Here is a 70647-nt window from a genome sequence, read left to right as displayed (position 1 = left end):
AGACATGGAGGTTGTTCAATAAATGTTGATTTACAGGTGTTTCCTTTGTATGGGCTTGGGTTTTTTAAAATAATTTTGAGAAAGAGTTGACAATCTGGGCCAATTTCAACACAGCAGGTAGTATGGGAACAATTTTACTTTCCCTCCCTCCTTTTTTAATAATATCTTGCAGAATTTCGGTTGACAATAAGAACAACAACAACAACAAAAATAGTAGCGGGATCAACTTACTGACCTGACTTTGTAATACTTCCCAAAGAAACTTCAATCATCAGATCCGCTTTCTGGTCAGTTGCAAGATTAGAGCATTTCTCACTCAACAGGATGCCCCTGAAGACCGCTCACATCTAACAGCACTAAGCACCTCCAAGTGCACAGACGTGAAAACTCCACAAGACACAAACATGTTATCTCTTCGTTTCTTTAATGTTTCGTGATTGAGTGGAAGATGAACTGTCTTCTGAGGCTTGTGATGCATGTCCAGAGATGTTTTTTCTCAGTAGTCAATGCCTGCCCCCAGACTCTGGGCAGGAATAGTCAGAGATCATGATCCAAAGGACTTTTAGATACTCCCTTCTGTGACTGGTCTTCCCAAATTACATTTGGGCTAATTTGATTATCTCTGTCTCTGGGGTGTAGGATTTTGAAGTATTACCAAAGAGACTGCAGAATTGGGACTGGCTAATTTTTGCACAGTGCAATTTTTGTATCAGTGGCCTTGAGAAGAGTCCTTCAAATACTGTATCAGAGTTATGAGTGCGAATCTTGTAAATGGTTGAATGACTGAACAAAGGGAGGAAGCAACAAGGAAGCCTGCCTTTCTCGAGTGCCTGGGTACAATATTTTGCCTCACCATCCCTCTAATATGAAGTTATTGGTTGAAAATCATTTAAGTTTTCCTTCATTATAAAAGTTCCAGTACTGAGCGATATTCACAAATCGTTTATTTTTTTCAGTCCCCAACAGGAGTTTCTTTAGATATAAAGTTCACCATGATGTTGCTTGAAATATTCTCACCTTATCTTCTCATCTTCTTCTGAGTCAGTTTTTCCTGACAAGGGGCAAGGAACTTCTTAAGCACCAACGGGAGTCTTTTTCACACTGTGGAACAGCTCTTCTAAACCTGTTTCCTTCCCCGACACCCCACAATCAGTAGGAGTTCTACTGCTGCTACAGCAGTCAGTGAATCTCGTCTCCCAAGAGACTTGGTTGCCATCTTCTGAGGTTTTCAGCTTTCATCTCCCTTGACAAGTTTCCTAACAGTCCGCTCCTCTATGAAAATAGATCGCCTTCATTTTTAGTTGCATGAATATCTCTGGGAAGATTTTAATGAAAGAGAGAACACTGGTTTCCTCCGGGAAAGAGGATTGGGTTGACAGGGGAAAGAGGTGGGAGGAGGACTCGCCACTGCATATTCCATTTTGCACAATTTAATTTTGAACCATGAGAAGGTGTTACTCGCTTAAAATATTATACTAAAATCATTTACAAGGTAAAAAACTAAATCTTTAACAACCATGGAATACTATGAGAAAGACATTTAGTGAATTCTGGTCTTGGACATGGGGGCTGCATGACAGCTTTTTGATGGACGGGGGCTTTCCAGCACAAAGGATCATTAGTAAGGCTGGTCCTGCTGGATGTTGGTTGGAGCACAAGGACCACTTCCTTAGGAGTGATGTACATACAGCAGTCAAAGACACTGGATCTGCTGAGACAATCCTAATTTCAAATACTCACTTCCATGTGGCCATAAGTCCCCAAGTGTTTATCAGACTAACACTTGGGTATTTTGTTCAGAAAGTCTAGTCTCTGTTGAAGTAAGTCAAGAGCCAGGTAGGAAGCAGAGTGTGTTGAGGGACACAAAACTAGGTTGATGGATAAAGACGTGAAAGGAAGGGACCGTCATGTCCAACGTCGGTGCCGTGAATCAAAAAGTTTATAAACTGCCTAAAGAGGCACATGCCAATTGTGTTGCCACTGTGTGAGGTGGAAGGAACTTCCGGTTCTTGCCTACCTCCCAGAGCCCTCGTGGAATGTCCCCCCACCCCACCTCACCGGGACCCACGTGCCGTCTGCCCCTCCCCCACTGCAGAACGTTTCAGCCCACATGCTACTGTTTAAATTTAAACGTGGCTCTCCTTGGATCCTGAGCAACTGCTGAAGCAGGTCGCTCTCTGGGTCCTGGTCTTGACGTTTCTCATTGAGGCTACCAGGCAGCAGTAGTCTGTGCCCAAGCCTGCAGGATGGCTTCAGAAGGAGGTAAGCCTATAGGCTGGGGGTGTGTTCTCAGAGACCCTGCCATCTCTCACATCCTTCGGGTTCATACGTGACACTTCACTGTGGGCACATAGTTGGACTGAAGTAGAGGGAGAAGAGAGCACTGGACCCACAACGACATTTCACCTGGGAAGACTGGGGAGCCTGAAGAAACCTGAGACTGCACTGGGGAGGAGGGGTCATTGGAGGTGGATCAAGAGGAATTGCCCTGGCTATGGAGAAAGGATGGCAGCAGACGGTTGATTGTTTCTAGAAGGGAGACAAGCCACTTTGAAACGTGTGTGTAAGGATGTGTGTGATGTCCTGGTGGTGACACAGGGAGGGTCATGAGGAAAGCCTAGACCTGTATTGTGTTCCTGAGGTACCTGAAGCTTGCCTCACCATATCTTTCAAAGGGATTTGAACAGGAGCCTACTGTATCTCAGGGGGCCCTGGGGAGAGATGGTCTTGGTGAGAAAACTATTCAATGGGGCTGTGTGTGGCCACACCTGCAGTGAAGTGTCCTCTCCGAGAGCTAGGAAGGAGGTTACTCTAACTGCCGCAGCCCACACCTCATCCACTCCTCCCAGCCCAGAGCTCACTTCTCAGTTCAGGTAACTGTTGCCTTGGATTCAACAGGGGATGGGCAACCGTGTAACTTCAGCCAAGAGAGGGCTCAGGTTCCTGAGTTGCTCTGAATTGTTCTTCCTTTTGTGGTCCAGTATCTCGTGGTGGACCCTCAGGCTGCCTTGAGAGGAAGAGTTTGTTCATATTTTATGTCACTCCTTCATGGACAGGGAACAGAGGTGGAGTGGGGTTGTTTCGGGTGGAATGTCTAGGAAGGCTGCTTCCTCTTTTAAAGGGGGAAGGAGTGTAGCCCAGGGTCAGGAAGACGATCTTCTGTGTTACTATTAAACGTCCTATGACACCTATTCTGGTTAATTAGGTGCACCGTGGTGTGTACCTTGTTCTCCTGAACGGGGATGTGTTTCAGACAAGTTGGTCGCCATGGCACCTGGCTTATGCTTGCTTCTCAGATTGTCTCTCCGTTATTGGGAGCTGGAAGGGGAAGGACCACCGGCGGTCTATATACTCCCACGACCAATGTAACATGACAATTACCTGGCCCTTGTTTAATCCTGTGCAGCCATCACTGGCTGTGAAATGACAGGATCCAAGGGACATGCGCCTACTTCTCAGACCCCCCCCCACCTCCTAGGAAGAGAACTCCTGAGTGATGACAGTGACTCTGGGCACTGGGAAGGGGGTGGCAGGACCTGGCCCATGTTACGTACCTGCTGTGGGTTGTTCTGAGATGCAGGTGCATTCTGGGCCAGTGTTATGGGTTTGTATCAGGATTCCATTAGAGGGATATTTTCCAGCATTTTGTTTTGTTTTGTGAGGCTAGGCAAGAAAGAGGGGATTTATACTGAGCGTCAGGAAAAGGAGGACTGAGCAGGAGGTGGGGCCCTAATGTTTTACACAGTGCCTTTGGGTGCCTAGAACCTACCTTGCAGGAGGTCCCTACCTGCTGGTACGCCAGCTGAGGGGCATTTCCCACAGAGCGGATGTCCACACAGTTCCAGGTCTTGGGAGACAGCCTGTGAGGCTTAGCTGCCAGGGGGCGCCTTAGGGAGGCTCTCCAAGTGAGTGCTTGCTGAGGCAATTTCTTCTCGGCAGGCAGGGGTCAGGGACCTTGGTGGATGGGCGCGGGGTCCCCAGTGGAATAATTCTCAACTGGAGGTCAGGGCATGAAAAGCACTTGAAGACATTTGCACGCTGCAGTTTCCCTTGTCCAGGTGTCTCTCACCTGTGGAGATTTACACTCTGATGCCGCAGAGAGCCTCTGTCCCACTGGCCCCTTCTCCTGCTCCATTCACTCCTTTCCTTTGCCTCAACAGCAGCTCCAGTGCTGGGAACGGATGTCATCATGAACCCTGGTGCCTCCTTGTCTGATTTCATGGCAGTGCTCTATCCTCCACCCATTCCTGGCCCCCAGGACCGGCCACCCTGGGGGCAGCACCTGCCACCTCCCATCACCCCAGCATTCCCTCCTGGCAGCAGCCTGCTGCTGCCAGCTTTCCCCACGACGCCTTTGGTGGCTAATGGTGGCCGTGGACCCAGTGCCCCTGGGGCCTGCAACCTCACTATCCAAGTCAGGTCACAAGGGAGGCCAGTGGAGGCCCCCCAGACTCAGACCTTTATCATAACTCAGGGCCCCCTCACCTGGAGCGCTCCAGGGGCCCTCAGCGGGACTGCTGCATGTCCTGCACCCGTATTCTTAGCACCCCCTGCGATGGAGACCATTGTGACTGCTCCAGCTGTTGGAGTTACTCAGGCTGGCAAGGGAGGCTGGACCCCAGGCTTTCCTCCTCAAGCTCCACCACCAGCTGCCCAGCTGGCCCCTATCATTCGCCCAGTGAACTCTGGGCCTTGGCCACATGGCACTTCCAGGGAGGGCAGCCTGGCCACCAACCAGCCCTACGCCTCGCAGGGTGACTGCTCTAACCCCCAGAGCGTGTACAGTAACTTCCGACGTTGGCAGCGCCTCAAGCCACTGGCGCGGAGACACCTTCCCCAGAGTCCTGATGCAGAAGCTCTGTCCTGCTTTCTCATGTGAGTGAACGCTCAGGGGGTCGTGAGCTTCTCGGAGCTTTTAGATAAAGAGGACCTGGGGATGGACTCGCAGGTTAGGTTTCTAGGGATACTGGAAGCAAGGTCTGAGGGCGATGTCCATGCTATGAGAAGGCACATTGTCGGTCATATGGGTGAGCCGCCCAGTCCATGACATCATGACTGAAATGTGCCTCATCTCAACTGACCCCACCACCCTGAGAGTCTAGCCAACTTGCTCTTCCATGATTCTCATGGTAATATGGACTGAAGACTTGCAGTCAGAGAGGGTCGTGCTGTAAGGTGAGGAGCCAAGGAGTGGATGCCGCACTCTCCTGTGGTGCAGTCTCCTTTCATACAGGACTTGATGTACATGGCCAGGGGAGGTCACTTCGCAGGAGGGGGAGGAGTGCGGGGCCCAGGAGAGCGCTTAATGCACGCCTCGACTTCGTTGTTGTGGAGAATTCCACTAGGAACAGGGTGATGGTAGAGCTCTCCTAAGGGCGTGGGCTCTCTCCCACTAGAGCTGTGAGCCTGGCAGCCATTTCCATCCTAAACCTCCGGTCCCTCGTAAAAAGGGGACAGTCACACTTCACTCTGAGGACCGGGCAGAAGACTCCTTGGGCTAATCTATGGAGTGTTAGCAGATGGCCTGGCACATGCCACGTCTCATTGATGATAGTGATTTATGAAATCACCTTATGAAAAGGCAGCCTTGAAGAGGAAAAGAGCTCCCCAAGGCACAGTGTCCCAGCTGTAGCCTGGGAGTGGATGGTCATCCTCGAGTGAGTGTGAGGCGGTGACAGCAGTAGCCGGGAAGGCTTGTCTTTGCCCTCCCAGACACCTGCCTCTCACCCTCCTGTTGCTCAGTCATGCTGCGTTGAGTGATGTGTGGTCCACATTGGCGGGTGGGGTCAGGCAGGTGGGGGCTGGGCTGGGCACAGACACTGACCCCAAGGTCTTACAGCCCAGTGCTTCGATCCATGGCCCGCCTGAAGCCCACCATGACGCTGGAGGAGGCACTGTGCAGGGCCGTGCAGGAATGGCAGCGCATAAGCAACGTTGACCGGATGATCTACTACAAGATAGCGGAAAAGTGAGTCAGCGCCCTGGGCCCAGGGGCTGCGTGGAGGCTGAGGCGAGTGGGTGAGGGCAGGGTCTGGCCGTGGGGGTGCTCATCAGAGAGGACAAAGGAGAAGGGCTGTCACTCAGAACAGGGGCCCCGCAGCCCAGAGGCCCTACTGTCCTCCAGAAACCCCTCCCTCACCTTGAGAGTTTGGGTCTTCTGTCCTTCCTCCACCAGGAGCTCTGCCTTCCCCTGATTTTGACCTACCCTTGCCTTGACATGAAGGTCTCAGGATGGGGCAGGGTGACGCTGTGAGTCCAGTTGGGGTCCAACTCCTGCCATATGGGCTGAGCCGGGGAAAGAGCTCCACCCGCCAGCCTGCTGCTTCCTTAGTGGTGGGTGGCTGGCGGCCACTGACATAGATTTGGGACCCCCTCTCCTCATGAAAAGTGGCCTGAGTGGGTACACTGGCATCCCTGAAGAGGCTGGGGAAGCCAGCTGTCGTCAGCCCGAGGGTCTCTGGCCCTTCCGTTGTTTGCTCCATGGTAATCCCCTTGGTTTAAGAAAGAAAAGCAAACCAACGAGCGCCTCTCAGAGGAAAGGAAGGCCTCTCCTCTGAGCTCAGCATCCACGTCGTCCAGCCTCTCCTGGGCCCTGTCTCCAGGCCTCTGTTCCAGGACTCTCAGTCCCAGCCCAGGGTCCTGGATTCGGGCAAGGACCCCTGTGGGGAACACACACCTGTTCCAGCCTCTGGCTGTCAGCCCTTCATGTGGTTCTGGATGGGGACGGGGTGAGGAGGGTGCCCCCTGGGTCAGCCAAGTGTCCCGTTGACCTGGTTCGATTCAGCGACCTGGGTCTATGCTGTTGAATGGCCTCCAGTGCTGGTGAGGCAGGAAGGGTCCCAGATCTTGTATCAGTTCCAGGAGCAGCTCTCTGCTGTGGACAGCACCTCACAGGGCCTTGACAGCCCCAAGGCACATCCTCTCCCAATCCCTCATCCTTGGCTGCCTTTGTTGGGCTCCAGAACCCAGGCCTTTTGCTCAGGGTGGCCTGTGCCTCCGTCACCCCCCAGGTTCGTGGAATTTGAGGCCGAGGAGGAGATGCAGATTCAGAAGGGGCAGCGGATGCAGTGCGCGCAGGACCTGCCTCCTCCAGCCCCACCGAAGCTGGATCCTCGGGGGCCCCCAGCCCCGAAAGTGGGCCTTCAGCCAGGCACCCAGGTTCCCACTGGAGTTGAAGGCACAGGTAACAGGGGCCTAGGGTGGGCCACTGTCCCCACGTGGATCCTTTTCCTTCAAGACAGGGGCATCGGTCCTTCAACCGAAACAGCCACCGAGGCAGGGGTGGGGGCGTGGGGTCTCAGCTGCCCTTTGTCACTATGGGGTATTGACTTGGTCAGTTTTGTAACTCCTCTCACACCTCCCTGTCAAAGGACCCCACACAAGGTCTGCCTAGGAAGTGGGCTTGATGGCGAGACCCCTAGAAAATTGGAGGTTCCCCACTTCCTTACTTGTGACTCTCTTAGATGCCCCCCTTACCTCCCCTCTCCAACAGTGCATGAGGCTTCAGGTGGTCCTGACCCCCCCACACCCACATCAATGTCCCCCAAACAATGCCCTCACCAACGTGCGCTCGGTGGTCAGGAGGTGGACCGGGAGTCCCTCACCTTCCTTCCCTTCCTCCCGCTCTGCCTCAGCCTGTGCTCCCAGGATGTCCGGCCCCAGGGCCCAGCCCTCCTGCCCAAAGCCACACAGGTCCCAGCAGCCCCCGGAGCCCAGGGCACCCAAGGAGATTCCCCCCGAGGCTGTGAGGGAGTATATGGACATCATGGATGCGCTGGTGGGGCCCGGCCACTCAGCCACAGGCGAGTCAGATGCAGAAGGTGGAGAGGATGGAAATGAGCTGAAGCAGGAAGAGGACGGCATCTACTCGGACCCGGGCCTCTTGAGCTACATTGACAAGCTGTGTTCCCAGGAGGACTTTGTCACCAAGGTAGGCTAGGCCTGGAGCCTGGGGTCTACAAGATGCCAGGGCATGGAACACTCAGCACCCAAGATCTGGGTTCTGCTCAGGCCATTGGGACTTAAGCTCAGCTCCTTGTTCCTGAGCCTGGTGTTAGGGGAGGTTTACGCAGATGTATGTGTGTACGTGTTTATGTCTGTCTGTGTGTATGCCTTTGTGTGTCTGTGTATGTGCCTCTGTATATGTGCTCTTTTGTGTGTGACTGTGTATGTGCGTGTGTGTGTGTGCGTGTGTGTGCGTGCGTGTGTGTGTGTGTGTGCTGACCATCCCCGCCTTGTGGAGGAGAGTGGGGTCGGTCTCTGCTTTTCACTTTCCCTCCGGGTCTTCTTGTCTCACAGGCCACTCCTGGCCAAGGATGCTCACAGCCTCTTCTTTCTGTCCGAGGTGGAGGCAGTCATTCACCCTCGATTCCTGGCAGAATTGCTTTCCCCAGACCCACAGCTGGATCTCTTGGCCCTAGTGGAGGAGCTGGAGCAGGAGGAAGGGCTCACCCTGGAAGAAGTGAGTCAGGGGAGGGAGAGGGACACTCAGGGAGCCAGGGGACCCCACGGGAGGGGAACCCCAGCGGATCCAGGGGAACCCATATGACCCAGGGGAGCCAGAGGAGGGAGGGATCCCCGGTAGAACACGGGAGACAAGGGACACCTAGGAAGACCAGGGCACGGAGGGACCCCAGTGAACAGGGGAGAGGTAGGGCCCCAGAACTGGAGGGCCACCTGGTGCTGTCCATCCCTCCCCTGCCTGGGAGGCCTGGCATGGGGAAGGGCCCGTTTTGGGGTGGGTGCAGTGCAGGGTGAAAGGAAGGAGAGGATGGGGAGCCGGGAGGGTAGGGAAGGGCACAAAGCTGGGAATAAGGTGCAGGAGGATGGCAGGAATGCCACAGTGTCTGTATTTGGATTCGAGTCCTGGGGTCCCCCATCCCCTCCTTCCCCCAAGGGCCATTGTCCCACTGCCCAGGGCTCCTCCTCTCACACGTGTGTGTGGAGCCAACACTGTCCTCCTCCCTCCTACCAGCTGGTGCAGAAACGACTCCTGGCCTTGAAAGAGGACGAGGGTGTGCGGGCAGCCCCGAGTCACGGTGTACCCGGAACGCGCTCAAGTCCTTCTGAGTCCGACGCCGGCCAAGGTGCCCAGAGGCACGACCAAGACCCCCATCTAGGGGTCAGTGATGAAGCCTGCCCACCAGAGATCGATTCTGAGGCTCCTCATAGGCTCATCCAAACAGACACTGGCCTGTGCAGGCCCAAAGCCTTTGTTCCCTCTCGAGGACGTCAGGAGGTCTCTCCATTCCGGGCCGGACGGCCCTCCCCTCCCCAGGGTCAAAGGCGCGCTGGCCCTCTACGGGGACCCAGGGACGCGTCTGTTCTCAGAAAGGCCTCTCCTGTTCGGGGGGCCCGAGGGCCCAGGGACGGCTCCAGTGACGACGACGAGGAGCTCCCCAGCCTGGCCTTCCTGTTTGGCTCTCTGCAGAGCCTGCTGCCTGGCTGGGTGTCCCAGAGTCCTGCCCATGCCTCAGGCCTGGCCTCCCCTGGAGGTTGGGGGGCCCAGAGTGCTCCCCACGCCCCCTCCCATCAGAGAAGAGGCCTCAGCCCAGCTCCACCAGCCGCTCCCAAGTCGAGGAAGCGGGCTCTGTGTGGACGCCCAGCCACTGCTGAGAAGCTGCCCATCCCCGGGGCTGGCCTCGGGGTGTCTGGGAGGCCAGGCTTGGCTCTGGGGCCTGCTCGCCCCTCACAGCCGAGAAAAAGAAAGTGTGACCCGTGTGTCACAGAGAAGAGTAGGAAGTGGAAGAAGCACTGCAGCCAGTAGGGAACAGCTGGGCCGGCCCTCCAGGGCGAGGCCCCAGGGCGGCCCCCAGGGGAGCCTAGGGGCTCCTCCTCATCCCAGTGCTGACCCTGGATGATGTGGGGGGAAGGGAGGGAGGGCAGGACCACCAGGGCGGGGAGGGGGAGCGGGATTGTGGGAGGTTAGGGAGGTGGGGGAGGTGGGTGTGGCCAGGTGTGGGTGGGAGCAGGACCTTTGGAGTGACGTATATCAATTGTGAATAAAGATCGTCTTGGTGGGAAATGCTCTCAGGCCACTGTCATCTTGTTCGTGTTGAGCTGCTCCACAGAGAGCGATCCAGAGAGGAAGGAAGGATGAGGGCGGTCACAGGAGCTCTGGATCTACAGGTGGCCGAACCTTTCCTCCACATAGACAAGGACTCCTCAGGCTGCCCCTGGGAATGCACAGCTCTCACTCTCCCCAGGGACCCCCTCATCATCCCCTTCTCTAAAGCCTGCTTGGCTAGGGGCCTTCTGGGGCCTCTGTACCATCTTCTGCATCCCAGAACCTTCTGGGGAGGCAGAGCTGCTTTTGTGCCTTTCAGCCCTCTGGACACTCACCAGTTTCTAGGATGGAGCCTGGAGACAGCCCTTGTCATTATGGAGCTTCTCTCTGCTTCCCTGAAGTGGCCAGGCGACGGCGCTGGGATGACCCTCCGCTCATCCAGGGTCTCCTGTGTGGGTGGCCTGACCAGAGAGGAAAAGTCTTGGCTATGGGGACAGGACTGTCTGCCTCGTCGTAGTGGGAGCATCCTCTAGTCCCGCTGGGATTATTGCAATGTGCAGAGTGGTGGAGGCAGCTACCTCTTAATCCCAATGAGGATGCAACAAGGGGAATGGGTGCGGGGAAATTCATGGGGCACCCGTGAAAGGTGTGGATAAGGGTAATGACAGTTGGGCCCCTTTGTGGAACTTGTGGGATTTCTCTGCAGCAGCATCTCGTTCAACTGAGGGAGGAGGACCCATCTGGCTGTGGCTGTGGGGACTGGCCTCAGGGGCCTATGGGTGTGCAAAGACACCCCAGAACTACTGTCCTGTCCCTTTCCACCCACGGCTGGACATGTGTGTGTATTGGTATCAACACTGATTTGTATTCCCATATAAAACAGTTCCTCCTAACAAACTATGACCACGTTTCACAAGAACAGCTTGCTCACAGGGGCAGCAGGGTTGGGGGAGAGGTGTCTGTGGCCCCAGATCTGGGTGGGAGCTGGAATCCGTGCAGAGGAGTGTGAAGGCCTCAGTCACCGTCCTGTGGGTGCCGGCAGAGACTTCGAATCATCAGAGCAGGGGAAATGACCCGCTCATAAGCGTGAGACGAGCAAACAATGAGGGGCAGGGCGCAGACCCCTACTGTCTCCCCGAACTGCCCCCCCTTGCAGCCTGCTTAGCCCCCATCATGGCCTGTGCTGGCCCACCTCTGAAGCCCCTTCCTCCTAACGCACTCAGATGCTCTGGTCCTTTGTGAACCCACCCTGGGGCTCACCCGCCCTTCCCTGCTGGCCAAAGCCTCTTCCCCTGCTTCTGAGTTCTGATTCCTTCCCCAGGACCCAGGCGGGGGTTGGGACAGCAGAGACTCCCTAATTCTCCCTCCTCCTCCCGGAGATCTTGACAATCACCTTTGTATGTTTCTATGATTTTAACTATTCTAGATACTTCATGTGAGTGGCTAGGATATGTCCTTTTATGAGTGGCTTATTTCACTTAGCATAACGTCTTAGAGGTTTATCCATGTTGTAGCATGAGACATGGTTTCCTTTTATTTCAAGGAAGGACATATTTCACTGTATTTATAGACCCCATTATCCGTTCATCTGTTGATGGACATTTGGGTTTCTTCACATCTTGGGTATTTTGGATAATGTTACGATGAATGTGGGTGTGCAAGTATCTGTTTGAGATACTGCTTTGAATTCTTTTGGATACAAACCCAGAAGTGGGACTGCTGGATCACATGGTAGTTATATTTTTAATTTTTAAAAAATTTATTATTTATTTATTTTTGGCTGTGTTGGGTCTTCGTTTCTGTGCGAGGGCTTTCTCTAGTTGCGGCGAGCGGAGGCCACTCTCTTCATCGCGGTGCGTGGGCCTCTCACTGTCGCGGCCTCCCGTTGCGGAGCACAGGCTCCAGGCGCGCAGGCTCAGTAGTTGTGCCTCACGCACCTAGTTGCTCCGCGGCATGTGGGATCTTCCCAGACCGTGACTCGAACCCGTGTCCCCTGCATTGGCAGGCAGATTCTCAACCACTGCACCACCAGGGAAGCCCCTAGTTTTAATTTTTTGAGGAAACCTCATATTGTTTTCCGTAAGGGTTGTCCCATTTTGCAGTCTCACCAACAATGAGAAAGATAGTCACCGTCAAGAACTTGGTAAATATCCATCTTATAAAAATGTTTATGCTTTTAGCACAGCTGTAGATAATCACAATTATGTATAATAATAATATTTTGGGTTATATATGGTGTCATGTAAATCATATTGCCTTTGGCTGCTTCTTTCAACATTCTTACTTTAAGAAAAATGGGGGACTTCCGGGAAGATGGCGGAAGAGTAAGACGCGGAGATCACTTTCCTCCCCACAGATACACCAGAAATACATCTACGCGTGGAACAACTCCTACGGAGCACCTACTGAAGGCTGGCAGAAGACCTCAGACCTCCCAAAAGGCAAGGAACCCCCCACGTACCTGGTTAGGGCAAAAGAAAAAAATAAACAGAGACAACAGGATAGGGACGGGACCTGCACCAGTGGGTGAGAGCCGTGAAGGAGGAAAAGTGTCCACACACTAGGAAGCCCCTTCACGAGCGAAGAGTTCGGGTGGCGGAGTGGGGGAGCTTGGGAGCCGCGGAGGAGAGCACAGCAACAGGGGTGTGGAGGGCTAAGCGGAGAGATTCCAGCGCAGAGGATCGGGCCGACCGGCACTCACCAGCCGAGAGGCTTGTCTGCTCGCCCGCCGGGGCGGGCGGGGCCTGGAGTTGAGGCTCCGGCTTTTGTCGGAGCGCCGGGAGAGGACTGAGGTTGGCGGCGTGAACACAGCCTGCGGGGCGTTAGTGCACTGCGGCTAGCCGGGAGGGAGTTCGGGCAAAAGTCTGGACCTGCCGAAGAGGCAAGAGACTTTTTCTTCCCTCTTTGTTTCCTGGTGCGCGAAGAGAGGGGATTAAGAGCGCTGCTTAAAGGAGCTCCAGAGACGGGCGCGAGCCGCGGCTAAAAGTGCGGAGCCCAGAGACAGACATGAGACGCTAAGGCCGCTGCTGCCGCCACCAAGAAGCCTGTGTGCGAACACAGGTTACTATCCACACCCCTTTCCGGGGAGCCTGTGCAGCCCGCCACTGCCAGGGTCCCGGGATCCAGGGACAACTCCCCCGGGAGAACGCACGGCGCGCCTCAGGCTAGCAACATCACACCGGCCTCTGCCGCCACCGGCCCGCCCCACTCCGTGACCCTCCCTACCCCCCGGCCTGAGTGAGCCAGAGCCTCCGAATCAGCGGCTCCTTTAACCCCGTCCTGTCTGAGCAAAGAACAGACGCCCTCCGGCGACCTACACGCACAGGCGGGGCCAAATCCAAAGCTGAGCCCCTGGGAGCTGTGAGAACAAAGAAGAGAAAGAGAAATCTCTCCCAGCAGCCTCAGAAGCAGCGGATTAAAGCTCCACAATCAACTTGATGTACCCTGCATCTGTGGAATACATGAATAGACAACGGATCATCCCAAATTAAGGAGCCCTGTGGATGAAAGGCTCTTGGTGCTGCAGCCAGGAGTCAGTGCTGTGCCTCTGAGGTGGGAGAGCCAACTTCAGGACACTGGTCCACAAGAGGCCTCCCAGCTGCACATAATATCAAACAGCGAAAATCTCCCAGAGATCTCCATCTCAACGCCAGCACCCAGCTTCACTCAACGACCAGCAAGCTACAGTGCTGGACATCCTAGGCCAAACAACTAGCAAGACAGGAACACAACCCCACCCATTAGCAGAGAGGCTGCCCAAAATCATAATAAGTCTACAGACACCCCAAAACACACCACCAGACGTGGACCTGCCCACCAGAAAGACAAGATCCAGCCTCATCCACCAGAACACAGGCACTAGTACCCTCCACCAGGAAGCCTACACAACCCACTGAACCAACCTTAGCCACTGGCGACAGACACAAAAAACAACAGGAACTACGAACCTTCAGCCTGCAAAAAGGAGACCCCAAACACAGTAAGATAAGCAAAATGAAAAGACAGAAAAACACACAGCAGATGAAGGAGCAAGATAAAAACCCACCAGACCTAACAAATGAAGAGGAAATAGGCAGTCTACCTGAAAAAGAATTCAGAATAATGATAGTAAAGGTGATCCAAAATCTTGGAAATAGAATAGACAAAATGCAAGAATCAGTTAACAAGGACCTAGAAGAACTAAAGATGAAACAAACAATGATGAACAACACAATAAATGAAATGAAAAATACTCTCGATGAGATCAATAGCAGAATAACTGAGGCAGAAGAACGGATAAGTGACCTGGAAGATAAAATAGTGGAAATAACTACTGCAGAGCAGAATAAAGAAAAAAGAATGAAAAGAACTGAGGACAGTCTCAGAGACCTCTGGGACAATATTAAACGCACCAACATTCGAATTATAGGGGTTCCAGAAGAAGAAGAGAAAAAGAAAGGGACTGAGAAAATATTTGAAGAGATTATAGTTGAAAACTTCCCTAATACGGGAAAGGAAATAGTTAATCAAGTCCAGGAAGCACAGAGAGTCCCATACAGGATAAATCCAAGGAGAAATACACCAAGACACATATTAATCAAACTGTCAAAAATTAAATACAAAGAAAACATATTAAAAGCAGCAAGGGAAAAACAACAAATAACACACAAGGGAATCCCCATAAGGTTAACAGCTGATCTTTCAGCAGAAACTGCAAGCCAGAGGGAGTGGCAGGACATATTGAAAGTGTTGAAGGAGAAAAACCTGCAACCAAGATTACTCTACCCAGCAAGGATCTCATTCAGATTTGATGGAGAAATTAAAACCTTTACAGACAAGCAAAAGCTGAGAGAGTTCAGCACCAGCAAACCAGCTCTACAACAACTGCTAAAGGAACTTCTCTAGGCAAGAAACACAAAAGAAGGAAAAGACCTACAATAACGAACCCAAAACAATTAAGAAAATGGGAGTGGGAACACACATATCGATAATTACCTTAAATGTAAATGGACTAAATGCTCCCACCAAAAGACACAGATTGGCTGAATGGATACAAAAACAAGATGCATATATTTGCTGTCTACAAGAGACCCACTTCAGACCTAGAGACACATACAGACTGAAAGTAAGGGGATGGAAAAAGGTATTTCATGCAAATGGAAACCAAAAGAAAGCTGGAGTAGCAATTCTCATATCAGACAAAATAGACTTTAAAACAAAGACTATTAGAAGAGACAAAGAAGGACACTACATAATGATCAAGGGATCGATCCAAGAAGAAGATATAACAATTGTAAATATTTATGCACCCAACATAGGAGCACCTCAATACATAAGGCAAATACTGACAGCCATAAAAGGGGAAATGGACAGTAACACATTCATAGTAGGGGACTTTAACACCCCACTTTCACCCATGGACAGATCATCCAAAATGAAAATAAATAAGGAAACACAAGCTTTAAATGATACATTAAACGAGATGGAGTTAATTGATATTTATAGGACATTCCATCCAAAAACAACAGAATACACATTTTTCTCAAGTGCTCATGGAACATTCTCCAGGATAGATCATATCTTGGGTCACAAATCAAGCCTTGGTAAATTTAAGAAAATTGAAATTGTATCAAGTATCTTTTCCGACCACAACACTATGAGACTAGATATCAATTACAGGAAAAGATCTGTAAAAAATACAAACACATGGAGGCTAAACAATACACTACTTAATAACGAAGTGATCACTGAAGAAATCAAAGAGGAAATCAAAAAATACCTAGAAACAAATGACAATGGAGACACGACGATTCAAAATCTATGGGATGCAGCAAAAGCAGTTCTAAGAGGGAAGTTTATAGCAATACAATCCTACCTTAAGAAACAGGAAACATCTCGAATAAACAACCTAACCTTGCACCTAAAGCAATTAGAGAAAGAAGAACAAAAAACCCCCAAAGTTAGCAGAAGGAAAGAAATCATAAAAATCAGATCAGAAATAAATGAAAAAGAAATGAAGGAAACGATAGCAAAGATCAATAAAACTAAAAGCTGGTTCTTTGAAAGGATAAACAAAATTGATAAACCATTAGCCAGACTCATCAAGAAAAAAAGGGAGAAGACTCAAATCAATAGAATTAGAAATGAAAAAGGAGAAGTAACAACTGACACTGCAGAAATACAAAAGATCATGAGAGATTACTACAAGCAACTCTATGCCAATAAAATGGACAACCTGGAAGAAATGGACAAATTCTTAGAAAGGCACAACCTGCCAAGACTGAATCAGGAAGAAATAGAAAATATGAACAGACCAATCACAAGCACTGAAATTGAAACTGTGATTAAAAATCTTCCAACAAGCAAAAGCCTAGGACCAGATGGCTTCACAGGCGAATTCTATCAAACATTTAGAGAAGAGCTATCACCTATCCTTCTCAAACTCTTCCAAAATATAGCAGAGGGAGGAACACTCCCCAACTCATTCTACGAGGCCACCATCACCCTGATACCAAAACCAGACAAGGATGTCACAAAGAAAGAAAACTACAGGCCAATATCACTGATGAACATAGATGCAAAAATCCTCAACAAAATACTAGCAAACAGAATCCAACAGCACATTAAACGGATCATACACCATGATCAAGTGGGGTTTATTCCAGGAATGCAAGGATTCTTCAATATATGCAAATCAATCAATGTGATACACCATATTAACAAATTGAAGGAGAAAAACCATATGATCATCTCAATAGATGCAGAGAAAGCTTTTGACAAAATTCAACGCCCATTCATGATAAAAACCCTGCAGAAAGTAGGCATAGAGGGAACTTTCCTCAACATAATAAAGGCCATATATGACAAACCCACAGCCAACATCGTCCTCAATGGTGAAAAACTGAAAGCATTTCCACTAAGATCAGGAACAAGACAAGGTTGCCCACTCTCACTACTCTTATTCAACATAGTTTTGGAAGTTTTAGCCACAGCAATCAGAGAAGAAAAGGAAATAAAAGAAATCCAAATTGGAAAAGAAGAAGTAAAGCTGTCACTCTTTGCAGATGACATGATACTATACATAGAGAATCCTAAAGATGCTACCAGAAAACTACTAGAGCTAATCAATGAATTTGGTAAAGTAGCAGGATACAAAATTAATGCACAGAAATCTCTGGCATTCCTATACACTAAGGATGAAAAATCTGAAAGTGAAATCAAGAAAACACTCCCATTTACCATTGCAACAAAAAGAATAAAATATCTAGGAATAAACCTACCTAAGGAGACAAAAGACCTGTATGCAGAAAATTATAAGACACTGATGAAAGAAATTAAAGATGATACAAATAGATGGAGAGATATACCATGTTCTTGGATTGGAAGAATCAACATTGTGAAAATGACTCTACTACCCAAAGCAATCTACAGATTCAATACAATCCCTATCAAACTACCACTGGCATTTTTCACAGAACTAGAACAAAAAATTTCACAATTTGTATGGAAACACAAAAGACCCCGAATAGCCAAAGCAATCTTGAGAACGAAAAACAGAGCTGGAGGAATCAGGCTTCCTGACTTCAGACTATACTACAAAGCTACAGTAATCAAGACAGTATGGTACTGGCACAAAAACAGAAATATAGATCAATGGAACAGGATAGAAATCCCAGAGATAAACCCACGCACATATGGTCACTTTATCTTTGACAAAGGAGGCAGGAATGTACAGTGGAGAAAGGACAGCCTGTTCAGTAAGTGGTGCTGGGAAAACTGGACAGGTACATGTAAAAGTATGAGATTAGATCACTCCCTAACACCATACACAAAAATAAGCTCAAAATGGATTAAAGACCTAAATGTAAGGCCAGAAACTATCAAACTCTTAGAGGAAAACATAGGCAGGACACTCTATGACATAAATCACAGCAAGGTCCTTTTTGACCCACCTCCTAGAGAAATGGAAATAAAAACAAAAGTAAACAAATGGGACCTAATGAAACTTAAAAGCTTTTGCGCAGCAAAGGAAACCATAAAGAAGACCAAAAGGCAACCCTCAGAATGGGAGAAAATATTTGCAAATGAAGCAACTGACAAAGGATTAATCTCCAAAATTTATAAGCAGCTCATGCAGCTCAATAACAAAAAAACAAACAACCCAATCGAAAAATGGGCAGAAGACCTAAATAGACATTTCTCCAAAGAAGATATACAGAGTGCCAACAAACACATGAAAGAATGCTCAATATCATTAATCATTAGAGAAATGCAAATCAAAACTACAATGAGATATCATCTCACACCAGTCAGAATGGCCATCATCAAAAAATCTAGAAACAATAAATGCTGGAGAGGGTGTGGAGAAAAGGGAACCCTCTTACACTGTTGGTGGGAATGTAAATTGATACAGCCACTGTGGAGAACAGTATGGAGGTTCCTTAAAAAACTACAAATAGAACTACCATATGACCCAGCAATCCCACTACTGGGCATATACCCTGAGAAAACCATAATTCAAAAAGAGTCATGTACCAAAATGTTCATTGCAGCTCTATTTACAATAGCCCAGAGATGGAAACAACCTAAGTGTCCATCATCGGATGAATGGATAAAGAAGATGTGGCACATATATACAATGGAATATTACTCAGCCATAAAAAGAAACGAAATTGAGCTATTTGTAATGAGGTGGATAGACCTAGAGTCTGTCATACAGAGTGAAGTAAGTCAGAAAGAGAGAGACAAATACCGTATGCTAACACATATATATGGAATTTAAGAAAAAAAATGTCATGAAAAACCTAGGGGTGAAACAGGAATAAAGACACAGACTTACTAGAGAATGGACTTGAGGCTATGGGGAGGGGGAAGGGTAAACAGTGACAAAGCGAGAGAGAGGCATGGACATATATACACTACCAAACGTAAGGTAGATAGCTAGTGGGAAGCAGCCGCATAGCACAGGGAGATCAGCTCGGTGCTTTGTGACCGCCTGGAGGGGTGGGATATGGAGGGTGGGAGGGAGGGAGATGCAAGCAGGAAGAGATATGGGAACATATGTGGATATATAACTGATTCATTTTGTTGTGAAGCTGAAACTAACATACCATTGTAAAGCAATTACACTCCAATAAAGATGTTAAAATGAAAAAAAAAATGGATATATTAGATGTTCTTTAATTTTTTAAGTCTTTATGATTTTGCATTGTATGCATACATTAAAAATAATTTATCAGTTCCCTTGTTTGTGAACTTTTATAAATTATAATGTGACAGGGTAATCAGTTCCAGAGGAAAAGTTTTTCCTTTCAGAAGTTTGAATATTTATTCCATCGAATATGGCTTTTGTTACTGTTTTTTCCAATTATGCCATCAGTACACCCTTTCATGGCGGGTGATCAGTTTCCTTGCTAATTGTTTTTTTTTAAGATTTTTGTCTTTTGTGTTCTCCAGTTTCTTGACATGTGATTAGTTTCAGGTTAAAAAAATTTATCCTCCATGTGATCTATTTTGCTTCATTAAGTGATACCACATTCTTCATCTCATCTAGAACATAATATTATCTTTTTCAAATGTTACTTCTACTCATCCTCTCCTGCGTCTACTTCTAGAACCCTGGATATATGTATATTAGACCATCTTATATATTCTCTGTGTCTTCATCAGCTTGGACGGCTATAACAAAGTGCCATAGACCTGGTGGCTTGAAAAACAGACGGTAATTTCTTAACAGTCCTGAAGGCTGGAAGGCCAAGATCAAGGTGCCATATTCAGCTCCTGGTGAGAGCTCTCTTCCTACTTTTCAGATGGTTGTCTTACTGTGTCCTCCAGTGGCAGAGAGAAAGACGGATCTCTCTTGTGTCTTTTCTTCTAAGGGCACTAGACCCATTATGAAAGCTCCATTCCCATGACCTAATTACCTCCCAAAGGCCCTATCCCCAAATACACTGAAGGTTAGGGCTTCAACATAAGAATTGGTGGGGGGGATACACGTCCACAGCATTCTGCCCCTGTTACCCAAAATTCGTGTCTTTATTGTATGCAAAACACATTCATTCTATCCAAACAGCCTCAAAAGCCTTAACTCATCCCAACATCAACTGTAAAATTTAAAGTCCAAAGTCTGATCTAAACACCATCTAAATCACATATGGGGGAGACTGGAGGTACTATTCATCCTGAGGCAAAATTTCTCTGTAGTTGTAAATCTGTGACCCAAACAAGTTAAGTGTTTCCAAATGCGATGATGGGACTGGCATATAAAAGACATCCCTACTCCGAAAGGAAGAAATAGGAAAGAGGGAAGTGGTGACAGTTTCCAAGCAAGTCCAAAGCCTAGCAAGGCCAATCCCATTAGATCTTAAGGCACGAGAATAATTCTCTTCGGTTTGAGGCTTTGCCCTCCAGGCCCACTGGGGTGGCAACATCATCCCCACAGCTCGGTGGGGCAGCCCCACTCCTTCAGCTTGGTGGGGTGCCACTCACTCCGCAGCTCTCTGTAGGGCCTCCGCCTACACCATGACTCTCTGTGAGGGCGACAATCTCACACTTTGAAACTGAGGCCCCCTGGGCCTGTGGTGGGATTGACAGACCCGATGACCTCGGAATCACCTTTGGGGTCCTTCTTCCCTTTTCTTCAAGAGGAGTACACAGGGCTTCCCTGGTGGCGCAGTGGTTGAGAGTCTGCCTGCCGATGCAGGGGACACGGGTTCGTGCCCTGGTCCGGGAAGATCCCACATGCCGCGGAGCGGCTGGGCCCGTGAGCCATGGCCACTGAGCCTGCGCGTCCGGAGCCTGTGCTCCGCAACGGAAGAGGCCACAACAGTGCGAGGCCCACGTACCGCCAAAGAAATAAAATGAGGAGTACACATTCACAGCCGAATTGCTCTAGTCTCCCATTCTGTAGAATCCAAGAATTCTGACAGCCTTCCCTCATTCTGCCTGGCTGTCTCTGTCCCCTTTAGTTCAAACTGGCAGTGTCCCTGCTGGTTTAATCCTTCTCTATTCCTGGCCTCTGCTGAGAGTACAAATTAAATTAATAGCACACCTGCTACACCCTTCGAGTTTTCTTCAGAACAAGCTTTCTCACTTTCAAATATGGATAGGCTGAGAAGTTTCCAAATCTCTAAGTTCTGATCTCAACATACGTTAGTACGTTGAATTTCATCATACACTATAAAATATTCAATTTCAATGGTCAAGATTTACTAACATAAATCATTTTTACTGTTGAAGACAGAACATTCTTAACTGGAACTGGCACTGGTAATACAAGTGAATAGAAGCCCAACTAGTACAGTTTGGTGCCACTCCTTGATTTGGGTTAAGGTGCCAGCACTTCTGCCACCTTTGCTTTTGCACCATCAGTACCTATGTCAACACAATTGTTCCAGAGTAAATCATGAGATTAAAAAAGTTTCACCAACAGTTTGAACATTACAGCATCGTGTTGTTCGTGATCAAGCATGAAGATCATCAATATTATCTAGTGCTAGTACTAGACAAATTCAAGGAAAACAGCAAACCCAGTCATTTTTTGTTTCCTTTCCCATTTGAAAAGCTGCAAGCAACTTTTTTTGGCCCTTTAAAGGACTCATATGTCTCTGTTTAAAGTATTCCATTCCTCTCTGTCTTTTTTAAAATTCATTAATTTATTTATTTGTTTTTAGGTGCGTTGGGTCTTCGTTGCTGTGCGCAGGCTTTCTCTAGTTGCAGTGAGCAGGCTTCTCATTGCCGTGGCTTCTCTTGTTGCAAAGCACGGGCTCTAGGCATGCGGGCGTCAGTAGTCGTGGCACACAGGCTCAGTAGTCGTAGTTCGTGGGCTCTAGAGTGCAGGCTCAGTAATTGTGGAGCACGGGCTTTGTTGCTCAGTGGCATGTGGGATCTTCCCAGACCAGAGATGAAACCCATGTCCCCTGCATTGGCAGGCGGATTCCCAACCACTGCACCACTGGGTAGTCCCAATTCCTCTCTCTTTAAACGTAAAGTGATTGGACTTAAAGCAGTGCTTAAAGTTTACTGGTACTATAATCCTTGTTCAAAATTGCTCTGTGGCATAAGCCACAATGCAGTGAATTGTTGACACCTCCAAATCCCAGGGAGGCCCCTGAGTGCTCTCTCAGGAGGAAATTGAGGTCAGGTGTATCTGATGGCCTGCGTGCTCTCTGTGCTCCTGGTGATGTGTGGGGGCTTTCAGGTGAGTGCAGTGGGTAGACTCATGGACTCAGTCTTGGCTGGGGGAGACAGCACTGTCGGGTTTATTTTTCCACATTTGCCTCCTTTTATGTTGCCTTTCTCCCAGTTGCGTTTAGCCTGATTAGAGGGAAGGAGGAGATGTCGGTAGCTGGGCAGGTGGTTCTCCAGGAGCAAATGTCAGGGACGGTTGTGTGGGCAAGATCCCTAGGCCCTATCCTGGCAATCTTGCTGTGCACTGAGCAATCCAGATGAATCGGGTCCTTGATCAGAAGTCCATGGAACTTTTGGCAATCTGTGCAAAATTGGGATCTGAGGATGGGCTCAGAAATTTCAGCAAGGATTTGGCGGTATCTTACCCTCGGGCTGTTTAAGAGCCCCTGGTTTTGAATGGCATGAAGCAACAGAGAGCCTTTGATCACATTCTATACAGCTGTCCTGTGTATGGCCCTCCAGCAGCAAACCTTCTCTGCTGTGACCTCAGGGCAGGCCCCATCCCCCCAGCCAGGCTCCTGCCCTGTGAAACATGAGGGTGTAACGCAGGCTGATTGTCAGGGCTTGGCTCCTGGCTTGCCTGACTCAAAGTATGGAGCATCTGTTCACCTTGTGCTGGTCCCCTTCCCAGAATCAATGGGCTCACAGCCCAGACATTTATGCTGAGTCTGGGGGCAGCTGTGCCCTGAGAAGCCATGTCTTGTCACTTGGCCCAGGGAGCACCTCCTCAACGGACCACACTTTTCATATGGGCCTCCTGCTCTCGTGCCCTCTTGTTTTGTTCTGAGGCAGGTGGTTGTGATGGCCAGTATTGCGGGGTCTTGCGATCTCAGAGCAGACACTGGAGCTGACTGACCCCACAGAGGTGCACAAGGATGTGGCCTCGGGCGATGGGTCCCTTCTTGGGGTTCTGCCTCTCCTCCCTGACACTTGACCCTTGCTCTCAAAAGCTCACCTTTCTGTTGTAGTTGCCTCACCAGGGGGAGTGACGGGCTTTGCCCTGCTGACCTATACCCTCAGAGTAGGTGGCCACAGCCTGGCTTGTCACACACTGGCGAAATCCTACACTGGGGAAGTCAGGATTGTGCCTTGCTGGGCTTGGAACCCAGGTAGAAAGGTAGATGGTGTGGGTCTGAGGGACTGATGCCCCAGCCCCAGGACAGGTGACTTCTCCTGGGAGAGGTTGCCCATGGCCCCCTTTGGCCCCTCACCCCTGCAGAGGTGCTGATAGATGCCCCCTGCAGGCCACAGCCTCTGTGCATAGGATCTGCCCAGTATCACATGAGAAGCCAGGCCCAGGAGCCTCGCTCTCTCTGAGAGCAGCTGGTCATCCCACACTGAGGGGCGTCTTCTCGGACAGAGGGCACATAGCTGACCTGCAACTGACATATGGACTCTTCCCTGGGCTTTACCCCTGAATTTACCTCCATTCTTGTCTCCTGTCTCACAGCCCCTGCCTTTTCCCCCAGACACCAGAGATCTCCAGGCTTGGGTGGAGTACGGCATGTTGTCAAGCTCAGTGGTGTCCACCTCACCAGCCCACTGGAATCAAGCCCCAGGAAGCCTCCGAGAGAGCAAGACCAAGGACTTTAAGAAGACTAGGGTTAATGTTAAGGAGCATAGATTGTAAGATGAGGAATTTCACTAGTGTTTTTCAATCCGTAAGAAGAATGAAATAGAAATTGCAGAATTGAAACTTGCACAGACATCAAGAAATAATAGTTTACAGGCCTCAAGAAATAATAGTTTAACAAGTGACACATTCACAGCATCAGAGAAAGGACCACGATCCACAGGGTGTGCAAAGGAGGTGCCTAATCCCAGGAGCAGCAGCGAGGCAGGTGCTGGGCAACCTTTTGTACGTAATATTCACCAAAGGGAACCTCGGCCAGTGATACCAGGGAAAGGCTATCATGGTGAAGGTGCACTCATCTCCAACACCCTCACTTGAAATCAAAGTATTGGCTGAAGAAACAGACTTGACAGAGAGTTTGGCCACCTGGCCTGGGTTCTCCCTACAAAATGTCATGTTTCTCCAAGAACAGGGCACAATTTTCCGAAGCACAGACTGCATATCTTAACGGTACAGCTATTACAAATTTGCACCTTTCTTTGAAGGGAATTGTTAAGTGGTGGGTAGGGAGTGATGTGTTCCAGGGCCCTCTGGCTTGCAGGTGACCCTCTTATCAGACAGGGCAATTCTGCCAATAATTCATCACTGCCTTCATTCCTCAGATGGTAGGGATACAAAGGGATTAAAAGAGGTGTGGGCAGAGGACAGCCCTCACTGACAGCACAGAGCCATCACCTACTGTCTCCTCAACTCCTCTGCCCATATAGCCACCGAGGGTGCCAGCTTCTTTCTTTCACAGCAGCTGTTGATAGCACACCATCATCCAAGGTGTTCCTGAGCACCAACTTTGCACTACTCAGCAGCATAATGGAGAAATCAAGGATGGCCCATGGAAATACCTAAGGGTCTTGTTTTAGGGCAAACGCGCTTATTCTGCACTATGTGCTTCTTAGTTAATAGGGGTTCGAATGTCCTTCCTTTTATGAAATGATGTTGATAATGTTTGAAAAATAAAAGGTTGGCAACCCCATGAGAAACTATGCTTTTGTCTGAGTGGGGTTGGAGACCAAGAGGGAGTAATGAAAATTATGGCTGTTGAAGTAGTGAGAGGACAGGGCTAACTTGTTCAAGACTGCCTCCCTGCAGGAGGAAGGCCAGCCTTCCTCAAGACTTCATGGACACATAAAGCACCAGAGCCCAAATTTTGGGTCCCTCTCCTGGACCCTGGATCCCTACTGGATCCCTGTGTGCTAGCCCAGAAAAGAGTGTGCAGTGGGGACCCACAAACGCCCCACTATTCCTGTGTCTGTGAACTTCCCCTGATAAACATGGCTCCAGCAGCCAGGGTTACATAGTTTTTGGGAATTCACTTATGGTTACAAGTGCAAAAGACTGAGAACTACTATGTAAAATTAATATTTCAAAACTTCACGTCAGTGATATTTGAAGAACCTCTATAAAGTAACTAAACAAACATAATGGCATTTTATTCCACTGTGTCCAAAGTCGAAGCTTTAAATTGTATAAAAATGAGAGTGAGAAGTAGAGAGCTTCCAAACGTCTGGAAATTAAGATGCACACTTCTAAATAATCCCTGTTTTTACAAACAACAAATGCTGGAGAGGGTGTGGAGAAAAGGGAACCCTCTTGCACAGTTTGTGGGAATGTACATTGATACAGCCACTATGGAGAACAGTACGGAGGTTCCTTAAAAAACTACAAATAGAACTACCATACGACCCAGAAATCCCACTCCTGGGCACCAATATGTCTGCCATAATTGAGTGTGCTTCTGATGCTTGCTCTGTCCTTCAAACTGTTTTTTTATGTGTGTGTCTTTTTTTATGGCTTGCAGCTTTACGTCGAAAGCTGGACGTGGTAGACTGAGTGAAAGAAACTGAAGTAGATAGGCTTTGAGTGTGAGATTTTATATTTATCTGGCTGGTAGTTACTCTTCTTAATATTTGGCATAGCTATAGGTGTCAGAGGATAAAAGTTTTTCTCATACCCTTGTTTTGGTCCCCCCTATTGTCTTTGGACTTCCCTAGAGACTTCTTAAATAAGGTCTAAGGTATGCGTTTCCTTTAGTTGTAATCCCCTCTTATATAGGAGCTCTATTAGAGGTGGTGGTGAGGTTTGTGGTGGGTAGGATATATTCTGTAGTCTATAATTAGGTCTCTGTGAGCCTGTGTCCATGGCCCCGAGACCTTCACAAATGATTCTCTGTACCACTCCCTCCATGAGTTGAGACAGGAACGGTTGAGGGCGACGGAGTTGGGGATTACCCTTTTTCCACAGTCACTTAGGCTATTAAAAACAACCCTATAGATTACGTTCTGTTTAAATCGTTTCTCTTGAGGGCAGGCTTTTGTTAAGTAGAATAGAATGCTCAGAGCATATTTCAAAATGGTTACATTCTCCCTCCCCCCACCCCTTCCCCCCCCCCCCCCACTAGAAGCAGGAAGAGATTTTCTCTGATCTGTGCTTTGAGAACCTAATAAGGCTGCTGAAGGAAAAATCATGAAAGTGTGGGGCCTCCCTGCAACTGGACTCCCCTGGAGTTTTAACTCTCAAGCTCATTTACGTCAAGCCTCCAGCACTTCATCAATGAAAATGTAAGTTCTCCTGCACCACTACTGGCTCTGGCATCTAGCTTCCACTCCTGGGCTTCACTCGAGTAAGCTGTGACTCTGTGTGTCTGCCTGTTTCACTAATTTTCAAGGCAGTGGTTTGCCCTGTGACCTCAAATCCCTGGGGAGTCTAAGAAAAGTTGTTGATTTTTCAGTTTGTTCAATTTTTCTTGTTTTGAGGATGGAAGTGATGACTTCCAAGCTCCTTATATCCCAGACTGGAAACTGGAACCCTCTAGTCGATTTTTGTTAGTTTCTTCTCACCTCTGTAGCTTGTCAGTGCTTGACTTTGGCAGTACCAGTAGCCCATGCCAGTGCACCATTTGGGAGGTCAGGGAGTCCCTGATGACAGACCTTTCAAGTCCCTCTCTCTGCCAATGACTTCAGTGATCCTCCAGGCCCTACTCCCAGGCTCCCTGGCTCCTCCTGTCCTCTGCTCAGCCCTTTCCCTCCACCTCTGCCTTAGTCTCCCTATTCAGCAGTGGGTCCCTGGGGCTTGCTCTGGGGGCAGGTCAGAGTGAGCCTTTCCCACGTATCTGAGGAGAGGTCAGAGAGAGTAACAGGCGAAAGGGCACAGCCTGCAGGAGTAGGAAGAACAAAGATGTTCAAGTTCTCTCAAGAGAGATCAAGGTTTGAATTCCTGTTCCTACTACTTCCCACCTGTGTCATCTCTGAAAAGCTACTTAACCCTACTAGGTTTCAGTTTATCTTTAAAAAGCAGCTAACCCAGGATAATACTGAGACCTAGGTTGGTTTCAGTTCATGGGGAAACTGGCTAGGCTGGAGCTGAAATTAGGTCTATCTGTTGTGTGGATGGGCCCATCTGTGTTGGGATCCCTTGGTTAGAGGTGTGAGAACATCCAGGAGGGGCAGAGAATCACCGAACTCCAGCAATATGGTGCATGAAGGCGAGGACCCCAGGGCCCAGCCAGCCTGAGGTTGCTGTGTTTGGGAGGAAAATAGGAGCTTAGGACCCGTGGAGCTGCTACTAGTCCAGCTGAACTGCCTGAGCTCCCCTGATCCCGTGGAGAGTCACTGACAGCCAGGGGCCTGAGCAACCTTGCCTGAGACCCCATAGCCGAGTTTGCCACCAAGGGAGGGAATATTTGTCTCCCCCCGTCCAGAGACTGCTGGGCTTTTAAGGGCTGATGCTGGTGGACACAGAGCTAGGTGTGGTGGTACCTCAGTGGTAGAGCTCCAGCCAGAGGGATGGCCAGAGGCAGGGAGTGAGGCAATGCCTAGACAGGTGTGGATGCTGGGAAGACACTTTCTTGACGCCTCCCAAGATCATCTTGGGAAGGTAGCTCCTGTGCAGGGTCCTGGCTCCAGCCAGTGGCATCCCAGTGTTCACGTGCATACGAGTCCATGTGTGCTCACCTGCCAGTGAGGGTTCAGGATATTTGGGCAATGCCAGGTTTGGAAAGAACTTGCACTGAACCCTTTGAATGGCATCTAGTCCATATTGGATATGTGCTAAATGGGAAATTTACCACATTATCATGGGTTCTGCAGGCTGGGGCGGGTGCATTGTGAGGCCTCCTGGGATCCTGTTGGCTGCACAAGGACTCTGTGTCAGGCGTATTCATAGGAAGGATGACTAGAGCATTGCTTCAAGGCTTATTGCCGGGCCACTAAGTCCCAAGTGAGGTGGCTGAAGCCAGGTCCTGGGGTTAGTGTCAGACTACTGGCATGCAGAGCTCTGTCCTGGGGTTTTATGAGGAATTCCAGAGCTGGTGTCATATCGCTGGTGCAGGGGAGCTAGCTCCTGACACAGTTGGGTATGGGGTCTGGGGTGTCCTGAAGCTTGTGTTGGCCTGCTAGTGGGCAGGACTGGGTCCCAGCTGTTCCCAGGACAGGGTCTTGCCTGCTGTGTACAGTCTGCAGGATTGTGGTTTTCTTGCATTTGGTGTCTGTCCCCTGGTGGGTGAGGCTGTCCAGAGGCTAGTGAAGGCTTCCTGGAGGGCAGGGCCCCTGCCTGCCCACTGGTGGGTGGAGCTGGGTCTTGGCCCTCTGGTGGGCAGTGTCATATCTGGAGGCACGCCTACAGGTGTCTGTGGGCTCAGGAAGTCTTTAGGCAGCTTGTCTGCTGACGGCTGGGGCTGTGTCCCAGCTCAGTTAGCTGTTTGGCCTGAAGCATCCCAGCACTGGTGCCTACAGGCTGTTGGGTGGGGCTGGCCACCCCCACCCAACTCATCAGCTCTTGGGGCTCATGAGCTAGAGTGAGGATCCCACAATGATGCCTATCAGGACCAGTGTCCAGCAGTAGAAGGAGCTTCTAAGTATGGCTGCTACCAGTGTCCATGTCCCCAGGGAGAGCCGCACCCATGCCCTGCCTCTCTGGGACGTGCTCTAAGACAAGCAAGTAGGTCTGGCCCAGGCTCCTATCAAATGACTACTTTTGCCCTAGGTCGCGGTGCATTTTATGAGATTTTATGTGTGCCCTTTAAGAGTGAAGTCTCTATTTCCCCCAGTCCTTTGGGACACCCCAAATTAATGGCCCTGCATGCCTTGAAAGCCAAATGCTCTGGGTGCTCATCTTGCTGGTGCAGGACCCCTGGGCTGAAGAGCCCGATGTGGGGCTCAGAACTCTCCTGTGGAAGAACCTCTGCACTATAATTCTCCAGTTTGTGGGTTGCCCACCCAGGAGTATGGGACTTGATTACACTGTGAGTCTGCCCCCTCCGACCCATCTCATTGTGGTTCCTTCTTTTTGTCTTTAGTTGCAGAAGATCTATTCTGGTACGTTCCCATCTTTTTCATCGACGGTTGTTTTGCAAATAGTTGTAATTTTGGGTGCCTGTGAGAGAACACGAGCTCAGGGTCTTTCTACTCTGCTATCTTGGTCAATCTCTATTGCAATCTTGTTTTGAGAATAAAGGCTTGCAAGCTGGCTTCCCTTCGTGATTCTTCCTCTCCTCCATCTGCCCCTCCCAGCGCTTGGTGGGAGGTTTCCTCACTTGACTGCTCTGCCTAAATAAGGAATATGCATGGCAGCACACTCAGCTGAGGGATAGTAGACCACTTTCTCTTACTTTTAAAAATATTTTGTAACCCCTTCAGCCCTCCTTCCACCCCACCTATCTCTGTAGTATTCCAGTCGTGGCAAGATAATGTTATGGAAGTAGTCATTCTCAAGTTTTTGGTCTTTTCCATCTCAGAACTTTGTGTGTCCAAGAGTGGTATGGCTGGGCCCAAACTAGAATTGGCTGAGTATTTAGATATGTTCAGGGCATGGTGTTCTCGTGGAGTTTGGTAGGGGTCCTACCTCGGTGGCCTTGGTGCTGCAGCCCTTTCCCTGTTCCTTCCAGAGGTCACACTTTGCTGCCCCTCCCTTCCCTGGAAGTCCCGCGTTTCCTGCCTTTGCTGTTGCATCTGTGGACACTCTGCATTCATCTTCAGAGGGAGAAATAAATGAATTATTGCCAATCATGTTTCACCTCACTTGTTCCTTTCTTGGAGGACTTCCTTAAGTGCTCGTCTAAAGTATTAGCCTTGTCAGTGTTTGTCATGTTTATTTATTTAAGGTAAGCTGAATGAGAGCATGAAGTTGTCTTTTTTGTTTTATATCCAGTCCAAATAGCACCTGACCCACGATAGGCACTTAATAAGTGTTTCATTAGTGGTTGGGTATCTTTTCATGCTCCTCTCCATTGGAAGTTCCCACGTTAGAAGAGTTTGTTGGAAATATCAAACAATACAAGAAAGGCCATTAGGTACAAAATATTCATGTGTTTATGAATTCATGACCAAATTAAATATGCAATTTTATATAAAAAGAGGCGTGTGTGTGTGTGTGTGTGTTCTCCCCCATCCTACTGTTCTCTGGAGCAGTGCTGAGTGACCCGGGTGCAGGGGTGTGTGTTCTTGCTGTGTGACCCGCTCCATCCTTCTCCCTTTTATGCCTCGGGCTCAAGCTCGCCCTGCATGGGCGTCTCCTGCTCTGACTCTGGATTTCCGGGCGCCAGGTTCCTGGGGGACTGGAATCCAGCCCCTCCTCCCTGCCCTTCCCCTGGGGGAGGGACCCCAGCCTGGCCCAGCTTCCCCACAGCCTCCGCAGGTGATGTCTCTGGGCCACACCTGGGCCTGTTGGGCTCCCTAGAGGTGCAGACTGGCTCTGACAGAGCTGGTGGGAAGGGGGTGGGGGGTGGGGCCCTGCTTGCTGGGGTCATTCTGTGACCCCTCACCTGGGGGCCTCCTGCAACTCCCGGGCCACCTTCCCTTTCTCTCCCCGCTGGCCTTTCTGCATCCTCATCAGTGGGCCCAGTGGCTCAGCCCTGCAACCTCTTGGAGCCCCAATTCCCTTGCCATTGGACCTCAGGCCCTGGCTCTCCCACCCACCTAGAGTTCCCGGGAGGCCCCCCGGCCCCTCCTCTGTTCCCCCCCCCCACAGTGAAGGTGCTGGGGGCAGAGCTGCACCCCCCACCTTGGAGGCTCCCCTTCTGCCCCGCCCACTGCTCCTCAGGCTCGCCCCGAGCTCAGCGGCAAGGAGCTAACCGGCCACTAGAGGGCAGCACACGTCTGCTTTCCCAGCCCGCCACCCGGAGAAGGACTTGGAGGGGAGGCAGCCATGGCCTCCAAGTCTGGGGCTCCGACAACACGGGGCACAGTCACTCTAGACCCGCTTGACCTGCCACTTGACCTGCTCCTTCTCTTGACGAGGACTTAATTTCAAATCCCTAGGTCTTGGCACCAAAAAACTGATGCAGAGTTTCCATTGTTTCTGGGTTTGCTCTATCCCAGACCTAAAGCCAGCCTCTTGGTGGTGGAGCCCACCTAGGGCCCTGGGACCGAAAACCAGTTCCTCTTCCTAAAGCATCTTTCTTAGACGAGGTGACTCCTGAGCTCTGAGGCCAGGAGCTCAGTCTCTCTGGCTCCACCTTCATCAGAGGGACTCCGTCTTCTAAATCTACAAAGGGTGTGGGGAGTGAAATACGAATCAGGATTAGAAAACGTGGAGGTCAGTTGCGACCCATCTTTTCCCCAAAGCTACTGTCTTAATCCTCCAGTCCTCCAGTCTCCTCCCTCCTCTTCTCTGGACTGACCTTGGCTTCGCTCCTGTTCAATTCCATTTTTTCTCCTTCCCTTTTATCACGAGCCAGCACTGAGTGAGGCCATGTGCTATGATCCTTCATTACAGGGCCTCCTATTCTCCATGTCAGTGCCTTTCTCCTGACCTTTGACCCCTACCACACCCCATCCCTCCAACACATTCATATGTTATGGAGTTACCTGATGAAGGTGAGGATAGCCTGATTCTCATGATGGGCGAACGCATGGCTCCGATGCCACAGAGATTCCTGGGCCCACCCTCCCCACCCCCGAAACCTCATCCCCAGCATGCTGAGGGCATGCAACGTGCTGCCCAGGGTCAACCAGCAGGGCCGGAGCGTCCTCGGTCACAGCCGGTGACACTGCTTTCCTGAAAAGCATTGGAGTCAATTCTACTGTCTCAACCGTTGCCTCATCCACATGGGGAACCCTGTTTGGCTTTATAGAAATGGAAGCCATACAGGGACTTTTTCTGTCTTTCTTCCTTTGAGGGGATAGAGGCGACAACGTTTTTGTTGGTGGTGATTCTGTTCATTGTTGTTTGGGGTTTTTTGCTAAATTTACCCCACGAGAAGCCGTGCTAACCAGAGGCAGGGGGAGGAGCCCAAAGGAGCATGGGATTGCTGTACCCAGGCCCCCATCACTCCCTTCCTTCTCTCCCCCTGTTCCAGCTGTTTCCTTTCATTTCCATCTCCAAATCTGAGCGGTGAAGGAGGGGGGAGAAAGAAGTTTCTCACTGCACCAAGAGGCGCTGCTTCTAGGCCTGCAGCTCTGAGCAACCTCTGCCGCCCTTCTCGGGCCTGGATGCCCACAGCCCTGGGAGGGATGCTGGCAGAGGGCCAGCCTTCCACTTGCGGCCTCTGGCAGCCGCACCCCAGGGGTGGAAACCTTGAGTTGGGTTCTGAAGGCTTAATTTCTACCCTGACTTCTCCAGTGAGGATTTGAGTAGGTTCCACGTGCAAATGCCCACAAAACATTTGCAACCCTCTAAGTCCACTGATGCAAACACACGATCAACAGAGGTAGGACCCTGCCTGCTCACGGCCGCTCACGGGGAGGAGGCTGCCTCCGCAGACCAAGACACACGGCCTCACGGCTGGGAGAGTTTCCCTTTGATTCTAGGGCTCTCCAACCCAGAGACCAGAGGCCACAGCCCTCAGCCCTTTCCCCGCACCCCACCTCCCAGGAGCCGTCTCCTGCCCTGCTGTGGAATCGGGACCTCTCCCCGGGCGCCTGTTCCGACCCACGAGGCCCGGCTCCTTCCTCTCTCTGCTGAGCTATGCTGGCTGGTGAGAGCAGCTCCTCCCCGTAGGGTCCCGGTTATGTGAGTCCTTTGTCCCTGGAAGGTGGAGGGGGCGATGCAGAAGAGCAGAGGGGCAAGAACAAGTGGGGGCAACAGCAGCGGGGTCAGAAGAGGGTGGCAGCATCTCAGACCACAGCCGAGGAGGAAGATGGGGAGGACGAGGAGGTGGCTGAAGAGGCCGGCGAGGAAGGGCTGTTCCAGAACAGCCAGCGCCGCTTGGGCTGCCGTCTCAGGTGGAGATAGTCCTCCTTCTGACGCTCCTTCCGGGCCCGCTGGTAGTGGTCTTCCTCCTTCAGGTACCAGACAGGCGGCCACCGGTGCTTCTCAAAATACTCCTGGTTTTCTGGAGCAGAACGCAGTAGGGTTTGACGAGGAGGATGTCAGGAGAAGGGGCAAGAGGGACTCCCACCCCTGCCCTGCTGCCACGGGACCCGCAGACGGCCTTCGGTCCTGCAAGGACCACATCCCTTCACAGGGCCCCCTAAAGAGAGTCAGGTGCCCAGGGAGTGGGGCTGACGGTACGTGCCGGGGAAAGGCGTTCCCACTTGTGCTATTCTTCAAAGACAGAGGGAAGATCTACACAGGGCTTTAGTGTGTGCTGAGAATAAAGCAGGCTGAGGCAAAGTATGGGGGAGAAAGGGCAAGCAAAGCTGTCGGCAAGAAGATGCGCGGCTTGGCTGGGGTGACAGCAGAGGTGGCTGGCAGAGCTGAGGTTTCCAAGGCAAGTGGGGATGGGGGTGTTGCAGGAGGTCAGACGGGAGGGAAGGCTGGACTGAGGGGTTTGGACCTATTCTGGAAGGCCGGGGGAGCACCACGGGAGTTTGGAACCGGGGGAGTGATGCGATTGGAGCTGTGCTTTAGAAAGAAAATGCTAGAAGGGTGAAGAGGAGAGAATGGGGGTGGGAGAACTGGCGGCGTACAGCGAGAAGCTGCCAGCGGGGAGGGGGTCACAGCAGAGTGGAGGGCGCCCAGCGAAGACCTCAAGATGGAGCGGCAGGAACTCGGGGAGGCCAGCGACACCTCTCCCTGGAGCCTATGCGCTTCCTGTGGGCCCCAGGACCTGAGACGTCAATTAAGCAGAGGCCAAGCTGCAGGGATCCCAGAGGATACCCAGACCTGTGCTGCCCAGGCTGGGACTTGTGCCCATTCCTAGGTTATGAAATTAATGTCATGGGTCATGAGTAGCATTAAAAACAATTGAGGTATTTTTTATATGTGTACTGGGGTCACAAGGTAAAATGTACTGCTTACTGTGGAGTCTGATGCAAAAAGGTCTGAAAAATACCAACTCTAGTCTGACTGTACTTAGGAGGAACAGAAGCCCAGAGGGGCGAAGTGAGTTGCCCAAGGTCCCCAAGGGAGCCCTGCCCTCCACGCCAGCACTTTTCCCGGGCCCCCCTCTGCCTGGCCGGATGCACCTCTGCAGGCTGCTCCCCACCCACAAGGTCAAGTTAGGCCCAAGGGTCTTTGGCAGTCTCCGGGTGCCCTGGGGTCAGGGCAGAGATTTGGACCCAAGCAGACGGAGGAGCACAGGTGCAGCCGGGGGTGCTCACCTGGGGACATGGCCTTCATGTCTCGTGGGAACTTGCGACACACGTTGTTGTAGTTGGTGCAGATGTGGTGGAGACACCAGTCAGCCAACTGATACGCGCAGTGGAACTGGGAACAGACGGGAACGCATCTGTGCTGGGACCCCAGGGGCGGGGTCTGCACACAGACATCTACAGCTGCCTTCAGAGCCAAAGCTTTGGCACAGGTGGGCAAAGGCCCTGAAGTCATAAAGACTCGAGAGGTACCTCGAGAGGCAAGGCCACACAAGACCACAAGGGAATGACGCTGGATTTGCTCCTTGGCACTGTCACGACCACCACCTCACCTCCGACCTGTCCCCGGCAGTCCCAGAAATCCACATTCCTATGTGGCGGCATCCTGCTGTGTCTGCCCTCCTCAGATATGACCCCTCGTCCTCTCTGCTGTCAGGGACCGAAGCAGCCTGCACTAAGGTGCTGACGACCAGGCTTAGAAAACTGACTTCCCAGGTGTGTCTGCCATGCTTTAACTTCGTAAACTAATCTTTACTGGTAGAATTTCTGGCACCCGGAGGGCCAGTGTGGGAGATTTTGCTTGCCTGTTTGGGAAAATGGAGGTGGGAAGTTCATTTTAGAGGGAGAGTCCTCAGTGTGCCTTAAATGACCTCAGCAGGCAGCAGCCACGTCTGTACATGATTCCGGGCTTCCCTCCCCGTTTCCTGAAGTCTCTGTCCCTTCCCCCCACCATGGCCAGCCTCTCCTCTTGGCGGGGTAGGGTGCATCCTCTGGCCTGGAGGATGAGATGGGCTCTGCCCACTCAGGGAACCAAGTCTGACAGTGGGTTCCCTTCCTACCCACCACCTCCCAGCCCCTCCCCATTCGCTGCCAAATGGGCAGGCAGAGCCCAAAGCTGAGAATGTTGGAGGGATTCCTTCCCCTGCCATCCTACCTGAGCCAGTTCCAGGAACACAAGGACGTCCCCATCGATGTCCACCATCATCTGAGTCGCTTCCATCAGCCCGGTCACTGTGTATTGCTCTGTGACACACACACAGCCAGGAATGGGCTGAAGGACCACAGGAGTGGACAGGCACTTGCTTATCCCCCCTGGCAGGGGCCCATCGCAGGGCAAAGGGGTGAGTCCCAACAGGCCAGGAGATATAAGTCTGCTGCTACCAGTGAGGAAACTGGGATTAGAGCAAGACTTTCCAGGTGGAGTGGAGGTGGGAAGTGAAGGAGATCAGAATCACCTAAAAGGGTTTTTCAAGCTACGTACGTTGCACCAAGTAGTTACATGGGTGGGGTGAAAGCCCCCGCCCCCCAGAGCAGCCACTGAAACTGATGGGAGAGGGTATCAAACCTCAGGTTTGCTGAGAACTATGAATTAGAACTAAGGATTAAACCAAGTTGTTCGTATTGATTTAAATTTTGTAACAAATTGTGTACTGACCTTGCATTTCATGTTAAAACGTTTCTATGGAAGAAGTAAACACTCTTAGTCCTGAATTTTAACTGTATCGCTATAAACTCATAAAGTATTTTATCTTTAAAAATATATTTCCCAGCTCAGTCCACGGAAAAGACCTAGAAACAAGAGCCATCCCAATAGCAAAAGCATCTCTAAGGCACAGATTGCAGCCTTGAAATCCCATTTCCAGCTACAAGAAACCAGGACTTCTTAGAGAAATGGCTGATTCCAGGTCTGGGGCAGGAAATGTACAAGAGGAACCTGGAACATCTTGTCATTCCTGATAAGCAGAAAGCTCAGAGACTCTGCAGCCAACTTGAAGAGACTCCTACAGGCTAAGGGAGCAGTAGGGTATTTGAGCTTCCATAAAGCTAACTGCAGTTATTTGAAACCAACTGAGTAGGTTCAAATCTGAGAGTTCATAAGCATACTTAATAATAAGAAACTAATTGGTCACTCTCAAAGGATGATAGGAAAACAAATGTATCTTGAAAACTGGTAAATAAAAGAATCAAGCATTCACCTGCCTGCTCTACATGAACTATACCACTGGGTAAATGAACAGTAGGTGAGGGCAAGGTTCTCTCTTTTTAGAAGTGTTCCAACAGATAAAGAAAAAAATGACTGAATTGGAATATTACCATTTCACGACACCTAATAAATTAATGGATCCAGGCAATGACATTCAATGGTTGCTAACGTCACAAAGAGACAGAAAAGCAGACAGTCTATGCTTCTTGATGAAAAAGAGAAACAATGTATGAAGTAGCCTTACCGAAAGAAAACTGAATGTGAATCCGATCTAGCCTCTAGATCCAATGGCCAGTTTACAGGAAAGATGGTGTACTATAGAAACGCAATCAGTAAAAAAAATCTAGATTTCCTAGATCAGTGGGGTTTTTCCAACAAATTGCAAGGGAAAGTTTTTTTCATGGACAAGGTACTTAGAGATTAAAAAAGAAAAAACTTAAAGGATATATAAAAAATAAAATCATGCTATAGTGTTGAAGGATGCACATTTGGATGATAAAACTATGAGGAAGTGTAAGGAAGTGAGGCTATAAAAAAGAATAATAGGCAGAGTGGTTCCTCCTGGGGACGGGGGAAGGGCCTGTGGTTGGGAGGGACAGGTGAAGGGCTTCTGGTATGGCCGGCAAGGGTCCCTTTGCTTTGTAATACTTCATTAAGCTGACCATATATTATGTATATTTGTGTTATATTTAACATTAAAAAAAATTTAAGCTTGGGACTTCCCTGGTGGTGCAGTGGTTAAGACTCCACGCTCCCAATGCAGGGGGCCCGGGTTCGATCCCTGGTCAGAGAACTAGATTCCACACGCATGCTGCAGCTAAGAGTTCACATGCCACTGCTAAGCCACAACTAAGGAGCCGGCAAGCCGCAACGAAGGTGCCCACGTGCCATAACTAAGGAGCCCACCTGTTACAACTAAGACCCAGTGCAACCAAATAAATAAATGTTAAAAAAAATTTTAAGCTTGAATTAATAACTTCATAGGAAGCATATATCACTAAACACAAAGCACCACTTACTACACCATACTTGGCATTTTCCACTGACAAGGTACATACACAACGCATTTTTTAAATATGTTTCTTGCACGTATGGCGCATTTCACTGGAAAAGTCATTCAGTGTTATTCTCTATAAGCCTTTCCACGCAGCAGTGATTAACATTTTTCATCGCTACCTTGTGAAAATTACCCATGTGTGCTTAACCAATGGTGTCTATTTGACTTGTATCTGATCGCCTGCCATGATGAAACAAACTTAAACACCTTTATACGTTTTTTTTCATGTGGGTCATTTCTTTGTCGATAGCCTTTCAAACGTTGAATTACTCGGTCTAAGAGTTTGGACAGTTTTCTGTGCTCTGGGAAGGCCACAGCACTTTTTCATGGATGACCATGGATGACATATTGTTGCAGCTCTGACCTTTATTATTTATTTATGTATTTATTTATTTCCAGGCCACACTGTGTGGCATGCAGGATCTTAGTTCCCCAACCAGGGATCGAACCCGTGCCCCCCTGCAGTGGAAGAGCGGAGTCCTAACCAACCACTGGCCCGCCAGGGAATTCTGCAGTTGTAAGCTTTAGAAGCCTGTCTCTCGCTCCCTGCCCTGAAGCCCTTGGTGTCCCCTGGACTCGCTCTGCAGAGGGAGTTGAGCTCCTGAACGGTAAGGCTCAGCTCTTCACATTTGGTTCTGATCAATGATTTCTCCCTTCTTCCTGGGACCACGTCCCACCTTCCAACTCATTTCTCATCATGGGATCACCGCTTCCCTCATAGCTCAGTCCCAGCCTTGATCATCTGCCCAGGGCCCCAGCAGCTCTGACACCGGGTCCTTCCCTGAACCTCAACTCAGTATCTGAGGCCCTGCTCTCTGCCCCCTGACCCGCCCAAGAATACTAACCTCGACATCAACACCAGTACAGGTAGCAATGCCGACACCAACGCAAAGCAAATGTCGACTCCAACATCAGCAGACCCCAGACACCCCTGACCGGGATGGCGGCATTTCTCCTCCAGCCCTTGGACCCCGAGCTCCTGCACCTTGGTCTCCCTCCTGCCTCAGTCCCTGCTCCAACCCATCTCTGAGGTTGGTCCATCCTGAAAGCTGAGCTCGAGCTCTCAGGATCTACAAGGAATCAAGGAATTAGGAGCGGCAGGTCAATGTTTGCTGTCTTATTTCTAGAAGAAGAAAGGGAAAGTGAAGGTGGAAGAGAAGAAGGAGGAAGAGGGAAAGGAGAAGAAGGAGAAGGAAAAAGAAAGGAAGGAGGAAGGGGAGAGATGAGGAACGTGTTCTTTTCTTTTTGACTTCTTAAGCTTGCATGAGTGCGGCCAAGCTAATAAGAACAGCAGGCCCTGGCGTCTGCTGGAGACCACTTTGCTGGGCCAAGATGCCCTCTGGAGAGAGCCTACAAGGTGATCCCACCGAGCGCCCCTTTCACATGTTTCTTTACATCCGTGTCCTCACCCAAACCCCAGTACGCACCGACGTATTTCACTTTATGTAAACGTATTCCCTGGGTGCTCGTGGCCTGTCCCCTAGGAGGAGACAGGTGAGAGAAGCAATCACGACTCCTGGGGGTCCCCGACTCCTCCTCCCGGGAGGCCCCGGAGCTTAGTTACCTGTGAGGGCGACCAAGTGTGGCAGGCAGAGGCGGTTGGCCAGGATGATAAGCTTCATGTCGTCCAGGTCGGGGCTGGAGGTGAACATGCCGGTGTACAGGTATTCCAGCACGGCCCTCATGCAGCTCTTGCTCGTGTAAGGAAACACCACCTGCGGGTGGGAAGGAATAGAGCAGGCTGCGGTGAGGTCCAGCTTTAGGGAAAGAGTAACTCAGTTCTGAGGAACTCAGAAGACTCTGGCCCACCTAGCTGGGCTACTCCAAACAGGCAGCCACCCCTTCGTGGCCCCTGGACCTGCTCAGAACCCCCCTTCCCCAAAGGCTGGTCTCCCACAGCAACAGCCTGTGCTGAGCCCAGCTGCTGAGCACCTATGAGCAGTGCTCCAACAGCTTTTTTTTTTTTTTTTTGGCGGTACGCGGGCCTCTCACTGCTGTGGCCTCTCCCGTTGCAGAGCACAGGCTCCGGACGCGCAGGCTCAGCGGCCATGGCTCACGGGCCCAGCCGCTCCGCGGCATGTGGGATCTTCCCGGACCGGGGCACGAACCCGTGTCCCCTGCATCGGCAGGCGGACTCTCAACCACTGCGCCACCAGGGAAGCCCTCCAACAGCTTTTAAAAGGACCTGGACTCTTGCTAGCATCCTTCCGGCTTGGAGGGTGTGTGAAGGAGTCCTTCTGGTCCCCTGCACCAGCCCCTCCCAGCCCTTCAGGGAGCAGTGCAAGTGGGATGCGAATGAGCAAAGCAGACATCAGCTGGTGTCTCCGGTCTGCTTGAAGCTGCTGTTCTGGGCCTCTGGGATCTCTTCAGAGCAGAACCAACACAAAAACTGCTTTCTCATCAGACGCCGGCCTCTCCAGGCTACACTGGGGATCCGCTGGAGCTTTACAGCTGCTTCTGTGGTAGTGGTGGGCCCCGCGGCTTTGGAGAGTCCCCAGCCTCACACTTTTGCACATCCCAACCCAACTCACGCTTCAAGGAGCACAGACAACTCAAATCTGAACCCCTCCACTTCGCCTGCCGGAAAGACGTCCTTCCCAGAAATTTTAGGAAATCCCTACTCTGTATCATAGGACGCTCTGCTGCACTGTTCTTCGTCTAGCTTTTCATTCAAGTGTTTGCTGAGCACTGACTAAGGGACCAGAGCTGAGGAGAGTACTCAGCAGAAGTAAAAGACCTAGTCCCTACACTCAAGAGAAACCACAAACCAGCTGGGGAAACGGGGTGTGGACCCTCAGAACTTGAAGTCACTGCACAAAGAAGGACCTTGTTAATTGCAAGGCTGAGTGACGGACAGTCAATGTTGCAGGAGTTCAGAGAAGATGGAGAACAGGGCCACGGCCTGGGCTGCTCGGCTTGGCTGGGAGAGTGGAAAGGCGAGAACAGACTTGAGAGAACAGACTGAAGAGGATACTTCTAAGGACACACTGATAGGCGCCTTCCAACTCTGTGTTTCCAGTCTAGGTGCCCAAGAAAGCAGCGGTATCAGTGAGAACAGGGGGTTGGAGTGGCCCTGATTAAGGGAAGGGTGATGGCATGAAGTGTTTCTTTCTAGTTTCTGTATTCTGATGCTTTGCAGTTTGGGGGCCTTGCTGACCCTAGAGGGACTTCCTAGAGATAATGAAGGCCTCACCTGAGATCATGCCTTTCATATGCAAACCAAACAATCCAGAGCCCACACCCCCAGGTGTCATCTTCATCTGCTCTCACACTCCAGGCCACTCTCCCCCTGCCCTAAGTACCCCAGGGCCAGGTACCAGATGACTCAGGACGGCCCCTATGCCCCAGAGCCTGATGAAATTATTCAAACTAGCCAACCCTAAGCCTGTTTACCCTGCTTCACCTCTTCCTTCCCAGGGAAGAGACAATAAAGGCTCCTGCCCACAGTCCCCCTTACTCCCTCTGCCGCATGACCCAACCTGGTGCTTCCCTGCATGTCCCCAGACGCTGTGTGTGCCCCTCCCATTGAGATCTGTGAGTATAACAACCTATCTTTTTAATGGTAGTTTTTTCCTGATCTGTTGGCGTCACCATACCTCAATTATAATAAAACCTACATTTAAAAACAGTGATGGATTCAGTTTGGGACAGACTGAATATTTTTCTAGTTATTTCACGTGCGTCCGGGAGAAAGCAAGGTACAATGTATACAGCCAAGGAATCAGAAGTCTTGAGTTCAAGTCCTACCCTCTCCTTTCTACATACAGAGCTTTGCATGAGTCGCTTAACTTCTCAGGTCCTCACTTTCCTTACACGTAAAGTGGAAGGCTACGCTATAAGAGTCTCGTGTGAGACAATATAAGACAACGAATCGAAAGTGTCTTCTCAACTGTAGAGTTAAGATGTTACCGTATTTCCCTAGCCTGGTAGACTGGAAAGTCCTTGGCTGTGGGAACCATCTCATAAACTTCTCTCGGGCCCATCACTCAGTGACGTGCACACAGTCAAGGCTGAGGAAAGTACCATTAAGTGACAGATGCCTCAGATGGGAAGGGAGTAAGTCCCTCTCTTTCCCAACCGTTCCCATCCTAGCCTTACCTCCCTGGTGGAACTCTCCACAAATGGCCCCCCAAACATGGCAGCCATCCAGTCACAGCTGGAGATCAACAGGGGCTTGTGGGCGCTGATGGCGCCGTCATCCAGGATGAAGGTCACATCTGTCCGGGCGGAGAAGAGGCATCACGTGAGCACGTGGGGAAAGAACGTGGGACACCCAACCCCAAGGGTCAACAGCGTGCCCAGACAACCTGCTTCCTTCCGAGCCACAGGCTGTGAAGCACAATGTGACCACACTCTCAGGCTGGGGACGCTGGGCTTCAGGGGCATCAGCAGCTGAGATGACTTAGAATGCTACCTGGACCTCAGAAGGCTCCTGGAGGGAACTCCCCCGCCTTCTGGACATCAGCTCCTAAGCACGTTCCATACCTGAGAAGGTGCCTTTTGCCAAGCACTCCTTAACCCGGTTGGTCCGGCGGACGTGGAAGGCCTTGGTGATCTCCTGGTTCATGAAGGCCTCATTGTTGAGAATGTTGGCCACCATCATGCGCAGATCAAAGACCTCGAGCAGCTCAGCAATGTGGGCGATGTGCATAAGGTCCCGCTCATTCTCGTCCAGCTCCCCTGTGTACAGGTACTTGAGAACAGCCCGGAAGGGCCCCGGCTGGATGGAGTTGTCCATTTTCACCACCACCATCAGCCGGGATTTATAAGTCAGTGGATCCTCTGCCATCTCTTCCTGGATGCTCACAAAAGCTCGGCTCCAGGAAGATAGCACTCGACCCCTCCCAGGCAGGTACCCTGTCCCATTGCCCCGTAAGATCCCATCGCTAGTTGAAGCCCGGAGTCCAGCGGGTCCGGAGCCCCCACTCTCTTCCACGCTCTCGCACACATCGAAGCTGGCTGCCCGAAGCAGGAAGTCCCGGCCGTGGTGGTGGTGGTGATGGTGGTGGTGTTGATCAGGGTGACCCCGGTGGTCCTCCGGGCAGGGGCCCCCTGACCCTGAGGGGCCCCCCAGATCCCCCTCACTCAGGTCCATGAGGAACAGGTCGTAGAACTTGGAGGAGGAAGTGGAGAGGTAGATCTTGTGGGCAAAGATGCGCACACGCTCCTGCAGCACCAGGATGACGTCCGCGCACAGCGGGTCCTCCAGGAGGTGGGCGGGGCACTCCTCGCTGCTGGAGGGGGGGTCGGGCACCACAATGATGGGGGGAGGTGGCTTGGGGGGCAGGAAGGGTGCCTGCAGCAGAGGCCGCTGCACATTGCGGAGGTGGGACTTCCAGAACTGCAGGTGCCGGCGGGAGATGAGTGCTGCACGGATGGCGTTGTCAAAGACGTCCTTGATGCCGAACTGGGCCACCACGCTGGTCTCGTAGTAGGGGATGCCCAGCTCCTTGGCCACCTCCCGACCCTTCTCTGGGGGAAGGATCTCATTGGGCTTGATGGGCCTGGCAGGTTCAAGAAGGGAAGCCAAATTCATGTTGGTGGTAGAGAGTGGGGGGCAGGGAGAGGTAGCTCTCCAGAGCCTGTCTGTTTTTCACCAGGCTGGAGGGTCTCTGCTCAGGATCTGTGTCCTAAGACCCATGCCTGCCCTGCTCATTTCCACTCCCTTTCTCCTCTGTCTCGCTAAATCCTACTAGTCCTTCAAGGCTCACTTCCAATCACCTCTTCTTCCAGGAAGCCCTCCATATCTATGCCCGGCCCTGGTGACCTCCCCAGCTCAAAACAGTGGTAGCGATAACCACCTGTCTGGCAATTAACATGCAACATTCCACGTTGGTTTTTAACATGTTCACCTATCAAGTTCACCTCCCAGCAAGATTATAAGCTCCTTTCATGCAAAGGAATGCTTGCCCACCCACTCCCTCTCCTTCTCTCCTCATGATGCTTAGCCCAGTATGGCCCACTCAGTGTAACAGATGGATAGCTGGATGGATAGCTGGATGGATAGCTGGATGGATGGATGGATGGATGAATGAAAGAATGAGAACTCTTGTTGTCTCCCTACATAAGCTCGCTTCAAATGGAGGGAGAGATGTGAGGCTTAGTGGATTCCCTCAGGACTGAGCAGGAAGCCTGGAGACACGCCCCACACCCCATCTGCCGCCTTCCCCTCCCTAGGCACCAGCACCCCCTACCTAGCCAAGGGTCTCCTGGCCCTATTGACAGCCTCCAGGTCGGCGTAGCGCAGGTCCAGCTGGCAGCCCACCAAGATGACAGGTGCTCGGGGGCAGAAGTGTTTGATTTCTGGGTACCACATGGTCTTGACATGGTGCAGGGAGTTGGGGTTGGCAATGGAGAAGCACAGAACCACCACATCGGATCTGGCGGTGGGAGAGTGAGGTTACAGGCAAAGAAAGCTAGTGGTAGGTTACCTGCCCCTGGAACGAGGGAGAACACACACACCCGCCTGCACCCCCTACACTGCAGTCCCACGTCTGTCATATGGATCTGCTCACACGATCTTTCCCAAAACGTATAATAATAGAACCTCTAGTTTATGCACCCCTCACTTAGCATTTTAGAGCTTCCAAAGACTCTTGTTTTGACCTCACAGCTCTCTTGTGAGTTAGAAATGACCACTTTTTACCATCTCATCTGCGAAAACTCATCTCAGAACAGCTCTCCTAACTGCTCAGAGTCCCAGAGCCACTGCTTAACAGGGTAGGACTCAAACCAGGCATCCTGATCGCAAGCCACCCAGGCTGCCGCCCCCTCACGGGTCTGCCCGTGCTGCTTTCTCCACTCCTTCCTGCCAGGCTCAGGGTCACAGAGGCGCTTCATACCTCGGGGAAAGCAGGGAAAAGCCATCCACTTGGCTCCCCGCAGGCAGCCGGGGGCCTTCCCTACCTCCCATAAGCAAAGCGACGGTCTTTGTGGTGATCTCCAAAGGTGTCCCAGAGGCGGAGGGACACGCTGACATCATCTACCACGTCTCGGGAACGTTCCAGCACCTGTGGGGGCAGGGAGGGGGACAGGAATCTAGGGCAACGGTTCTTGGAGGCCCTGCATGCCTGCTCACTCCTGAGGGTCCTGCAACATGGGGGCTGGAGAGACAGCCAGTGCCTCCCAACGTGTGCCTTAAAACACCTTCATCCAGGTGCCACCTCTGCAGACTCACTAACAAGAGCTGGCCAGGAGGTGAGAGACTCTCAGAGGGCAGACCGTTACGGCAGTGGACGGGATCTCTCAGGGAGCCTGCCCTTGTTCCCAACTGTACCTGCCAATTGGACACTTCCAAGCCTCTGATCTTTTGGTATCGTTAGCTGGCAGCTTCTTCCCTACCGCCAGCTCTCATCTCTCCAAAGCACCACCCCTTTCCCCCTTCAGGGCTCCCCATTATTGGGGGCTATGCCCCAGGCACCAGCTCAGCCGTGCAAAACACAAAGGGCCAAGGACCCCTCCGCTGGAGGGGGGCACTCCTCTCAGGCCTCCCTCCCAGGGCTCCTTGCTCTTCAGCTGCCTCCACCCGACCCCTAAGGGGCTTCCATGAGCTAGGCACAGGCCCCGTTTGGAGTGATCCCTGGGGAAGAAGCCCAGATGCGCGGCGCGGCGCGGACGCCCAGCCTTACCTCCTGACACACCCGGTACTGGTCGATGGCCCAAACTGTGGGCACGTGGGTGGCTAGCAGCTGGTACTGGGTGAGGGTGGCATTGCAGGCCCGGGCACAGATGAGCCTGGTCTTGCCCACAGCGTTGTCCCCCACTACCACGCACTTGATGGTCTCTACGTTTGGCCTTTCATAATCCATGTCAGAATCCATTAATTGGGACCTGAGGGAGAGGAGAGAAGCGGTGAAGACAGCTATGCATGCCAGCCCCTGGAGGGCCGGGGCCAGCTGCTCTCCTCAGCCAGGGCTGCCCCCTCTCCAAGCATCGGAGTGGAGAGGAGGAGGAAGGAGCGGGCGGCTTTCTGGCCAAGAGCTCTGCAGGGGCCGAGGAGACGGGAGCCCCTTCAGGCTGAGAGGCGCAGCTCCACCAGGTGAACCTCTGGTCTCCCTCCTGTTGCCGCCATCCTCCGGTGGGGCTCCGGGATGGGGGGGATGCCTGAGAGAGATACCAAGGCGGAGTCTGCCCAGGGCCAGTCCCCACCCTCCCGGGAAGAGAAGTGTCTGCCTAGGAAGCTCAGTCATCATCTGCGCTCCTTCTCCAGCCAGCAGGGCTGTGGCAGCAGAACAACAAACAGCTGAGAGAAGCGGAGTCACGGCCAGGTCCCCACCCCTTCCCAGCATGCCCGAGGGCAGGGCCGCTTTAAAATTTAATGGACTTGTCAAAGCTGGGCAGCAGCTCTCCTGGCCTCCACCTTTGTCCCTCTCCCTCTCTGGTTGTGGATTTCCAAGCCCCAGCCTGCCCATGGCTATCCTTCAACCCCGGCCCCCTTTATGGAGATGCCAGAGTCCTTCAGCCCAGGCTCTTGGGGCTGAGGGGGCTTCTGCATGCACCTGAGCAGTCCACAGGCCTCCCCTCTCCTCCTCTGGGTCTGTCCCGTTGCCTACGTGGCTCACTCAGCAGCAGGCCCCGTTTTGAGATGGCGGTGGGGGTAACTACGGGCCTGGGATGATACACCCCACGGCTAAGAGACCAGTGGGCCTTCCCATCCCCTACCCAGGCCTACCCTCCAAGCATCCTGCATCCAGTTTCAGGGGAAGTGAGATACGCTCCTTTCCACACTTCTCCTTCCTGGGGAGGAGGATTCTCAGGCTGGAAGCCCCCAGACACTGGCAACCCTGGAAGGATGCTCGCTAACTTGACTGCATGGGTAATGGGGAAGCAGAGAGTCAGAAACTTGGGCCTGAATTTCTGGGCAAATATTTGCCTTAGTTTCCTTCTGTGTTGGGTAGAGAGGAAGTGGCTTGCCCACCCACAGAGAGGGATTGCTCAGATTAACAAACAGAAGTCCCTTCTGTAGTCAAAATGTCATGTCAGTGTTTAAAAAGCTGTCACCAGGAGGGGGCCCTCGGCTTGAAGGGGCTCTTGCTGGCAGCCTCCCAGTTGGCATCCACCTCCTGGAAGAGTGGAAGAGAGAGGGTAGGGGTAGATGCGGGCGTTACTCGGAAGCGTGGTTTTGCCAGGGTCATTGGCCTGCCCCTGCTCACATTCCCTGTGCACCTGAAGTCAGCTGGGGGTTGGAGCAATTTGGAGGAATCCTTCCTAGGCCAAGGAAGGCTGAGCTCAGAGGAGTCCTGGAGGCTGCCCAGGCACCCTCACTGCTGAGCCATCCAGCCCAGGAGTCAGGCCACCATGCTGGGCTGTAACTGGATGCCAGCAGGCAGGAATGTAGACCTGAAATATCCAAGTAACGATGGCAACTGGGATTTGCTCGAGTAGATGCATCTCAGCCACCTAAGCAAAAAGTACAGCAAGGACTTTTCAATGAGACAAGCGTCTCCCCCTTGGAATTTTACAGGATCTAAACAACAAGGGGTCTCCGTGCAGGTTCCCCCCCACCCCCCGCCAGTCTCCAGCGCAACTGTCTGCCTCATTCCTTCTCCTTCCTCTGCCCCTGCTCGCCCTCCCCAGCAAGCAACCACCATTCTACCGACCATCTTGCCTCCCCGCTGCTCTCTCTCCTGAACTGAGGACCGGGACCCCCATGTTGACAGCTCCTGGTCTCAAGTCAGGCAGTGGGGAGGATGTGTTGGCGCTAGGAGGAATCTTCTGGGTTGTGGTTTCTGTTTTATCGACGGAAGAACAAAACAGATAGAATCCCAAATACAAATACATGCAGCTGTAGGAGAAAGAGAAAAACCTACTAGCCCACAGAACTTCTTTCTCGAATTCAGATTCCAGCAGCATGGAGGTGTGTAGGCAGAAGGGGGGGATGAGGAGGTACGGAGCAGGCACATCGGTTCTTACATCCAGGAGCAGCTGGATGGCGAGGAGGATGTCAGAACACCAGCAGAGCAGTTCAGTGCTGGTTCAAGATCATCGAGTCTATGACTCAAACACTCAGGCACACCTTATGCACCTCTATGGTTAAGTAGGGGACAGCTAAGCAACAAGCAGGAGAGCCACACTGTGCTGTGAGTTTAGCCAGCAGACCTGCTGGGTGCAGCTCCAGCTGAGCAGCCCCTCCCCATTTGTTCCCCAGCTGCCCCTGAGGCCTTCCCCTGCATGTCTTTTGACTTCCTCCTGATTTTTATCATTCTCACCCACTCCACCCCTGTGCCGGCTGCCTGACTGGCAAACTTCATTGTCAGATCTGGGAAAGGGCAAATCACTTCACTTGTCTGGGCCTCAATCTGCCCTTCGGGAAAATGGGTATGAGGGCTCCCGGAGAAAGTCTCCTGAATCTTGGTAAATCCATGCCAAGAGAGCCTGGGCCGAAAGGAGGTATTTGCCTTCTTATGTAATGTGGTATTATATAATGCTGGATTACATATCTATATGTGTAATTATATCTCTCTTTAAGATACACACTGGCCCGATTAAGCCAGCAGAACTCTTAGTGTAATCAGGCCTGTCTTTAAAAGGACCTGTACTGGAGATATGGTGCCATTGCCAACAGTAATGTAATTTTTGCTCAAGAATATTGCTACTTTACTGTATCACCGCTTATGTACAACGGCACAGCCCACTCAGTAAGCTTCTCAACTTCCCCTTTCCTTCTAGCACTCTCTCCTTCAATGACTCTAGACTTTTCTGCACAATTGCCTCATCCCCATTCCTTCTGAGCTTCCTGGCCAACCTCCGTACGCTACGGCTTCCTTGCCACCCTGCCCTGGCTATCACGACCCCCAGGCCACTCCTTTCCCTCAATGATTCCAGCGTCACGTACGTGCTCCCTTCCCACCCCAACCCACAATCCCTGTTCCCTTCTCCAAAAACAGCCTCCTGCCCACTGCTCTCCCAGCTCTTTGAACTCAGGACAGGCCAAAATGAAAGGTGTGCTCAGATTAGCTGCAACACTCACAGGCTCCCAGTCCCACACCCACACACCTACACACACTCTTTGCAGAGCCCAGAAAAGCCCCTCTTTCCCTCCCACAGCTGATAGGAGGCTTGTTCATCTGTAGCTGCCCTAGTCTGGTTGTCAAGGAAACAACAGAATCTCCCTGGGAGCCTGCTTTGTCTCCTAGCAACCAATATCCCACATCCTGCATCTTACACAAAATACAAAATATCTTGAAAATGAAGGTAAAAATCAAGGAGGATGTATACGATCAGGAAGAGAAAAGCAGAGAGGGTGGCCTTCCAATTAAAAGAGGCCACTGACATTGTAACATGGGGGAAGGCAAAGAGATGAATCCCTCCACAGGCCCGATGGGCAGCGGGGCCCAAAGGGATCCTGAATGGTCATATTAACAAAAAATGCAAGCCTAAACACAGAATAAGCCTCTTCAAACATCAACAAACAGCCCTAAGGATTTCTCCCAGTAGTTTGCCAGAACTCAGACGCACAGACTGCAATGGAGTGTGTTGAAAGAAACATCTCCAGAACAGCGAGCAAAATACATTCCATTGGTTTTTAACGGAAACATTTCCACCACTCTGGACCTTTTTTCCTGCACGCTGCTCTGCACACACATACAAAATAAAATTTTTTTAAAATTTTAAATGGGGAAGGGGGAAGGCCACGACACGCCACGGCAATCAAGTCATCTTCCCTTCCCTAGATAAACCAAGAAAATGTTAGTCCCCCGCCCGCTAAGACCCCAGCAGCCGAAGCTATAGCCCAGGCAAGAGCGGAAGCCCAAGGGAAGTCAGGAGGGGCGCAGACAGGGCCCGGGAGGACGCAGAGCGGGGAAGCGGCGCGTTTCCAGAGGCTGCTTGCAACCCAGCCATAACAGAAATTAATCATTTACTTACACCGCTACATGTGACGGGGTAATTTCTAGTGTAAGGAACACATCTCTTCCTGCTAAGCACGCTCATTTTAGTGAAATGGCTGGGGTCACTCCGCGCGTGCAAGTTAGGACGATGCCGGCGCCGTCGCGCTGCTGCCGCTCAGGTTCCGTACCCGGTTCGCGTTAGATCAAAAACTCTGACAGAGAAGCCCGGGCCGGACGGCGGGCAGGGAGCGGCCACGCGCGCGGCACTGCAGCCATTGCCTCTTCCGGATCAGCATCTCCCCGCACCCCCGGCGCCCCGTGTCATGGAGGCGCGCCGGCGCCGGGCAGCTGGCCGGCCGCTCCGACCTCCGCGACTGGGCCGCGCCGCCGCCAACGGTCCTCTGGCTGCGGAGGCTGGAGGCGGCGAGCAGGAGTGGGCTAGAGTGGCGAGGCCGCCACTGCTACGCGCCCGGGCCCGATCCGAAGGCGCGGCCACGAAGAAGCCTAGCGCCGCAGTCCCAGGGACCGCTCGCGACCTCCTTTTTTCATTCACAAAAAAGGGAAAGGGGAAAAAAAAAAAGAAAGAAAGAAGGCAGCAAAAAAAGGTGGGGCAAAATCGTACCCGGGACGCCAGCCGTGACAGGTGCCGCCCATCTCGGCGCTCCGTTGGTGGAAAGGGGGCGGTGGGCGGGGAAGGGGCGGAGAAATAAGGGGATTGGGCGTCTCGGAGGCCCCGCCCCCTGCCCCGCCTCGCGACGCCTCTCGCTCCTTCTACTCTTCCCCCCACCTCCCCCGACTCCGGGAGGGAAGCGGCGTAGGGGGTCTCGGCTCGCCACCCGTGCTGGGGCAGCGTCCCTCTACCTGGCGAGGATCAAAACCGCACTGGACTCCCACGGGGTTCCCCCCTTTCCTCCGGGAGGCTGAGAAAGAACTCCTAGAGCATCCTAGTCCGCCCTGAAAGGGGTGCGAGTTAGGGACGGGAAACTCGACATTTTTGCCTTGACCCTTACTTAGCCCCAGGCATCCACTGCTTCCCATGAGAAAAGGAAGACAGCGTTTCCTCTGCCGTCAGGGGCGTTCTTCTGGCATTTGAGGACCTTCCTCCCTCCATCATCACCCCTGCAGCTACAGCCTATGTCTCCAATTTCCATGCCCCTTAATGAGTTTCAGGGTGGGGGGCCCTGTACCATCTGCACCTGTTTCCCATCTAAGCCTCCCCCGCCCCACACCCCGTCCCCCGTCCCTCTTCTCCAGCAGGCTCCACTTCCATCCCACATTCATCCTATTGCCACCTGGCGTTCACCAGTATCTTCTGCCCTCTGAAAGAAATGCCACGAAGACACTAGCCCTGGAGACGTTACCTAAAGCACCTTTGGGCTCTCTGTCTCAAAATTCTGTAAAATAGATTACAAGGGATGACATCTGTAACGTGAGTGGTCCTCAAAGGAAGTTTCCATGTTCAAGGCTAGTTTGATTATGAGGATCTTGACTGCTAGTAATGACAGTAGTCAGCTCAGTCTGGTTTTATCCATCTTGTCGATTACCTCTGGACAATTTTTAAAGCCCAGATTGACGTGCCTCCCCCTTAACCCCCTCCGTCACACCTCCAACTTGTGCTCTGAGAATGCAAATCCACTTTAATACTAGTTTCTGCAACATATAATTGCCAAAAAATAAAGCCAAATAAAAAATGAATTTTGTATTGTCTGAAGCATGCTTCCCATCTATGAATGCATGTAATTGGAAGTTGCCCACCAAGGTGTTCATGCTTTCCGGCCTGGTCCACATTCAGTAAGTGCGTGATTGGTGAGGGATGCTTCCCCCACCTCCTTCTGAATCTACCTAGAGCCGGAAAAGAGATTAAGCATGATCGAGGGTGCTCCTAGTTAGGATCCCCTCTTCATAAAACAGAGTAGTGGTTTGAACACAAGCTTAGGAAAGAAACTCAACTGTGTACAGGTGTGCTCCTCCCACAGGTTTGGTGTTGAAGAGCCTCACCCTAACCTCTGCGCCAAGAGCACAGCATGAGATCTCTGCATGGACACCATTGGGGGGCCAGGGTGTCTGACATCCTGATCCCTCCACCCACTCCAGAGCGCCAGCCTGTTGGCTTCATGTTTCACACATCCCAGCAACAGGCAGAGCCCCGATGCAGCACAGAGCAGGAAAAGAGAACTGACCTCTCCCCAAAGTCATGGGGCAATAGGGCTTGCAGCTATGCGCCCTTTCTCTTTTTGGAGAAAGAGGCACCAGATCCCAGCTTTTTCTCCTCATCAGGGCAACTGAAGATTCTCAACTCGAGAGGCAGATCACTACCAAGACCCAGCCCTCAGCCTCTGCCCCAACTGTGGCCAATGCCAGGCCTTCTTCCCACCCAACCCTGGCCCTCAATTCATGCCTCCCAGCTACTCAAGACAGCCTCAAGATCTTGGCTCCCAGGCCAAGGATCTGGCTACCATGTTTGCTTCACCTTTGCCAGCCCTCCAATGGAAAACAGGGCCATTCCCTGAGGCTGGGTCCCTCGCCAGCAACCAAGGAGTTGTCAGTGGCCTGCTCTGAGCCCTCTGTCCCAGGCCCCAGCTCCCAGCCCTCAGCAGCCTCTCATAGCGCAGGCGGCCTGCCCCCTCCCCCTCCCCGTGCACCCGGCCCACCCCAGCCCTGGGACGTCCACTTTCCTCCCTTCAGATTACAGTCATTCCTTGGTATCTGCTAGGGATTGTTTTCGGGAGCCCTCCGGGAATAACAAAATCCTCAAATGCTCAAGTCCCTTATATAAAATGGCAAAGTACAATGAACATAGTTGGTGTTCCCTGTTCTCAGGTTTCCATGCAGATGCAGAAACCTGTGAATACGAAGCACCAACTGTATACATATTTATTGGAAAAAAATCTGCCTGTAAGTGGACCCGCACGGTGGAAACCCTTGTTGTTCAAGGGTCAACTGTATGTCTCAAGTCAGACCTGGGGGGGAAGTTTTTCTAGAAAGGCTCCTGCCCTTTCCTCTCTGCCTCCTGCTTTCTTCTGTTACACACACCACACACACACACACACACACACACACACACACACACACACACACACACACACACACACACACACACACCAGCCCCCTCTTCCCAGTTTCTGCAGCTTGGAACCACTGTGTGTTTCTTTGGAGCACTTCAGGACAGGCTGTTGACTCCCCCATATCACTGGCTGCCTGGGTGTCCACACTGCCTTTCTGCTGGTGGCCCAGGCAAGGACCTCCCTCGCCAAGCTTACGTGCCCTGAGGGGACAGTGCCTGGCTGCAGCCTGAGGGGTTCTTTCCCTTCTAGTTTCCCAAAAATCTCTTCCCTTACCACAGCCCTCTTGTGACTCCTCCTGCCCAATGACACAAACCCCTTGAACTTGTCCCCCAACGTCACCCCCTCCATCTATCCCCATAACCGCCCTCCTCCAGGACATCACGCGCTGCCGTTTTCCTGAAGCCCGTGGGCAGGAGGCTGGTCTGGGGAGAGAACTCTCCATCGGGTTCTCAGGAATGCACCCATGCAGCAGGCTCTCAGCCAGTGCCACCAAGCCCTCCTCTCCCTGTGGCTCTGAAGGTCCCTCCCTGGTACCAGCCCAAGCTATGCAGACCCCTCCCACTGTGCCTTCCTCCAACCTGCATGCTCCATTTGCTTCCCAAGCAGCTTCAGCCCTTCAACTATTTGTGAGCTGCTAGCCTGTCTTCTCTTTGCCCCTCTGCTGGAACACTCGAGCCTCTGTGAAGCCCACCCCACAGGCCTTCTGACGTGGGCTGAAGGAGCCGAATCTGGAAGCCTGGAGTCTCTCAGCCTCCTTGCCCAGGGCTCATGGGGAATTTCAGGTCTCTGCGAGGAGACAGGGATCTTCTGGGCCTTTGCTCAAGTGACTCCCTCAGGCTGAACACCCTTCCTCTTTCCACCCCCTTCACTTGGATAATGCTTACTCATCCTTCAAATCTCAGCCTAGATGTCACTTCCTCCAGGAAGTCTTCCATGAGTATCCCCTGCAAAGTCTAGGTTCCCTGCCCTTCCTCTACACTCCCCTAAGAATATCAGTCACCCTGCTGTATCATGGGGTCTCTCTGTCCCTCACAGTACTGAGGACGCTTTAGGGAAGGGACTATGCTTATTCAAAAGAGTACCATCCGTGCTGGTCTAGCGCCTGGCAACAGACACTCAAGAGGGACTCAATAAATCCTGGACGCGTGGATGAATGTTTGGGGTACAGAACTTGATGGGGAAGGAGTTGACATCACACAGTGGCTACTCACATGTCCAGAGAGGGCTTCCACAGGTTGTACTGGCCTTTTCTTCGGGCTGCCATTGCTCTGTGCTCCCTCCAGGCTCCCGGTTGGGCTGGGTGGAAGGGAAGGGGGCAGGGCAGGGGAAGAGAGTGGGAGAAGGAATGAGCACACTGTGAGTAATGCAAAGAGGCACCACCAGGTCGATCAGCCCAAACAGAGGGTCCTACTCAAGGTAAGAGCATGGCCTCTGCTGTCCAGGCTCGATGGGCTGAGACACTCAGCCCCGGGGCCAAGAGAGAGGCCATCAAAGGGAGACAAGGGGCTCCTTGAGGGGTAAGAACTGGGGTCATGGGCCATCCCATGCTGCAGGCATCTGCACATTCTGAACTTGTTTGGTAATTTGGAAAGATCGGTCCACTGTCCATCAGGAGGCCTGGATTCCGTCCTCACGCAACTGTGTGACGTTGGACAATTCCCAGACCTCTCTGGGCCTCAGCTTTCTTATGTACGAGGGTTGGGTCAGGTGACCTTTGAGGCTCATTCCAGCACTGACACCTGATGCGAGTTCCTAACATGGAAGGCCTATGTCTAATTGGCTGTCCTTTTCACTGGAGCAGCTCCTGACCCAAATTGGGACTCTAAAATGTCAGCTGACGGCTGCCAAGGCTGAGCACAGAAGGAAGCATTTTGGGCTGGAGGGTGGAGGGATTAGACACATGGTAAGAGGCAGAGAGAGAACCTCATTCTGCCATCGTCCCCACTTTCAGCTTCCTTACGTGGTCAGTCACAATTTGGGGACCAATTCAGACACAGAAAATTTTAGAACTTCCGGAGAAATAGGGAACGATGAAGAAAGGGCTTGGAGAGGCCAGCCATAGACCTCTGGAAACAGATGGCCCTGTGTCATTTCAGGGTAATGGAAGGGTATCTGTGACAACCCCCTAGGGGCAGGGTGGTGACAAGACAGAAGGAAGCCAAGGGAAGAGGAGCCCCCCCTCAAGCCCAGTGAGGGCAGAGATGCGGACCACAGCAGCCCCAAGAGCCCAGAGTGAAGGAAACCAAAACAGAGGAGGAGCCGATCTCAGTTCTAGTACCCGCTCCATCAGGAACTGGCTCTGTGACTTTGGTCAAGGAACTTCATCTCTCTGGTCTCCCACTGAGGATAACAGTATTCCTTGCCCGAAGTCAGAGGGTGGCTAAATGATTTTCTCATCTTCCCGGGCTGAGATCAGAGACTGTGTGGTCCCTTGAACTCTTCCTCCACTTCCGCCTTCTCTCCATCACAGACCTACGCTGGAACGGAGGACCAGTGCCATGTGTTCCTGTGCACCCCAGGGCTGCCTATGGAAAGCAGACAGCACAGAGGGCATTGGGGTGAGGATCGGTGGGCGGGGTGGGGTGGAATTCTGACAGTCTGACCTACCAGGGTTGGAAAATTTCAGGCCCACCTTGGCCCAGCGCCTGGGGGGTAGCGGGGATGGGAGGGGGGCGGTCCTGAGAAAATGAACAAACCAGGTGAGGCAATGAGTTCTGCTTGAGATCCTCCAAGCCCAGCTGGTCCTTGCAGCCTTCCTACAGCCACATTGTGGGGCTGGCAGGGCTGCTTCCAGCAGGAACTGAAGAATCCATTCCCATTCAGGCCTGGCCAGGCTACCACCAGACCTTGCTAGCAGAGTTCTGAGCATGTAGACCCCTCTGCCCACCCACCCAAGCCCCTCTACCCTGGCTCTGCACAGCTGGCTGAGGCCTCCATGAAACAGACATTGCAGCTTTGAAACAGCACTTCGTTCAGTAGAGAAATTGGAGCACTTGTTGGCTTATGTCTTTAAAGAGCTGCACCATCACCACGAATGCCATGGGGGAAAGACGTGATCTACTCCGAGTCTCCTGGGATGTTCATTTCTCAGGACAGTGCACCGGAAGCCCCTGCGAGGCCAGCTGGAAGCAGAAAGAAGCTAGATGGTGTTTCTTCTGCCCTGCTTTCTAGGCAGGAAAATGACAAGAGGGGGAAAAAATGCGTCCCCTAGCCAGTGCATCTGGGCCCGGGATCCTGAACTTCAGGCAGGCTGAAGAACTTCTGAGAGAGGGCAGGCCCATTCCCGGAGCCTGCGGAGCTGCAAGTGAGAAGCTCTGAGGAGGCCGATCACCCCAAAATAGACTTGTTTTTTTTCACAACATTTTCATGAGGCATTGGCATCACTTGAAGCATGAAAAAAAAAATAGCCTGAACTGTTAACAAATAAAATTATAAAAAGCCCCAACTGTTCCCCACAGGTTTCCATGTGGCTGCAGTGTGCGAGAGGGGGCAGGGAGGGGTCTAGGAGAGAGGGGCAGGGGAGGTGTGTGTACAGGAGCCCCCAACCTCCTCTCTTCTGACCCAATTTTCTCCCTCGATAGCTGGTTGTGCTAGAGCTCACAGAGATAATAATTAGTGTCAGGGATGGGAAAGTTTTCTGTTGTCCCTCAGAAGTGGTCCACTGTGAGCATGTATTACTGTTTCCTGCTTCCAGATAAAGGAATGGAGCATCTTAAAAACATAATTGCATGGCAATGAGGCTGGGTTAAATTTGGCTGCCCTACTCAGGGGACAGGGTTTGTTTAGTAAACACTTACAGGGCTCAGTGTTCTTGTCCAGGTCAGCTTAGCCTGAACAGACACCCCCTTGGGCATTGCTGCATGTCAGTAGTCAGACCTGAGTTTGGGGTTGGAGCTGCTCTTGACCCAGGTTAAAGGATTGTGCGGGGCTATCCAGGAAAGGACCTGGTCCTCCTCTGCGCCCTGAGTTCCCTGAAGACCCACCCTGTACCCTTTGCCCTGGCCCTGGCGTTTTCCTGGTGCTTGGATTCCAACAACACAAGAAAGAGAACGGTGTGAAAGGCACTGGAGGTCAAAGCTGGATTCCCATGCCCTTGGGGTTCTCAGTAAAATCGGGTGTTAACCTGGAAGATCAGCTCTGACCCTACCTTTTTGTAACCAGAGACAGAGAATTCCCCAGGTCCCCGGAGCTCTGTCCCCACAAAGTCTGGGATCTGTCAAGGACCCACTCCATCCACATTTAAGACCACTTCTTTTCTGCTTCTCTCCCCTTCTCTCTCCTTCCCCCTCTTCTTTGTCTCCCCATCTGCTCCCCTCCCTCCCCACAGCTCCTGGCAGAGATATCTATAAGAATACACACACATGGCTCTGGTTTGGTCAGAGGAGGAGGGCAACTGGCCAGTGGACCACCAGGTATTACTGGACATTATTATAATGCCATATGGGCATTATTCAACCCTGCACGGTCCTCTAGGGTGGGCGGCCAGGGAATGCTGACCAGAAGTTTCCTGAGGTGGTGACAGAGGTGAGGGACCAACCAGGCAATTGCATTGTCTCTGGGCTTCTCTGGACCCAAAAGCCCTCTCTTAGGCTCCAACCAGTCAGGGTTAGCAGCCAGCTACCCTGGGAAGTTGCAGCCCCTCCCAAGATCATGGTCAAGAAGGGGCTCAATGGCTAAGAAGGGGGAAGGTGGGCGTGGAGAGTCCAAGGTGACTTGTCCCAGCCAGAGCATTGCTCTGCAGGGCAGGGTCATTCCCGCGTACTGGACCCCCAGGGCAAGACACGGAGCGAGTTGGGGAGAAGGGTGGCGGACCAGGGCACAGTGGGGCTGACAGGAGGACACAGAGGGTAAAGGAGCGTGGTGCTCAGAGTTGCAGGCTTCCCAGAGAACAGGTCAGCCCGTTACAGCCTGTGACACGGGCCCCTGGGCAGAGTGGCAGGGATGGTGGCTGCCGCTATGTGGCCACTTGGAACCACAGTCCAGGCACTTCGGAGGCCACTGAACATGTGCCTCAGCTGAGTCTGGTAGTCTGGGGCTTAGCACTTTCTCTGGAACATTCAGCCCTGGTCACCCTACCTTTCTGCCAACCCATCCCTCTTCTTCCTCTTAGAGGAGGCCCACAGAAAGCTCTTGGGGAGCTGGAGCTCTGGGTAGAATCCTAGCCCCAAAAGAAGACCCTGCACCGCCATCTCCACGCTCTGACAGGGAACCCCTGGGGAGGCAGGGTGGCTTCAGCGGACCTCACTTACATCCTCCCCATCCGCCGTTTGATACACACAGCACCGAGGGTCGGGGAGCCCTGGTGCCGGGGGGCATCAGTCAGAGCCCAGACCGCACTCTGCCTCTGCAGGGCCCGTGTGGTGGCCGTTTGGCAGGCAGAGGCCACGTGGGTCGCTAACGGCCCTGCCAGGCTGAAGGCACAGGACCTGCCGTGCAACCCAAGTCCCATCACGTATCCTGGGTGTCTGGAAAAAAATGAGACCTGTTTGCTCATTCGTTCATGTAGCCTTTCTTTCAATTATCACACGCATGTTAAGTGCATTTTAGGGCCAGACACTGCTGGAGGTTGTGAGGATTATAAAATGATAGTGATGCCATCCAGGGATTTAAGTTTAATGATAATGATAATAATAATTTTTATTAATTTATTTATTTTTAAAATTTTATTTATTTATTTACTGGCTGCACCACGTGGCATGTGGGATCTTAGTTCCCCGACCAGGGATTGAACCTGTGCCCCCTGCAGTGGAAGCTCAGAGTCTTAACCACTGGACCACCAGGGAAATCCCAATAATAATTTATTGAGAGTTTCTTACATGCCCACTATTGGGCTACAGGTACTACTTTATTTAAACTTCAAAACCATCCTGTAAGGAGGTACTATTAGTATCTCCACTGGAGAGATGAGGAAATTGAAGCTTCAGGAAGTGATGTCACTTGTCAGGGCAGTGCAGAGCGAGGATTCCACTCCGGCAGCTGGCTCGGAGCCTCTGAGAGGAGACCGCACAGCCCCTGCGCCCCTTCCAACCTCATGCCCTGATTTTAGAGCATTAACACGTTCTTAATTCATTTAAAAATAACCCTCTTCCTCTTACAGATGAGAAAACTGAGGCCCAGAGCAGAAAACGGCCTGGGAAAGTCACCCAGGGAGTTTGTGGCCCTGCCAGGCTATTAGCCCCTGCACCATGCTTTAATCTCTGGGCTTCAGTTTCCTCCTGCGGGAGACCAGACAAGGCTGTTAGGTGATGTTCCCCCAGTTTTGAAATTCTGACTGTGTGATGTTATCATATGATGTTTTTAGGGAAACAGAAAGCACAGAAGCAGGAATGGACCAGCTGAAACTTGCCTCAAAGTCCCCCTCCAGCCCACACTTACCCCAGCTTGCCCCACAGGGAGTCAAGAATGTGGAAATGTTTTCGTGCCTCGAGGCATGGGTTTTTAACTCAGCTGATGGGATGTGTGTGTGCGTGTGTGTATATAATGTGTATATATATTAAATATAATCTCCAGCAGTGGAACTGACAGGTCTTAACAACTAGAAATGAGGAAATATGCCCTAGTGTCCTAGAGGTCTGATGACAAAGAGAAGACCTAAAATTACTGGACCTTAGAGCTTGGGGCAAAGGTTAACTGTAAACATGATCAGCTGGATCCTTAAATGGTGACCTCACATGGCCCCTGTCAGCCAAGCTGTGCTCACCTCCACTTTTGTCAAGGCCCATGGCCGCCCACCTGTGAGCTCCACACACCCTCGAGTCCCAAGAAGCCTTGGTCTCAGCCTGGTTCCTAAAACAAAAGGACTCTCTCACTCTGCTGCTCAAACCTTTGCAAGGAAGTAACAACAGACTGGCCTGGAATCTTGGCTGCCCTGGAAGGAATTCCTAGAGCAAGCCTGAGATTTCTTGGCCAGGTGTGACTAGAAAAAAAAAGAACGAAATTGGGTGAGCCGGGAGTATGAGAGGGTGAAAAGTTGGGTTAGGGATGCGCTCAGTTTCTTTTTGGAGAGATGGATCCCATTGCCTGAAAAATCAGGGAGCTCCCAGAGTGGGGAGGGAGTCATTAAGGGGCCACAAGGGCCTGGGGGTAGGACTGAAGGAAAGGCCAGGTTCAGGGTAACTGGCAGAGTGGGGGCATCCCTGGTATGGGCAGTGGCTCTTCAGACTGCAGAAGGGCAGAAGATAGAGTGAGCCTGAGGGCCAGGGTGGGCCCAGAATCACAGGCTGTTCCTGGGCTCCATCCTGGCCAGTGGCCACTTCGACTGATCAGGATGAAACAGGCTATTGCGGGAGCTTTCTTCCCCCACCTCCTCTTCCCTCCTGCCTAGGTTCACAGGGAGAAAGTGGGATCCAGGCCAGGTGCCTGCGCAGGGCACCTGTGGACACTCCTCCCGCCCCGCCCCCACCCCCGCCCTGCTTCCTGCCCTGAGTCTGGCTGCCTCTGGTTGCTGGGCCACCGTCAGGGGGCTGCTGCACCTTGATGGGGAAGACACCTGATTCCTAACCGACCTGCCCCTCTTGCTGCCTTCACGCCTCCCTCCTTCCGAGAGATCACATCCTGAGAACCCCGCGTTGTACTGCGTGCTAGGAGTAACCAGGTGAGGACAGGTGAGCACAGGTGGGGACAGGTGGGGCAGCCAGGGCTCGCTGCAGCTCCTGTCTTTTCCCCAGGCACAGAGAAAGGGCCCAGGGTGGTCTCGGGACCGGTGGGACATGAGTGATGGACTTACCTGCCGTCTCTCCTCTGGGGCCCGGCTGGCCTGTCACCATTCCCTGTCCGGAAGCAGTGTCCTGGGCCAGGTCAGTGGGAGGGAATGCATGAAGAAACAACCACAGGGATTTTTAGGGGCTGGGATCCAAAGACCAGCCTATGGGGAGCCAGGTGAAGGGCATGGTTACTGTATCCAGGGGTGGAACCAGCAGGTAGACCTCCTGGTCAGTTCCTGCCCCACCCAGGGCTGTGCAGAGCTCAGAGATAAGCTACCTGGGTAGGAGTCCTATAACCCATCTTTGGGCAGGTGAGCATTCCTGCTGCCTCGCCCAGCCCCTGACCCTCAGGGCCCTGCTTTGCTCTGCCCTCAGGCTCTCATTGTGACTTCTGTCCTGGTCTCGCTTCCTCCCCAGTGACTCAAATTGCTTTGGAATTTCACCCACCAGCTTTTTTCTGACGCACATCCTGGGAGCCTGGCTCGGAGCCAAGGAACAACGCTGTGCTCCAACCCCACCAGTGATTAATTTTGGCTCCCCGAGCTAAAGGCTATATAGAGCTGTGGTAAAGGAAGCCAGGCCGGAGAAGCAAGGGGGGACGCAGCGGGGGACCCGGGGTTTGGGGTGGGGCTGGACAGGAAGGCTTTCTTCCTGCTTCTGCTCACCTGCACGCAGGTGGAAAACAAACAGCAGGAAAGCTATTGGCTTGTCGTGATTAGACATACCTGGCTGGCCAGCCAGGGAACTCAAGAAGGTGCAGCAAGGAAGTTCAAAACCTAGGCCGACCTCTGTGCTTCTTGGATTTCTGGGTCTCGGTTTACCCTTTTGTGAGTCTTAAATATTTGACAGCCCCTCATTTTAAATGCTGAGAACAACAGCCTGGTTACTTCTTTGATGAACCACCCATATCACTCCCAACGGCTTGAACTCCGTTACCTCCCCATTTTGAATATTATGTAAGGGACTGCCCGTGGGTGGGATTGTGGAGAAGAAAAGGGAGTGTTGTCATGACAGTACCCTGGGCTGGGAATTGAAGAGCTGGATTCATTTCCAGGTCAGCAATCACCCCGTTAAGTGTCTCATCGGGGAAAAGGGAGAGGATTCCCACGGTCCTGACAGCACTCACCTCCCGGGGTCTCTGATGTGTGCCGCAGTGGCTGCTTGACTTAGTGTGTCTCCCTTACCTCCCCCTCCTCCAGAAGGCAACTGCTTTTCCCATCCCCTCACCAGACTGCCCCTGACCTCTGATCTCCCCCAGCTGCCCAGGACTCACAGTCCCACCCTGTCCCTACCAGCAGCTCTGTTGAGAAAGAAAGGATTCTGTGGTCTAGCCCCCCAAATGAATTCAGGTCAAGAGGGTTGGCCTGTCAGTGAAGGTGATGCCCAGAGGTCTGGCCAGTACGCTGTTCTCTGGTAGGGTAGGTCTCATGTGCAGGGGGCCCTAGAGAAGCGTGCTGTCAGCCTTCATCCCACCTCCACCCTCTTAGGTACCCTCGAGGGGCCATGATCATTTGGGAAGATGTTGAGAAGTAAAGAGTGGGGATAAGGGAATGGGTCTGTGCCTCCATACCCATACCAATGATTATAATCAGGAAATATTTTCAAATTAAATCACCTTTCATAAGGCAACAATGTATCATGACCAGATAGGTTTAAGAGTTTGGAATCCCGAGTCAAGACTGAGTTCATATCAAAGGAGTTCCACTTACAGGCTTTGGACATGCTGCATGTTTCCTTCTGTAGTTGTTACATTTCTAAGTGATGTGATATATGATATATTAAAGTGTTACACATATCCAAGCTATAAAACACAAGGACCCAAACAACTGTGAACCCCTTACTCAATTTAAAAAGTATAACACAACCAATACACTGCATGGTTGAAGCTACAAATGTGTAATTCCCCTTTCCCACTGCCCGCCTCTCCAACAGAGGGACCCCTGATCTCCATTTCGTATTTGTCATTTCCTTGATGACTTAAAAATGTTTATGTCATATTGTGCGGGCATCCCTAAATAATATACTGTTCAGGTGTGCTTGTTTCAAAGTTTTGAGAAGTGGTGTTGTACTGTATGTACATCATCTTGTTGGACTTGTGTTTTTCTCAGCCTTATGTTACTAAGATACATTCACACTGATGTGTGCAGCTGGGTTCCATCATTTTCACTGCAGTGTCATTTCCAGGGCTATAGCATATTGTTCTGCTGTCCAGATTTTTGCTATTATGAGAACCGCTTCTTTGAGTCTTCTTGAACTTGTTTTCAGGTGTACACATTCAAGCATTTCTCACCGGGTAGATATGTAAAACTGGGATTGCTGGGTTACAGTGTACGCACACGCTGAACTTGACAAGATCACACCAAAGTGTTTTCCTAAGTGGCTGTAACACCAGCAGTGTAGGAGAGTTCTAGTTGCTCACATTCTCATCACCACTTACCTTTTCAGACCTCAGCTTTGCCTCTTCTCTGTTGGATGCATGATGGTATCTCTGTGTTTCTCTGATTACTTACAAGGCTGAGTGGTTAGCTTCATACATTTTCGTACATTTGTGTTTCTTCTTCTATGAGGTGCCCATTCATGTCCTTTGCCCATTCTTTGGACACCATCACGTTGTTATCATGAGTGATTTGTATGAGTTATTTATATATTCTGGAACTAATATTTTTCAGTAATATAAACATTATATATCATAAAACATTATATATTTTAATATAGAAAAAATATTTCTAACTTTTTCAGCTGTGTGTGTGACAAATGTTTTCTCCAGGAGTATGTCTTGTGCTATGACTCCCTCTCTCTCTTTTTTTTTTTTAATTAATTAATTAATTTTTGGCTGCATTGGGTCTTTGTTGCTGCACGTGGGCTTTCTCTAGTTGCGGCGAGCAGGGGCTACTCTTCGTTGCGGTGCGCAGTCTTCTCATTGCGGTGGCTTCTCTTGTTGCAGAGCACAGGCTCTAGGCACGCGGGCTTCAGTAGTTGTGGCTCGCGGGCTCTAGAGCGCAGGCTCAGTAGTTGTGGTGCAATGGCTTAGCTGCTCTGCGGCATGTGGCATCTTCCCGGACCAGGGCTCGAACCCGTGTCCCCTGCATTGGCAGGCAGATTCTTAACCACTGCTCCACCAGGGAAACCCTATGACTCCCTTTATGGTGGCTTTTGATAAACATGCATTCTTAATTACATTGCATTTGAAATGATCAAGTTTTCTTTCCTGGCTAGTGTATGTTATGTCTTGATGAAGAAACCCTTTTCCTATCCTAAGGTAATAAATATAGTTTTCTGTATTTTTTTCTCAAACACGTTAAGCTTCCTTTCCTGTTAAGATCTCCATCTGAGTTCATTTTTATCAATTAGGTTTTCTGCTTGTTTTCATTAAGAAAAAAAATGAGTGTTTTATTTCTAAAATATTTCTCTGTAATAATTAACAAGTGCTCATTAATAAATATTAATAATTGCAGAAAACGTGGAAAATATGAAAAATTAAAAGCCACTAAAATTTTCACTACCAATAGATATAGCTGTAAAAAATACATAGTATAACTCCAGGTATATAACATTACATTCCTTTTTATATCTTATTTTTTCTGATTATACAGGCTCATTTAGAAAGTAGAAAATAAAGGAAAATAGTGTGTATTTATGCTACCTTGAAAGTATTCAATGTGCCTCTCCACATTCCAGCTGGTTATTCAGAAGCAGAGTTCTCCACTGCTGAGAAAATTCCAGATCATGGTCATTACCCCCACCAGTGCAAAGACTTTCTAGCCTTTCCTCGGTCAGCAAGGGACTCATGTGCACCCCATGGAATAAGCATATTGTGAGGGGGACCCTCAGCAACCCAACATAATTTGAAACGGGCCCAAGCAAATCCCACAAAAACAAATTGGATTATTGAATACTTTATGGAACCATCCAAAGTACATGCAATCAGTTATTTATTTATTTACTTACTTACTTACTTTTTTTTTTTTTTTTTTTTTTTTGGTACGCGGGCCTCCCATTGTGGAGCACAGGCTCCGGACGCGCAGGCTCAGCGGCCATGGCTCACGGGCCCAGCTGCTCTGCGGCATGTGGGATCTTCCCGGACCGGGGCACGAACCCGCGTCCCCTGCATTGGCAGGCGGACTCCCAGCCACTGCGCCACCAGGGAAGCCCCTTACTTATTTTTAATCTGTAATTTTTTTAACATCTTTATTGGAGTATAATTGCTTTACAATGTGGTGTTAGTTTCTGCTGTATAACAGAAATCAGTTATTTAAATGATAAATAAGTCCTACCTCTACCAAAAACATTTTTTTTTTCCTTAAGGTAGAAAATAAAGACGGGGGTTATGATCATCATCACCAAAACCAAATACTTTCCCCCCACATTTTACTCACGCTTTGCTATGGCCAAACTGTGAACCTCAGACTTTCAGCCCTTTTTGGCGAAACACTTTGAGCTCTATTTCACTGGATTGGTGTAAAGGTAGGGTCCATATTGGTGCAAACATGCTACATGTCACCTTTATTCCCACTTAGGCATGTGGCCGGCAGAGCTAATCAACCAGATACCCACCATGAGGCTGGAAGCTGCCTCACAATCCCCAAGAAAGACTGTCTGTAACAATGAGCTGGACTTGGCCCAAAAACCTGAAGTCTGGTTTGCTAGGTAGTTCCACCTTGCTACACTAGAAAGGCTTGAGAATGAGAGAGCAGAAAGAGGAAGCAGCAGACAGCTGGGAAGACAGCTGGGCTCGCCCTCCCGGGCAGGTAGAAAGGCCAGGGCACTGGGGGAGGAGTTCCAAACAGACATTGCCATCTCGCCTAGACACTGCCCTGGGCCTGCGTGATGGAAACAGTGGTGATGGCCTCAGGCCAGTAGCCTCTGAGTTTTCCTGCATGTGGGCTGGGTGGAATGGTGAGAGGACGGAGCTGGGAGCAGTGCAAGGCTTCTCGCTTCTAGTTCTGCTGCAGAAATGCCTGGGCAGGTCCTGATGCTTTAGCCTCTCCAGTGACAGACACCACCATTTATGGATTGGGGCCTTTGAGATCCCAGCGGGGAGGCCAGGGGTTGGGGGCATGGGGGGAGGGGTGCCAGCTGCACTGGAGTGTGAAGTGGTCCAGCTAGTGGGCTGCCTGGGCTGAGCAGTGTGGTGCTGCGGCAGCTAGAGCTCAGCTGACTGGGCTTGGGGCCAAGCCTGGGCCCTACACTCCCCTGCAGAAGCCAGCACTGCGCCGTAAGAACAGTCCAGCTAGAGTGGGCCCACTGCTCATTCTGCACCCCCTGGAGAGCAGGTGGAGTTGCTCCAAGGGCAGGTAGGAGGAGGAAGGGGCTGCAGACGGTACAGATGGTACCTCACTTCAGTCCCCTTTCACCCTTGACGTCCCCTCCACACCCCCCCACCCTGCTCCCACCCCAATGCGGCAGGAAGAACCTGTATCAGCTGCAGCTGTGAATTCCTGGCAGGGATGTGGCCGCTTATTCACGTGAATCTGGTTGGCAGAAGGCTCTGCTCTCGAAACCAGCCTACTTGGAACCATCTCGAGGGGGCTGCCCTAGTGAGGAGAGCATCTCACGGCTCCAATGAAGCAAAGAAGAGTGAGGCTGGGGGAAGGGTGGCCACCACAGCTCGGGAGGCTGCCACGGCTGAGAATGAGCTGGGGGCAACTCCACCAGACTTGCCCCAAGCTCCCTATCCTTCTGTCAGTGATATAATTCAGCATAGGTTTGAAAATCATTGTCACCACAAGCAGAGTTACAGAGCCGTTTCACTTTTACCAGCAGTTGAATCAACTCCAATCAACGTAATCATTTATGGAACTGGTTACTTATGGCAGACACTTTGCCAAACACTGACAACTTGCTTTTGTGATAGAAAATGAGACTGTAAGGAAAAAATATATTCTGACAAGCAGACCTTTTGTATATAATGCAGTAGAATTCTGGAAAATACATTTATAAATCTCAGAGGAAAATCAGTAGGTGGTTTAGAACTGGAAAAATTGTGACCAAATTCTTTTGCTTTAATCTCGACAAACAGATAATGGATCACACTTGAAAGGAGCAGCTTAGAGCGATGCAGTGTTTTCTTTTGATTGGCTATGACTAAAAAAGAAAGTTAAATATAGGAAATTTGAGCAAATTAAAAAACATTGTTTTGGGGTCAGAGCTATGGAGTGAACTGAACTTAATGCAATCAAGTTGAAACACAAATTTGGAATTTGGAATTGCTCAAGTATTTAGGACATCACACAAAGCTGTTAGAAAATTCGCTTCCATGGAATCTGGAGCACTAAGTTTAAATATCCACAGAGTTTGTTTTTTAAAAAAACTTGGTGTTGGACTTTAGTCCAGACTTTCACTTTGAAGATGGCTAGGATAACAATCAAAATTGTCCTGATTAAATGAACTGACCCTTCTGTTTTTCAAAATTATTAAGGAATTTGACGATTAAATGAATTCTTATTTCTCTTCACACTGGTAAGATAAATACACATTTTTCAGTCTGTCCTCATAAATATTCTAGTGTACCAATCTGAAGGATTTTAATTTACTAGTAAATTTTTTTAGCCAATAAAAATAGGTAAATAGCATACAAATATAATTCATTTCAAAAGGAAATAAATGTGGAAGCAAACATTTTTTTCAAAGGCTTATCCTCAGTTATTTTTAAAAATTGAAAATTAGATCAATTTTAATTTATCAAATCAGTAAGGATTTTTTTTTTAAATGATAATACTCAACTCCATTTGCTTGGTGAAAGCATAAATTAGTAAAACAGTCCTGGAAAATAATCAGATGATACATGTGAGGACCCACTCGAAGTCCAGGAGTTGGTATAAAGATTATTTTAAGCTGAAGGACATTTAAGATGCAACAGATGCAGAAAGAAGCCTCTTAGAGCTTCCCTTATCTGACTAAAAGCAGAAATTTTAGGAAATAAGTCTGCCATAAATTATTTCTTCAGGGTGGACCTATTCCTCAAATAGATCAGATAAACCTTGCCCCACATCCCTTTTCTGGGGAATTTGTATGAACCTGAAGGAAACAGAAATACATCTAATGAAATAAAATTTATACTTTAAGGCAGGACAAGAAAAATTAAACATAAAATTCTCTTTCTGTGTCTGTTTGGGCCTCCTCCTTCCCCGATACGCCCTGTGCATCTGCTTTGCACGTTAACCAGAGCTCCTCAGAGATGGGAGTGCCTGCTCAACCCTAATGATCTTTTTTTTCTTTCTTTCTTCTGATGCTATCAATGTAACTCCTTAAAATGTAACTTTCCCAGCCCCAAAGGGGGTCATGATGACTTGCTCTGTGCTTTGTACATGTTTACCTGGACTACGTATCCTTGGCCACCTTTACGTAAAATACCCGTATATCATTTTGACGTATGATCCTTTGTCTCAAAAATGTCTATGACTGTACCTTCGACTTCCAACAGGCAGAACAGTTCTTAGAGCTTTCTGAGAATCTGCTTCCTGGGTTCTAATCCTCAGTTTGGCTCTAATAAAATTCCCTTTTTTTTTCTTCTTGATAGTTAATTGAATTTTCATTGACACACCTCATACCTGTATAGACAATATCATCACAAACTTCATCTCTTGTTTGTTCTGAAAATCCATTTATCTTACCCAAAGAAACCTATTTATTCTTCCCAGAGAAGCATTTTACTCCTCCCACCCTTTCCCCTACTAAGTAAGGTACATAAGCCTTTAACTCTAACCATTTAATGAGCCAGCTACTTCATTTGTTGGCTGTCATGTGTACCCAAATAAACGTTTTCCCCCTTTAATCTGTCTTGTTGATTTAATTCACAGCCCTCGGTTACTAAACTTAAGAAGGTAGGGGAAAAGCTATATTTCTCCTCTCCTACATATATACTAAGAGAAAAGAATTCATATACTTCGATCCAAGAAAATTCTAAGCACAAAAGAAGTGAGGAAAAGATGTACATATGGGATGTTCACAACACTAGAAATAGGGGAAAAATGAAGAAAAAAATAAACTATCTTAGTCCATTCAGGCTGCTATAACAGATCATAAACTGGATGGTTTATAAACAACAGAAAAATATTTCTCACCGTTCTGGAGGCTGGGACATCAAGGTGCTGGCATATTCAGTACCTGGTGACAGCCCATATCCTGGTTTATAGACAGCTGTCTTCTCCTTGTGTCCTTATATGATAAAAGGGGGAAGGGAGAGCTCTGGGGTCTCTTTTATAAGGCCACTAATCCCATTCATGGGGGCTTTACCCTCATGACCTAGTCACTGCCCAAAGGCCCCAACTTCACATACCATCACACTGGGGATTAGGTTTCAACATGAATTTGGGGGGAAGACAAACATTCAGTCTATTGCACTAAGTGCCCTACAATAGTGGAAGGTTTAAGTAAATGATGCTGTATCCATAAGATGGAATGTGTGTAGCATGCTCTCTCTCTCTCTCTCTCTCTCTCTCTCTCACACACACACACACACACACACACACACACACACACAAGATACATGATTGTTTATCAGTATGATCTCAGTTAAGAGAAACTCATGCATGAGAAAAAGGATTGAAGGAAATATCACAAAATGTAAACTGTTTTTTTCTAGATGTTGAAATGAAGAGTCTTAAAATTTTCTTTCTGTGTATTTTGATACCTTCCAGATTTTTAAAGTAAGTCTGTAATATCTTCTGATGGGGGATGGGCGGAAGAGAAGCACAAAAGGTAATTATTTACCAAAATAGTAAACAAATTAATTTGCAAGGAAGGAAAGAAAGAAGGAAGGAAATGTTTTGTCGGGTCTTTTTTTTCACTTATAAAATGTCACTAAAGCAATAAATTTGGGTGGATTATTTTCTTAAGGTACAATCAGTATTTTAATTGTTTTATTGCATCCCATAGGTTAGTGATAAAAGAAAATGTAATGTAACTCAAGTTGAAACATAAAGTTTCAACTTTGTATGTTAAATAACTTGGTATAAAAGACTCACCCCAGGAGTCCCCTCAGGGTGAGGGGCAGCCAGGACTTGTTACACTGCAGGGAGTGGGAAGGACAGGAAACAAGGGAAGGAAAGGGGCCACCAAACTGGAAGGATCTCCTTAAGCTGGTTCCATCTTTTTCTGCTAACCCACTCTTCACCATATTCTCAAGAGCATCCCACATAGTACAGCGTGATGGCCGTACTTTGCTTTGCCCTGCTCTGCTCCTTCTCAGGGCTGTGTCCCTGCCTAGAATGCACTACCCATCCTCTCTTCCAACCAGCCCTCAGAGCCACTCCTCGAGGCCAACCTCAAGTTTTTAAAATCAGCTCTCACTTCTGCTCTTCGCTCACACCCAGCTCTCTCCATCCCTCCCGCTCCTCAGTAACTCGCGCATCAACTCCCCCAGGGGAGCCCCCTCCCACTTCCCCAGGTGCTTCCCGCCAGCTCTGAGTCAGGTGTGAAGGCCAAACCCAATGTCTTGAGGGGAGCCCTCCACCAACTGGATTACAAGGGGTTGGAGCAGAAACCCTGCTGTCTGCTTCACACTACAAAGCCAGGACTCCTTTCCAGCAGTTTTGAGGGGATGCAATATTAGGATCTCCCAGCTGGCTGGACGTGCCCCGGCCGGTCAGTGTCCATTCTGTCCTTCTAAGGTAGAAACAGCGTGCGGCACGTGGCAAGGTGGACCAGGCAGCATCCCAGGGGCGGGGCTGATTTGGATGTGGGGGGAGGAGTGAGGTTTTGCTTTGAGATTTTTGATTGTGACGTCTCAGTGGGACAATTGTTTGGAGATATTGGCTTGACTCCCAGGAGGCAGGAAGCACAGAGCTATAGGTTTGGGGGTCAGCAACTTGGGGCCCAGTTTTAGACCCTGGAATCAGACCTCTACTCCCAGGGAGACAATGAGAAGGGGCTCCAGGGAGAAAACAGTGATCCAAGAAATACCCCCACTGAAAAGGGGCAAATGGGGTGCTTAGTGGGTGAATCACTTCTCTTGTCATTTTGTCCACGGGCCCTCAAAGTGGTGGGAACTCCGAGTAATACCTGTTTGTGCTCAGTACCTGGGCCAGTGGCTCCCAGCAACCCTTTCTCTCCCCCTGCTGGTCATGTGATTTAATCATTAACTCAGGAAAGAGAATTCCCCGTGGAGGTACGTGATGGCCAATGAAAACTCTACTAACTGCATTTCACAGGCCCAGGCCGGGACTCATCCTGGCCCGGCCTGGTAGATTCTAGGCCTGCAGGGAACCTAAATTCCTCCCTGACCAGTGCTGAAGTGACTCAGGTATTCTCTGTCAGCAGGGCCTCAGGGGGAGGCAAATCAGAATTGTGAAGTGGGATGGCGGCGTGGGCCTGCACTAGTTACAGGTAGGCTGTCCGAGTCTAGAGCTTTCTGTAGCTTGCTGCCCTGGGGAGGCCCATGAGCCACTTGAGTCTCAGCTCCCAAACTATGGGCATCAGCTTGTCTGCTTCCCTCACCCGTGACACTAAAAAAGCACAAAGAGCAAACAGGCCACCCTGCACCCCGCGACTTGCCTCTGCCTTGTGACTGTGCTTAATATAGGTCAAATGGAAACAGCTCCCAAAATAGACCTTCTCTGAGAAGCAGCTGCACTTGTGAAATGCTCCACAGAAAGGGAAAGGTGTGGGTGACAGGGGAGCGTAGTTCTCCGCAGGTCTTATGTAACCTGGGCTTGAAAATCGGGGCCAAATATCTATGGAGGAAAAGCAGTCTGCCCCTGCCCCTGCCTCCCCTCCCTCCCACGCCCTCAGGCCCAG

The 70647-nt window shown here is 50.7% G+C and overlaps 2 protein-coding genes across 2 annotated transcripts; one reads left to right on the top strand and one right to left on the bottom strand.

Annotated features, from left to right (window-relative positions):
* The first annotated feature begins 2246 nt into the window (after positions 1-2246).
* Positions 2247-9766, top strand: LOC115850876 (NUT family member 2G-like). Its single transcript, XM_060301413.1, has 7 exons — positions 2247-2262; positions 4161-4875; positions 5840-5968; positions 7011-7150; positions 7635-7930; positions 8345-8461; positions 8975-9766. Exons 1-7 carry the CDS (start codon positions 2247-2249, stop codon positions 9764-9766), a joined length of 2205 nt encoding a protein of 734 aa, XP_060157396.1.
* A 20320-nt stretch (positions 9767-30086) lies between these two features.
* Positions 30087-53435, bottom strand: RHOBTB2 (Rho related BTB domain containing 2). The gene is made up of 10 exons (XM_060301263.1): positions 53419-53435; positions 44943-45144; positions 44221-44324; positions 43509-43694; positions 41800-42818; positions 41413-41531; positions 38879-39029; positions 35208-35296; positions 34283-34388; positions 30087-33072 (listed from the first exon to the last, which is right to left on the bottom strand). Coding segments are annotated over exons 1-10 (2196 nt in total). The 5' UTR covers positions 53421-53435; the 3' UTR covers positions 30087-32854.
* Between the last annotated feature and the right edge of the window lie 17212 nt (positions 53436-70647).

Source organism: Globicephala melas, chromosome 6 (genome assembly GCF_963455315.2).
Source record: "Globicephala melas chromosome 6, mGloMel1.2, whole genome shotgun sequence".
In the NCBI taxonomy this organism is placed as follows: domain Eukaryota; kingdom Metazoa; phylum Chordata; class Mammalia; order Artiodactyla; family Delphinidae; genus Globicephala; species Globicephala melas.
Note: the sequence above shows the minus strand (reverse complement) of the source record. Positions and strands in the feature narration are given on the sequence as shown.

Coding starts and splice junctions, on each gene's coding strand:
- LOC115850876 (XM_060301413.1), top strand. Junction 4,876..5,839: donor GCTCTGTCCTGCTTTCTCAT/GTGAGTGAACGC, acceptor AAGGTCTTACAG/CCCAGTGCTTCGATCCATGG. Junction 7,151..7,634: donor GAAAGTGGGCCTTCAGCCAG/GCACCCAGGTTC, acceptor GCTCTGCCTCAG/CCTGTGCTCCCAGGATGTCC.
- RHOBTB2 (XM_060301263.1), bottom strand. Junction 41,532..41,799: donor GGCAAAAGGCACCTTCTCAG/GTATGGAACGTG, acceptor CCGCCCGGACAG/ATGTGACCTTCATCCTGGAT. Junction 33,073..34,282: donor CATGAAGGCCATGTCCCCAG/GTGAGCACCCCC, acceptor GTTCTGCTCCAG/AAAACCAGGAGTATTTTGAG.